General features: G+C 35.2%; 1 protein-coding gene across 1 annotated transcript; it reads left to right on the top strand.

Annotated features, from left to right (window-relative positions):
• Positions 1 to 13,334: 13,334 nt before the first annotated feature.
• LOC114365557 (uncharacterized) lies at positions 13,335 to 66,681 on the top strand. Its single transcript, XM_028322160.1, has 7 exons — positions 13,335 to 13,550; positions 25,471 to 25,686; positions 39,747 to 39,955; positions 46,499 to 46,634; positions 60,806 to 60,939; positions 64,881 to 65,298; positions 65,635 to 66,681. The coding sequence occupies exons 2-7, from the start codon at positions 25,617 to 25,619 to the stop codon at positions 65,700 to 65,702; spliced, it is 1,035 nt and encodes a 344-aa protein (XP_028177961.1). The 5' UTR covers positions 13,335 to 13,550; positions 25,471 to 25,616; the 3' UTR covers positions 65,703 to 66,681.
• The last annotated feature ends 5,408 nt before the right edge of the window (positions 66,682 to 72,089 follow it).

Genomic DNA, 72,089 nt, shown 5'->3' with positions numbered 1-72,089 from the left:
CCCATACATGCCCATCATACTGATCAACTGCCCGACTAAACTATCGGCCGACAAAAAATCAACGGTGTGCCTACTCTAACCGGTGCTTTTTGTATGGAGTTTGACAGATTTTTGACGTTTGTCAAAGTTAAAAGTAAGATGGTGCAACTCAGCCTAAGAAAGAAATAAGAAAACAAAATATAAATGACGTTCTATTTTCGGAGGTTTCGCATTTTTCCAGGAATCAAGACTTATTTAGAATTCGGGATAGTTATTTTTAATATAGATTTCTGTGTGCCAACACACCTGTACAATATTGTGTCAGGAAGCCCTTGGGGATTCTGGTCAACGTCGCTGCCAAATGAGAACGCACCGCAACCAATCCCGCCGTAACTTGATTCTAGCTATGAAATAGCCTTTCGAGGTTGTTCCGTTTGCAGCTATAATCTGCGTTGGTAATCTCTCGCTAGGCTCTCCTCCAGATAATATTTCACTTACTTTATTAACTGAGTAAGTATGTACTTAGAAAGTGTTAATTGCATTGGAATGTTCTAGATAGCAAACTAATGTTAATATTGTTTTCCAAGTGGCGTTGTTACTATAAGTCACAGTCAAGACCTAAATAACAGTTCTATGTAAGTTATTACGTGAAAAAACGAAAAACAATTATGTGCTCGAGAATAGATTCTAGTCCGTAATTGATTGAATTACTAAAATTAATACATTTAATTAGTCAATGATTTTGACTTTGGATTATTATATTGGGATATTAATAGTAATTAATGTGAGTCTAATACTATTAATGTTACAGAGTGGTGCCCTTACAGAGTTCAAGTGTTGTCATATTAATTTACAATTTTCATGAAACCACATTAAGCATATTAATGCTTAATTTAATTTAATTATAAATGAATTATGAATCTAAATATAAATACTCGTACATTACAACTGATCACAGACTTCGCTTGATTCTGAATCGAGTTTTCAGTATAATTTATTTCATACCGGCGTAATAAAAGTGATAATTTCGCAATATCGTTCCAAGACAAATAGCAACATGAGTTTTTCCCAGTGTTGTCATTAGTTTACAAAGTCGCGTCTAACTGTACGGTTGCGTGGGGAGACAACAAAAGATCCCCATTTGTCTACAACGCTAATGTCGTCGACTTCCTGAGTCCCACTTCACAAAACGTTTTCTTTATATTCGACAACATCCGTCTCTATCACTCACTCTAGGAGTAAGACGGATAGATGTGATATTTCCAAATTATCACACGGGGTAGACCCTCGTTTGAACGATACGTGACGGCTACAGACGTCGCCGCCTTGTGTTCAATCGTTTGATGCCATTGATTTTGTTTTCACCTTTCGTCACGATAAAGTGCGTTGAAGGAAATGAAAATAGAAAGGACGGATGGGTATCCAATAAATATATTCCGTGAAGTGCCGTGTCGTTTATTTTCAAGATTCTCTTTAGCAGTGATGGATGCTTATGGCTTTTTATTTGTTTGATCGGTTTCATAGTCACTAAATTGAAACTTTTCAACCGAAGTAATATACTCAACATGCAATGCGGCCTTCTGTAATACATCTGAATAAATAAAACACATTATCTACATCAATTCAATTGATAATAGGTAATTTTCTTTGCTTCTAACCGAAGCTTTTCAAAGTCCTTTTATACAGAACCAATTCCTTCTCGAGGTCATTGTTCACATTTTTGTATTAAGGTTACGGATATAAAAGTGCCCTGAAAGGAACCTGATCAAACAGCGTGCAACTGATATCCAAATAATCCGCCCGTGAGCTTCCATTGTTTATGCTTCTTTAAAGCGGGCTTCGGGGAAAACAAAATATAAACCTGTTAAGCCGTATCAACCCTGATATCCTTAGATTACTACGAAAACTGAACATGATTTACTTTCTAAACGTGCTCAGCCAGGCTTCACTAACTGATAATTTCGCAGTCCATTAACATTTAGGTATTTGATATATTTTTGTGTTTACCTACTTGTACTCGTAGTAAAGAAAAAATAGGTAAAATATAGCTAACATTGGTGAAGTTAGGCCTAAAGCTTAATATTGCAAAAGCGTTAAAAATCGAAAAGTTTGCAAGATCAAAGTGGTGATAATGTTAACCTTTAACCCTCGGATGCCCAATGTGTCTAACATGTAAGTAATAGTCCCAGAAAAAATGTAAAAGAAGTTAGCGTGTTTCTTGCTGAGATCGGAAGACGGGGCAATAAAGTGGGCGAGGCATGTGCGGTCGGCTTCCTAAATAAAAGGCCGAGTGAATAAAAAATCTAACGAGGATGTCGGAGGCCTGCGCGTCAGCTCTCACCCATTAATCTCGGCTTTTATTTGTAAACAGTAGGGCCGACTAAATCATAAACACTCTTAATGTGTACTCCGTTCGCTCGAACGCTTTAAATAAAATATGTTCATTCAACTCCGTAATAGGGTGGGTGTTTTGTGTCGGAACAACGTTTCCCTCACAAAAATTGTGGAATAAACTTCGTAAAATTAACAGGGTTGCCTTCGGGTTTCGCGAATACTTTATTCATTGATGAAATTATTTACTTCCTTTTTTCTTTGATGTATCTTGAAGTTCAGTGATAAAATTGTTTCTTTACTTTATTTCAAAGGCTTTCTGATGAAAACATTGGATCAGTGAATTGTAACGTTTTGTAGAATCTTTTTCAATTTTGCAGTAACTTAATTGCACGCTTGGATTTAATCAGCTTAACCGTTTGTGATAAAGAAGTGCTTTTATGGAACTTCAAAGACAACTATGCAAGTACGAAATTGCCTAATTATCTTAAACAGCTAAGTAGGTATCTGTAACTTCGGTAGAAGTTGACAGTTTAGGTAAGTGGAATTCCAATAATAAAATGAACGAACAACCTAATTACTCTAAGATAAAACTAATTTACTTGAGTGGAAACTTTTAATTAAATATAAAGTAAGTAACAACTTGAAAACGAAACAATTAAGTAAGTAGGTACTTGTATGACAAATACAATTTCAAGTTCGGTAACTTACTTTATGCAAATAACAGAAAAATTGGCCCCATTCCGAGATTAAAATACTACTAATAAAACAAATAGTCTAGTGAATAAAAACTGTTTTGCTAACTAACTAGTAACAAAAACATTGGATATAATGAATATACAAGAAAATAATTCTGAGGTATAGTAGGTAGCTAGTACTTTTCTTTAATTGCCTTTAAAGTAAGTACCTACCTAAGTACAATTAACACACAGCCACACGTGTAAAAGAGCTTTTTAAAAGCGTGCTTCCTGATGGTATTACATGCTAATAAGGTACGAAAGAGTGAATTATTCTATTTGAAGAGTAAGTAAACATCTCGGCAACTTTTACAAAATTATTTCATTAATCATAACCTTTACTCTACCATTACTTACAAAAATCCACCTGAAATTCGTGTCGTTACGGAAATATACAATTAGGATTAAGCTCCGGGTTATGTACCTACAGTAGATATCGCGACAGACCATAAGATGTTACGGCATTGTGTTCCTTATGGGGCGGGTAAAGAGGCTATAATGGAGTGAGTGTTTGCTGTGGCAGCTGATTGTCCTTACATAAGCTTTGGTCAGGGAAAATCGTGTCAGGATTGGGACAGCAATAAAATATGCGCATCGGAAAAAATAACTCATTTGCACACGGGGCGGGCTCTACCTGCGGTGTTTTATTAAATTTAATTTCATCTCCGTGTAGACTGTTAATTAGGTGCGTCCATACTCGTACTCACACGAAATGTACGCTGAAAATTTGAAAATGTTCGTCTAGTGCTATGAAGAGCCTGTTTTAAAACTATGTCTGATGTTTACTTACTTGAAGGTGGGCTTGAGTACTCTCACCACTTTAGAGCTGAAATAAAATATTTACAAAATATAAACTCTAAAAGCGTTGAAAGTTTCATGGGCTTACAGTTTTAATAGAATGTATCTACTGTTTAATGGATATCGATTTAAGCATTATGTACGAGTAAAACAGGTTCCAAAATTAAGCTTATGTTATCTGATAATACCTTGTTTTTCTACGGCTTACGTAGACGTAGAAAACGTAAAATGTTTTTAATATTGTGCGACTTGAATGAGAGGTTCAGATCTTTTTTTCATCTCTGTAGCTACGACGATCCATTCAGTAGCAAAGAACAAAGTAATGCCTAGTTCTAAAAGAATCTTTCGAACTTCAGGCACTAATTGTAATTCGTGTTATCTAATACGGTGGTCATTAGAATTCAGCCAACTAGTTGGTGGCAAGGAGCGAACTAGTCACAAACAAAACCTGACAGGAGCAAACGCGGGAATATATTACGGAGTTGGGAACAGGAAACAGTCGGATAGCTGGAAGATGATATTCAAACTTTCCACCTTGACCATTTGTGCAGTAGCTTTATTAATGGGAATATTGATTGATCACTGAAGAAAATTTTATTTTCTTAATCGTAATCATAATTCGTCATTAAGTATTCATTTCAAGATTTTAAAGTTTAACACCAAGAGACTGATAACTAGAAAAAGTTCAGACTTTCAGCAAAAAGTACATTTTATGCTTAAAATAACTTAAATTGAAACTGATTTAAACTTGTTTGCAACACCTAAACGCGATTAAGTAATTTTATAATATTCCTAGAGTATTTTGTGTAATCCGATTATTCGCAACTTTCACGGCCAGAGTTACGGGGGACGGTAATCGTATACACCTAAATCCAATATTGGTCGTGACTGCTGACATCGAAATAAAATTATCTATGCTTACGGCCCAAACACCTGCGAGCTCTAGCCCTGACCCGACGCTGGTAGTAAACGAAAAATACACGCACTGTAGGCACCACCTACACGTATTAAAATTAATTGAGAAATTCCAATTTACGCCTGTGTTTTCGTAAACAACAACCTTTATAAGTCACCAGGCTTTGAGGGTCAAAACCACATTAGAAAACAAATTTGAACAGGTCTCAACTCAGAGTAGCGCGCGGTTTAAATATGTTAGTAGTGTTAATTGTGAAAAATATAAAACGTTAAAATAGCGGTATCGTTATAGCCAATGAGATGCTGTCATAGTGACATTGACAATACGTCAATGTCACACGAGAATCAAACGTCAGAATAGAGGGACGCGCGGAGACGACTCCGCGCGCTTTTGTGCTAAGTGATGAAATGTATCTAAAATAAGGCAATATAATGTGAAAGATGAGTATCCAGTGTTTTATTTATGAGAATAGATCGACCGGCCTCTAATAGTAGTTAGTTAATTAATCTAATTGTACAGTCGCACATCAGATTATACATTTTGCAAATAAGTGCTTATTACAACTAGCAAAAGGCTACAATTTGAAGGGATGTAAATAAATGTAAAGCAGAGGTCAGAACAATGCATAATGTCAATAATAGTTTCGATTCAACTAAATTAATGTTATAATGAGTGTAAGCAGCCTAAATTTTCAGTACACCCCAATTGAAATGTTTAACAAATATTGCCCTTTCTACATTTCAAATTTCTTTCTGTAAATATGTGTCTTTGTATCCTTCCTGGTAAAGATGGGTTCCTTTGTTTCTTTTATGTGTAAACGCCCTTGAGCTCGGACCCCAGTGAATACTTACTCTGTTTAACATTCCGCTCGACGCGCCCATATGAGTTCTGTCTGGAAGAATCCGATAAATGAGGTGCTAGAAACATGCACCCAATACTTCACTTATACTTTCATTAGGTACAATAAAGTTTAAGTATACCACTTGCACGTATAGACTTTAGCGATTTTGTAAATAAGGTATGATAAAAATGTATTGAAAGAGAGACTGAATTGTCTCAAAGTTACTACTCTTTACAGGCAAAAAAAGGTTTACAGTATTTTTATTTAGACAATTCTGTATCAATGTTGGCCTATCAAAAATCAAAATCAAAAATAAGTATTTATTCAGTTTAGACCACAAGTGGCACTTATGAACGTCAATAAAAAATAATAAAAAAAGAAAAGGTAGCCCTTATGGGGCACTTTACATGTCTCCTTATCTTTTGGGCCCTACCAGCGCTTCGAGACAAACATATGGCAAGTGCTGAGAAGAAACGCCGGAACAAACTCAGTCACCACTTATTGCCAGGAATTATTTAAAGGTAAGAATAGTCAAATTTAAGTAGGTACCTACATCAAATATTTGCAGACTGAACTGACCACGCATCCTTGTCATCAATATAGTCTCGAACCTTGTAGAGTACCCTTAGTACTACCTTATGTCCAATAAGGGTATTTTTTATATGTATCTTAAATTTGTTTATTGGCAATTCGACAAGGTTGTGTGGTATTTTGTTAAATATGGTAATACATTTCCCCAAGAATGAATTACCTATTTTATGCAACCTAAATGATGGAACAGCAAGTTTATTCTTATGTCTCGTGTTAAATGAGTGGACGTCACTTTTCTTAGTAAATAAATGTATATGTTTACGGACATACATAATGTTATCAAATATGTATTGCGAAGCCACAGTCAATTTATTGATTTCTTTAAAAACTTCTCTAAGCGAGTCACATCTTTTTTGCAAGGTTGCTAAAGTATATTGGCGCCGGCTTATAGATTTAGCTAAAATTCGTTGTAATCCAAATTAAATGCTTAATTTTGCTGCTGTCTTAAAATTTCATTAAAAGCCTGAAGATCACTCGCATAATCAAGAGTATTAACGAATTCAATAAATTGAAGTCTGCGATCATAGAAAATAAAATAAAGTCAACGAACGATTAAAAAGACTTTAATGGATGTAGTGATTGCGATAAATACTCGTATTTTCAATCGATACTTATTAAGCCTTAACGATTTATCGCAAGCAACAATTCAGGTTTTCCATGACAAAACGAAAACATTCGAGCGCGAAATCGAAAATAAACATTTACACAGTTGAAATAAAGTATGATGTCAAAGATATACAAAGTGTAGTGGCTGCACGCTGTCTGATTGCCGAGGAACGGCGGTTTCAGTAAAAAAGTTGCACCCCTGTAGTGATGTTCAATATTTTAAAAGTATCGATAAATCATATTTCTTATATTATTGCTTCGAAACACACTGCGTCAACACAATTATTTTCTCCTTAGATGCTAGGAGAAAAAAATTGTGTTCAAAGATGAATTAATAATATCATTTTATACAAATGCCAATCATCACTTTCCATCAGATGCAGGGTAAGAGCATATCCGTTGTGGGTAACAATAACAATGAATATTGCTCCTGTTAAAAATATGTATCATCAATTTCATTGCTAATAACAGAATTATTGATTTTGAGACACCTTCTAACATAAGTTATCTCTTAGTTCTTAGTTATAGTAGGTAATTCATGTCCATATGTACTTATATGTATGCGTGTTTGTCTTGTTGGTTACCCTAATAAATAAAATAAAATAAGATATCACATGTTTAGGTTTATCGCTCAAAATGTCGATATAATATTTTGAACAAACCTAACCCGTAGGTATGTGAAGTTTGTAACGGGTTCCGAAGAGGGTCCTTGATTCAATGCGTAGGTGCTCGCTGTGCTCGTTACTTATAAACTTCCTTTGTCTATTGCAGTACACTGATACTGCCGCGAGCGCAGTGCGAATAATATGAAGCACTATGCATTTTATTTATTTTTCAAAGCAATTTTCAGGCCACAAATATACTATACAGGTTGGGTATTTTCATTGTCGATCAAACAAAAACTATTTTTCCTACAGGTATAATATGAAATTTAAATAAAAACAAGCTTTTATTCTGAATTTCGGAAGCTTGTATCGCGCATGGAATTTATTCCTCTTTTTCTCTGTTTGCGCTACAAGCTTTCGAAATTCAGAATAAAAGCTTGTTTTTAAAAAAGGTTATCTTTATTATTATTTTATTTTACACTTTTTAGTTATATCTTATTCTCAGGACCCTGGACATTATCTAACACTAAAGTGCTCGAAAAGACAAATCTAACGAACCCAAACTCGATGAGTTTCCGCCATTTTGTTTAGTAGTTCCTATGGCCACCTCCCGACTCCATCAACAGACCAGCTCAATGGTACCATAATATTGCATTGTCATCGTACTTACATAAGTATACCAAATTTCAGCTCAATCGGTTGAGGAGAACTGGTCTTAAATTCAGTTGCAAGATTTGTCCCACACATACTAACAAGTGAAGTCAAAAATATAAAACTTGTAAAAAGCTTGTAATAAAAAGCTTGTAAAAAGAAAACAAACTGACATCCCTGTACTAAATGATTTGGTACGAATGTGTGTTTATTTTAATATTTAAACTTAGCTAGGCTTGGGAAAAGTTGTTTCATTTGAGCAGTAGATCAATTCTAGGTACTTCTTATAACTATGTATAAAGTAACAGCCACTTTATAGGGTAACAAAAGAGAATTAGCGCAAACTGTTATCTTTGGGTTTGTGTTAATATCATTCGAAGTAACATTGGCTTTCAATTATCCGTTACAATTATTATTTATGAGGTCTGCTTAAGGCGAGACAACAAATCAACAAAGCGGTCTTTCATTTCGTAAATAAACTTGTTTCCTGTTTACCTCGTGCTTTTCGTTTTCCGCGTTGAGACAACTCACCCGCTTCACTGAGACATAATAAGTGGGTGATAGAGTGGGTACAAATACTTCAGTGCTCTAGGTACTTATCCGTTCGGTTTTATTTTCATAAATGTAATGTGTGATATAAAATAATGTAATATTTCTTACAAGAAAGTAAGATTTCAAGTTATTACTTCTTATTAATGCACAATTAATAATAATAATATGCCATGGCAATATTCAACGTTTATTTATTTAAACGAATATAAAAAGGCTTGAAGTCACAGAAAAGTAAAATACGAGTATAATGCTAAAAATTTACATGTTTGAAAGTACATTAATTACAAATATTGAAATACAATAACATCATTTACATAATAGTTTACTTATACCAATAAATACACATATTTATTTATTTGTGCTTTGGGCTACCTATTAAATACGAGTAATTACTAAGTAAATAATTACAAAATAACAAAAGTATAACATACCATTCGCAAAATATTTGTGCAAAGCGTTAACTAGGTTCTAAATATAACTTCGTTTTGATGCTATTTAAATTTGCTTTCCCCGTGATTGAGCCAAATTAAATTCCATCTTGTAGCGAGCACGGTAAACACAGCATTCCTCTTTTGGTGGGAGCACAAAGGAATGTTGCCATAATGAAATGTAATTGTTGCCATTTTTGCAATTAACGTCGTGAAAGACATCATAACAAAAAGTTAAGAAATCAAAGAAATAGCCGTCATAAATATCAGCACAAAAGTGTCGTAAGTTATATCTGGCACGAATAGGGCCTCTGTCACATCCACTGCCAAAACTTATTATTGCGGCCGGCCGCAAGGAAACGCTATTTTATTTACTTGTTATTAATCTAGGAGTAAACCTTTCTTCTTGCTTTTCTTTCTTTATCCCTATATTTCTTTGATAATTGATGTGCTTACATTATTATATTATCTTTCTGATTGTGATAAGCCTAAGGGAGTTATTTTCCGGGAATTACGTATTGAGTGTATCATTTTTCTTTTGTCTCTTCTGAAATAACTGTGCTGAAAGCTGAAAAAGTTTATTTTCTCGGAATGTTTTAAGAAGCTGCAGCGTTGTAATTTTCTCTCGTAATATTCTTTTATGCTTGATTTTTTGGGTACTATCTGTCGCAAGTTTGTTTATATGAAAGTTATATTTACTAGTAACTTTGTTAACATAATATCTCAGTGAAACGTAAAATGATAATGTGTTGTTTGCAAAAGAAAACTTACTATTGAGTTTTAAGGACTTCATATAATATTTTGTATTTTAATAAGTAATACATAAATACTTATTGTACTCATTTTTATTTATTTATTTATTCCAAACTTAACTATCATTACAGGGTACACCGTTATTTATACGAGTAAATTGCCATGATACCTAAACACTGAATCGAAAGACATATAAGTATTTCCAGTCAGGAATACATAATTTTAACCCCATCTCCATTCAATTAATGTGTCACTTCCTTGAAATAATTTATTCCCAGTAATTTATACTAGACACATCCGTCAGAAATAAAAAGTAAAAACATAAGACGAATACGATATCCGAGAAGATAAAGTAGCTTAAATATTTAAAGAAACATCCTTCTCAGCCAAAGAGGATATCTTATTAGCAAAGTGTCTACCGTCTATCCGTCCATCACGAGGATTTATCCAAACGAATGAACTGATTTTTAGATACACAAATAAACTATTATACGAATAAAGGCAAAAAGGGAAAACCGGTAAATTCTGAGTATTACTTCTGGGCGGATTTCCTTTTGCCGCTAAAGATTGTGCACTTAGCGCGTTTCCCTCGACGTGGAACGTTCAATATTAGTTTGCAACCGTAACGTTTTGCATTTGGTCGCTGTTGGGATTGTATCACATTTTTTTTGCCACAATTTTTAAACGTTCTGAAATCGAAGTGATATAACTAGAAGCGAATTTCAAAGCTTAAAATCACTCATATGGCTTATACTCTTACCTCGACATGGATGACAAATTGCTGATTAAATTATCACAAATAATAATATGTATAACGAGTAGGTTTATACAACCATAGTCCAAAAGCACAAACTCTTAAAATGTAAACACATTTATCACTGAATTTTATTTAATCTTTAAACTTTTACTATTTTTAACAATTCCCAATTGGTTTCAATTTGTTTAGTAAGAATTTAAAAGACGTTCTCGGCTCGAATGAAAAACAATTTGAACACCATCAGGTACTATCAACCCTATGCAGTTGTATTAAGTATAATTTTGCGACGAAAATGTATACTTAATCTGACGCCCTGGGTTCTATATGGATAGAGTATACGTTTAGGATAAATATTGGTGCATTGAACTTTCCAGCTGCATGAATGTGTGCGAATCATAAACGGTGACAGCCGACTGCATGCATAATGACGTGTGTGCAAATGTGCCGGTATTTGTTGAGCGTGGTTCACGCCGCGTGGCGCAGTGACTAAAATAAAAATGATTTCGATTGAAATGTTAACTTCGAATTGATTTTCCTTTATCTGAAGCTACATGACAATAAATATGAGCTAGAGACCATGAAATTATTTACTTTAATAAAGTAAGCCGAGAGAAAATAATAGTTGTATAATTTAGTACGTAGGTAAAGTAGTCTATAAGGTGGTGGTGTGGTGGTGGGGGTGTTCACGTATTTCCAGTAATTGATTTTCAAGTCAGCCGTGTGGCTCAATATCTCTGTGTGTGTTTATTAATAGCTACTTATTTATAACAACTACCAATTAAAATCTTGATTGCCTAACACATAAGCAAGCGTGCTCCCTTTACATACATCGTATGTATCTCAGTATGTACCTACTTAACTTCCAGCACTGGGACAAATATTTTCACTAATTGGTATCGCGACGTATCGTAGACAAGCGCGCTAATTAGTACGTACGATACGTAAATTACATTTGTAAACAGAACATCATTACATTATTGTAATCTCTTTGTGTTAATTACGTATTCTCTCCAAGTTTCAATGATGAGTATGAGAGAACGTAACCTCAAGTACCTATTTATGTAACATCAAAAAAGGAAGGGGTTTTAAATTCTACAGTGTATTTTTCGGAACCTCAATGGCACAAATTAAAATCCTTTAAACTGAGCCCATTCAGTGTTAGTAAAATACAATCTAAAAGCTAGTTAAAGATACAGTAATAATTGATTAATTTTATAGCTTAGTGGGATGGTGATTCGACTAATTGATCTACGGACCCTTAGGATTTTGTTAATTCTACCTAGCAGAATAGGTAGGTATGCTAGTATTTATTATGTGCCTGAAGCTGAAAATGCGTCAGCGCAACGGCAGACCTTTTTCCAATGACCATATAAATAGTCAGCATTAAATAGGAGCATCAGCATTTGTTGGTAAAGGTCTTACTAATTTTATGTACGTAGGGGTAGAGAGAGCCTTCGCCGTATTTATGTGCTTTATTTTGAGCGGAAAACTGCTAGCACAAAAGCGTAACCGGTAACCCTGAGAAACAATGTCATCTAAGGTTACGTAGATGTTATTATACACGATGCGGTTACGATAAGAAGGCTGTTGACTGAGTGGCACCTCGCGATGATGAGACAGGCGCTGACATTGTGTACAGCAAACAACACACGAAGCTGTTTTATTTTGCGTGGTTACTCTTTCTAAAATAATTGTGATCCTGGTATAATGCGTCATCTTTTTTCAGCCACGTCATTAACTTTTTCCATTTAGTACCTAATTATAAAGTTGGAAAAGGTTGGAATTATTAAATGTTTTATTGATGGCTAGATTAATGTCTAAGGCCTTGACTTTGTTATAAAAACATATTATCTCTTTGTTTATTTCAATTGTTAACTTAGGTATTCAACACATTTTTAAATCAATGACTGATAATTTCACGTATTCAGCAAAAATGAAGATCTCAAGAGAGAGAGAGTTTTCATAAAATGTAGGAACTGCTTAGCAAATTGGTTTTAAATGTAGATACCTTAGGTACGCACATAAATTATAGATCTATCATACACAAGTTCAGAGATGTGAGGGTAACGGCAACATTTAATTTGCAAAGCAAACTCTAATTCTCCATGAAGCTCTGTGAGATGCGAGTCAGTGATAAGGATGACGTGACGGAGGCCTGCCGCTGACGTGCGTGACTGATGCGATGACGCCGTTGACATCGTAGTCACGAATCTATTGATTTGTTTCAATGGAATATACATACTCCAACCCTTTTGTATTGCTTGTATATCGCAAAATTGGGCCTCTATACATATTTACATGATGCGGAAGGAAAAAATATTAATATTTTGTTACCATTTTATTAGATATTCTATGCTAGTTCATTTACCTGTACGGGTACCAAGTTACTGCTGTGCGGGTAAACAGTTAAAGTCTTAGAAAGTTTTCTAACGCTGGTTTTGAACGACGTAAAATACAAACCAAAATTGCCAGCTGCATATTTAATAACTAATTATATTGTCGAGGCACTGAGAAGTCATTTTTGTGAAACTTAGATGATGTTATTACAAAACTTCTCACGCCCCGCACGAAGCATCGCAAACAGCGACATAAATCTGAGTTAAAAGTTAATTTTGTCAATCCGGATAATTCCTCAAGGTTTAATCAGACTAAGTTGGGTGTAATTAATGTTCACTAAGGCCACACAATCTAGGAAAGCTTCGGCTTAGCCCGCTACGGAAATCGGGAGTTTGGTGCGACGCGACGGGCGCGGGATCTTGCCCACTAGCGCCGCGGCAGTTCTTCGGAGACTCGCGGAGCTGACGAGCGTGTCGCCAAAGCTCCCCGAAAACCCGCACCGAATTCACGTTCGCCGGTCTGTCGAACTCGAACAAATAACTCCGGGCCTAATTAGCGCGAGTCAAACAAAGTTTTAATCAAATCAATTTGGACACCGTGCAAGTGATTTTCTTGGACCTCGCCTTTCTTGTGAGTTTTGGAACTGAAAACTTTTGGGGAGGACCTTGGTAATTAATTTTTGTTATTATTATTAGTGTGAATACATTTAGGTACTTACTTAGGTAAAAATTATCCTTAATTAGATACTAATGCTATATCAATAACAATGCAGATAAATAAGTAGGTATCTATTAAATTTTTAAGTAATTTAGTAAGTAGGTACTAGTACTACGCTTGTTTTTAGACATTTAGGTCATGTTTAATGTCAACAGTAATAATACCTACTTACACATAAGATAAATAATGTTTTGACTACTTTGAAGTGGTTCATAAGATCAGCGGATGACCACTAAATGACATTATTACATAAATAGTCAACTTTAAATAATAAAATTTTATTTTTTAAATAATTTTAATCCTTACCTGTAACGGTCGTAAAATGCGTTAAAATAATTAAGTTACTGTCAAGATTGTTCCTTAAAAACCGCAGGGATTAACCCTCCTTCAACCTGGTCATTTTAATATTTATTTTAGCGAATAATTTCTCTTATTTTATTTTCCATTAATTTATAATTGTTTATTCCCCTTTCTTATAATCCATCAGCTTTGAACTTGTTTTGTGTCTCTAGTGACATTAATAAATCATCACACCTCTCATAATCATTTAATTTCGAATCAATACTTCAGCAAACGGACGGATGGAAAAATACGGTTCTTCAGTTCGTAAGACTTCAAAACTCAATAAACTTCACAAGTTTTTCCCATAAAAACTAAACTTGTCTTTTTTATACTCCGAAGGTGCCACGTGCCTTACTACCCAGCTCCGTAACTAAAGGATACCAAAATGAAGGATTTTCTCATTAAGCATGACGGTATAACGCCCAAAAAACAAATGAATTGAAAAAGTACAGGAAAATCGTAAATTTTCCGATAAAAAAGTATCTTAATCACTACTGAGAAGCATAGCTACATTTCACCGATCTAGTTTTGACAACGTTTGTCATCCTTTCTTAATTATTTATTTATTTTATTTAAAATCTTTATTGCACACATAAAAATACAGTGGTACAACAGGCGAGCTTAATGCCATATGGCATTCTCTTCCAGCTAACCAGAAAATTAAACAATACAGAGAATTTAAGTAGGCGGTGCAAAATAGTACAAATACAAAAAAATTAAATCTAATATAATAGATAAAATATTATAATATAAATTAATACAAAATATACAGGGTGTTAGGTAAATGGGTACCTACTTACCTAACTTAATACCTATACCTACACTTAATTTTTTTTAATTTTCATACAAAATAAATTTTATAAAATCCGATTTGTATGAAAATTAAAATAATTAAAATGAAGATATAAATTTTCTGACTTCACCATACCATTTATATGACCATGTTAACATGGGCTAGTGTCGGCTCATATACCCATTTACCTAACACCCTGTATACAACGTGTCCCAAAACTCAAGGACAAGCCGACGCCACAGGACGGACATAGCCATGACTACTTTAGGAAAAATAAGGAAAAAAAAAATCAAATATTTCTTCTTTAATAATTGGTTTATTTTTGTAACTCTACATCTTTACCTTGTCACAAAAATAATAAATCTATAATTTAACCATGGTTGAGTTGCACCACCTTATTTTAACCATATCATTAACAATAACTGGTGCTTTTTATATGGAGTTTGACAGATTTTAGACGTTTGTCAAAGTTAAAGTAAGATGGTGCAACTCAGTCTTACGCCCGTATTCACAAACGTTACTATGAGGCCTCACAGTACGCGTGGACGTAGGTACAGGAACCAATCACAGAGCTTTATTCGATGCTGTGCGTTCGATTTGCTGCTTCATATAGCAAGCATCGTTTGTGAATCCAGGCGTAAGTAAGTTATTAAAAATATCAAAGAGCATTTCTGTTTTAATTTATTTTGAACATTTTGTGACGTGAAGGCTCTACGTAAATGGTTATGATTATTTTGATTATATCCATAATTCATTAAATAATAATAGACCTAATTAAGCCGTGTAATTTGCCTAAGCGCGCCACATCAAATATTATTAACGATGTAATCTGTATGCCATCCGGTATCCCCCTTCTCTGTAAAGCTTCTCAGATCTATTTAATATAGTCTTGTTGTAAGAACAGCTTCGTTAAATACAGCACTATCATATTATAATTTACCTTAATTATCCCTTCAAACGTGTGTAACCTTAAACCGAATAATTTTTATATTATGACAATTAAAGACTTCTTTCTTAATCATTTAGCAGGACTTATAAATCTTCAAAAACTATCCCAAAACTTAAATAAATCCTAAGGGCATTTGTGGATGAAGATACCTCTGTCTAAAGATTTTCGCCTATCATGATGGATGAAGAGGTAATCGAGTAGACAATCCGTCGGTAGTAGTGAAAGATGCTGGCAGCCGAGCTGGTCTTTATTACTTATGGATCTCGCGATCCCCATACTATTTCAATTTAGAGTAAGTATTCAAAGTACCATTGATAATACTCGTAATATTACTAAGCATAGTTAAAACAATGTCGCTTCGCAGTCTGTCTATCCCTATGTATGCTTGGATCTTTAAAACTATGCAACGGATTTTGATGCGTTTTAATTAATACTTAGAGTGATTCAAGAGGAAGGTTTATAATAATAATATGTATACTTAGCACCCGTGCAAAGGGCGGGTCGCTAGTACCAACTAAATAGGTACTACTTTTCCTTACATGCGGAGTCATCAATCCATCTACTAGGTATAAGATTGTTAACAGCAAGGTTCTTCAACCTTTCATGAGAATACAAAAGCGGTAAATCTTTTTGTAGCGACACATGAGTCCTTACTTCAGGAGGCATGACACGCTCGGTCTGAGTGACGTCAGAACGCTGTTAGCCTTTAGGAAAGATGAAACGCCTTTTTGTTCATTGACTAGATATAATGGTTTATGGGTAGTTGACTTTTCCACAACACTATCGGAATAATCGCTTACGGTAGCCAAGTTACACTCATATTTGTCACATCTACGAGTAGATACTTATATTATAAAGCTGAAGATTTTTTGGTTTGCTTGATCTAAGGAACGCGCTAATCTCAGGAACTACTGGTCCAATTTGAAAAAAGATTTTTGTGCTGGATTGCCCATTTATCGAGGAAGACCTTTAGGCTATAATAACCCTACAGCCAATAGGGGCTGAGCAGTAAAGAAAAATGTTGCAAAAACGGGAAATAAAAAACGATTTTTACGTGTTTTGTACGCGTGAAAATAGTTTTTTATTTCCCGTCGCGGGCATAGCTAATGTTAACATAGGTATAACTTGGCATTTTGTCTGTTTGTCAGAATTGTGGGATTACTTAATTAGTGGTCCATATACATATTATAGACACGTAATAAAAGGGATAATTTCCCACCGCTCACCACTAAGTATATTCCCACTACTATATGTATGTACTTGGTTTCGTAATCAGGGCCCCCGGGTACACTTATCGTCCTTCCCGGTAAGCTATCTGACGCTAAGCGGAACAAAAATTTTGAAAACACTTTGTAATGGAAACTATTTGGAATTTTCGGCTTAACAAGAGCACAAAGACTTTAATAAAACGAATATCCCAACATTATTTACCTACATAGTTGCTTTTGTGTTATATTATGACGATATAATGTGATTTTAACGGAATACTTGTAAATGTTTATTCCTCTTTTTATATTGTAGGCTCTAGAGATGCGTGATAGTTTTCTGACCAAAAAGGACTAAAATACAGTATTTCAATATTGTATTACTACTTAATAAAATAACCCTGTTGCTATTCCAAGAATGTAACGTGTAATGTTTTTAAAGTATTATTTACAGGATGTGAACAAATTATATCTCATTATTAACTTCTATACGTATTTTTACCTATAAGTGCTTTATACAATACGAGCGAAGCCGTTGGAAATATTCCGAATAAAGCACATTTAAAATGCAAACTGAATATTAAATGACTAGCGGCGTATTGAAAATGGCACGTTCAAATAATATGAAAGAGCAGAACAAAAGTTTTTAGTGCTTAGAGATAACTTAAAAATAACCTATTAAATAATATCGGCCAGCCGTGTTTCAGCTTATTCGTGCTTATTCGTGTGTAAAACTTGATCTAATTTAACTGTGAAATAAATTAGAAATACTTTATTCAATTGCTAGCTTTTGCTCGCGTCTTCACTCGCGTGAAATCCAATGTGTCACAGAAAGACCGACTTTCTTGACTTATAATTTTAATTTGGCCAATTAACTCTAAAATACCGTTATAAATTATAGTCTACGTGTCATTCTCATGTAAAACAATTATACCAAAATCCATTCTGTAGTTTTTACGAGAAAAAGTAACAAATATTTAATACATAATAGGATAGAAAGTTGGATGAATTCAGATCCCATAATGAAACAAAATTAAACTTAAACTAAAGCAAACTCAGAAGTCAATGTTCCTTCAGAAATCTTCAGCAGCATTCAGAAAAGGTATTTAGTATTTTCAAGGCCTTAAATAACTGAATCTTCAACTAGTCATTGACACCCGCCACCGCGCGGCGCTTCGGGGCTTTCCCGGCATAATACCTACCTACAAAAATATTACAGTCCGTGCTAGGATTGTAATACGGATTAAAACGCAGAACAGAGGTTTCCCATTACTGGCCCACATTTATTTCGTAGTTAAAACTTTTATTTTTATCAGAAGACAAAAAATTTAGCCCTGAAAGTTGTTCTCCCATTTTGTACTGAAACTTTAGTTTCCGGTCGCGCAACTGGACATCGGGCGGAGCCGCTTGCACAGATTCGGTTTCAACTTTTAACACAATTCTTTTTTAAATCTGGTTTCCACTGTTCCCGTCTTTTGATATTTTTTGACTCGCTACATCACAATTACTCAATTTTATGAATCGAAGTTGCTTTGCAAATATAGTTAAAAATATGTAATACATATTTTTTTACACTAAGCAGATTTATAGAGGTGTCGCCCTTTACCAATCTGCACTAGACCCGCGAGATCTAGAGAATAATTTAGAGTGAGGTCCTAGTACACTCGTTCCCTTTGTATTATTAAATCATTTATTTAACTTGAGCTAACGCGTAGAGAATAAACATTGCCAGCAGAATCTTTTAAGTGGGTTTAGAACGAAACGAAAGACGTTAAGCTGGTTTCAAATTAAAGCGGGCTAAATGTCAAATTGCTGTTAAGTATTTCAGCGTACCAATTTTTATCATGAACCGCTGTTAACTCAAAATCAAATACCTAACTTCACGTGAAAAGGTGAGCCGTTTATGTCAAATCCTAATATCAAATCTCCTGCACAACAAAAAGTGATTTGTAGTACTGTCGTCTGTGTAAATTGACGTCATTTGTGTCTAGTTAACTCAATGTCTGACTCAAACGCGCATAAATAGCAAACAATCAAGTGATGTGGGTATGCTAATAGACTCCATGGTACCCAAATTTAATGCTTATTTTCCGATATTACAGGCTATTAACGTTGCAATTTACAAAACGACCCTTCAAATGCCAGTCAGAACAATGATTTGTATTGTTACAAACTGCGTTCAGCGATTTGCGAACAAAGTATTATTTATTCGCTCCCCTTTTCGTTACGATTACAACAAGTGAAGCGGATTTCTCCAAAGGATACTTGGTCTCCGAAGCACAATATTTCAACGCAAAAATTGTCATTGTGATGGTTCAATCGTACAAAAACACTCAAAGAGTCCGTGAGTGGCGTTGCGGTAGCGTTGCGGTGTTTCCCAAGAATCCCATCGGGATCAATTCGGAATTTTTCTCGTTCAAAATGGCTGACGGAGAACTGGCAAATGACCGATTCATCCAGAACTTATAGTTCGCAGATGACATCGGATTTATGGCACTTATAAATGACTAGCGTCTGTTGTAACTAAACGCGGGCGCGGTTAACTGGATGCCGTAATAACCGAAGGACTGTCGCCGCGGTTGTTTTAGTCTGTTTGTTTTTACGCGATAAACCGCTTTCGAGCTCGCTTCTGAGCCACTGTGACGGCAGCTGCTCAAACTACTTTGCGTATAGTCATCTCCCTTCAGCTTACTCGATGGAAAATTACAAAATTCAGCATCGCTTGTACGAGATTATTAATTGTGGGTAAACAAGCTTTACGTTTTCACTTAATTGTTCTTTGTGATTATATCCAGAATCTTATCCATTTTCCTCATAACGTGATACGTATAAATCCTTATTAAAGCTCTCTTGTATTATAGCCTAGAGGCAAGCCTTTATAAGACTGAGTGCTCGGATACATGATTAATAATTTATTATTATAAGACGACTCCCTCGTTACTACATATTTTGAGAGCTAAATATTTGTCGCAACAATTTCATTAATATAAACTTTATAATATCTCCTTTAATTTCGGAAACGATAAAATCACACGGGTTGTTGCCATAAATAATGAACTGCACCATTTCGCGCAAGATTAATTTGTGCAGTTGATAAAGAGGACAATGGCAGGTAGGGAGCGGGAACAAAGCGCAATGTTCCTTCTTTCTCTTCCGTGATTAAACCACTTTGTTATGGTAGTTTTATTCTGTTTCAAAACTGTAGATAGAGGTAAATTACTCATATTTAACCTTAAAAGATAGATAAAGTTTCATTTATGTATTACTTTGTACATTGTAAAGTATATTAAAAATTCCTACCTATCAATGTAGTAGTTAAAAGCAATCATTACCTGATCTATCGACAAACTTTTCAAAGTAAGCGAAAATCAAAAGTGAGCGAAGCCGCAGGAATAAGAGCTAGTCATTAAAAGATTTTCTATTCAAACTTACACATAAAATACTTATCATAGTATGTTATAAAATTACTGTTATTTTATTACGTCTAATTCATTTTTTATAAATAAGTTTCTGAATGACCGCCACTCAGTCCCTCTCGAAAATTCCCTTTGACGTCCATTTCTTGGTCTGAAGTAGATTGTTCAAGAGGCCGTATCCTCGAAAATAGCAAGTATCGCTCCGCTTATCTTGATAGTAATCCAAATTAGGAAAATGTAATGAATAAATTCCACGATAAAGTGAACAAGAGTGCTGAGGGTCAGCGTAATCGTTATATCTCTTATCATAAAGAAAATTTGAAGACGTTACTTAGGCTATTATCATGTTCTCGCTCACACTTTGAAACAAAATATGTTTTTCATGAGGTACAGTCATCAGCGTCAAATAGTTCGTGACACCCAAAGTGGTCATTTTGATGACATTATTTATTAACTATTTGATGCTGTATGTGTCAGGTTTCACTTGCTACAATACAAACATCTCTCTCAGATACCTTCAAAGCCAGAAAAAGGTACTTAATACTCTAATATCTTTTAGTTTCTCTATTGTCAGACACCCACCACTTTATATGAATATCTACATAAATAAGCGTTAATTTTCCGGCAGAGTGCCACTAGATAATAAAATTTTCATTATGTCAATTCTAAGCTTCGTAAAAAGCGTAATTAACTTATTCTTACCTACGGTAATTTGGTTATACCTACTCGAGACAGTCAATAATGATAAGTCTATCAATAAATCATACGTTATGTAAAATTGGACTATTAATTAGTTGATCTATCTAATTATTTCCTAATTATATGGGTACCTTGTCTTACAGGAGTAGGTATCTAGTCTTTTTGACCTAATTATACAATGTGACAAACTCGTAGCTGGCATATTAATTAACTTAAGTATAATCTACGTTGATTTTAACACCAGTTTTTACTTAAATGTAACTCGCGTTTCAAGCGAAACTTACGAGCAATCAAATTATTCGCTTCAGTAGAAGTGAGTTGAACTGAAAAATGCTAGCCCAATGAGCTGTTAATAGCATCATTCACAACGGATGCATATACACGAGTATGTACAATTGAAACAAAACATGTCGAGTAAACGCTGGCATCATCTCGTTACAAATATGGGGCAGGGCGCGAGGCGCTCAGCGAAATGTGTCCCATTGCTCTTTGTGTAGCTTTCTTTTGTTCAATGATCTACCCGCACGCGGGAAGGTGTAGTTTTGCGATTGTTGCAGAATGTTTGAGCTTATTTCGACGAGCATATTCGATCATCGATACTGTTGTCACGTGTATCTTTTCCTTGGAATAGTCGATAACAGATCCAATCGGATCGCAACGTTATTGTCATTGTATAAAATATTTTTCACTTGCTTTCATACCTACAGATAATGATGTTTTGTAATTGATGCGTGTTGCGTTGTTAAAATCATGCCACCTTATTAACTATTTTAATATGATTTAAACGTATCACATTCTCCTTAACAGATTTTTTTCAGTTCAGACAGAACTTTTATTATGCCACAATTTCATGGCTTCATCTTCATCAAACAAATTACAAAAAACAGCTAATGAAGTATTAAAAGTTACAGTGAAAGATAAAGTTTTCTCTTTTATATTACTTTGAGAAGCTCATAAAGAAGATTTACTATTTCTTCATCAAAACAATGAGTTTATTCATTTCCAAGCGCTATGCAAGTCAAATGAAGACACCGCCAGCGCAGCACATAAAGCTTTATCAAACTTAAAAGTGCCGTAAAAGTCTGAGAGTGTTTTTAAATTCAAGTTTTAGTGTTTTTCTTTAATTATTTTCTATTTATAGAAACGAGTCATAACTTAAATGTTGTTTTAAATAATTTAAATTTAAAATAGCTCTTAGCTTAATCTGGAATCGCTTATTAATCATTTGAGAAAATATTTTTTTATTGATGTAGTACCTACCATAATTATTAAATTTTATTGCTGAGATAATACTTAGTACCTACATATTTCAGAACGTTGAAACGTTATTTTCTACGGATTATAGCTTACAAACTCACATTATTTATGCGTAAACATACAGCAAACAAACATACATTAATATTAAGAACATAAACGAAAACTGTGTAGGCTGAGTGATAATGTATTTTCGTCAAAGTTTTCATAACGAGAGACGATAATAACTTAATCTCTTTTAATCTATTTTTGGTCCTTCTAAAAACATTTAAGTTCATTGAAACTTCACAATACAAGATATTAGTAGTTAGTCATTTAAAAACGATCAGTTAATACTTTTTAAATAACTGTGGGTCAGTTTTTGTATGGTGTACAAAATCTTACAATCGATCACACAATTTAATTACAAATCAAAACAATGATTTGAACTTAGATTAATATATTTATTACATCATTTTCATCCTTTATACAAGCTGCTTGTAAGCTTAATATACCTACATGATATTATATTTGTAAAGCAGCTTTTAATCACCCTAAATTACTCGTAAATCAATAAAAGTGTATTCATTATTTCATTAATGATTGGAATTGTAACAAATAACTTTTCTAGCACTAGTCCAATTATTTGGAGCAATTAGTGGGTAACGTTAATGGCCGTAATCCATCGAAATGGCCCACTATATGCTTGTAGTAGAACCTATGTCTGTAGTCATTTGAGAATAAAAACTGTGACATTTTAATAAGAAACCTTAACGCCCGTATTCACAAACGATGCTTGCTTAAGTGAAGCAGCAAACCGAACGCACAGCGTTGAATAGAGCTCTGTGATTGGTTCCTGTGTCACCCTGTTCGTCCACGCGCACTATGAGACCTCATAGTAATGTTTGTAAATACGGGCGTAAATCTACGGGTAAATTTAAATAAATGACGATCTTTTCTAACTTAAAACGTTATCATTATGCTCCACTTTTCTTATACTTTTTATTATACACCATCTGAAACTTCACCTAGACTGTAATCACCACCTTAGAAATCGGTAAGTAAAAGGTATCGCTTTCATCTTTACTGTTTGAAGAAAACATGCCAATCTACTTAGCTTTGTAAATTTAATTTTATTAGTAGGTAAGTAATTATAATTAACATTGTTTTCTGCGGAACGCGTCTTAATAAATATGGCTTCTACGTGAATTCGAGGAATTCTTTTTTTATTTCATTTATTAACTTTTTATTATTGTACGAAATCTCTGTTAGGTACTGTACTACAATTAGGAGCTAAGTAAGTATTCTCATTATCTTAAGATAATTGTCTTTAAATTTGAAACTCCTAGGTTATTTTGGTAAGAGCTAACTTACGTATATTGCCTTAATTACTTCATAAATATCAAATTAGACTACGAGTAATATCTTTAATAACTCAACCTAATTGAATCAGTAATTATTAGCATCAAAGATTAGATTACACTATATGTAATTGAAAATTATTATTCACTTACGTAACTAATGCGTAAAGTCTAGGCTATATTTTACTATTTTATAAGGATCACCCTTTATCAAAAAGCCCGGCTCTAAAAGACATAAAACTGTCACGACAATAGAACAATGAAACGAGGTTTCATTTCAATCCACGCGTGAGCGTCCGATAAAAAATCCCAAGAAAGTATTATTCTTTGATATCGCAAGTAGACCGGTTACTTGAATTTCGCTGTTTTACCCGCTTGAGATTGAAAAGGATGGTCTAAATTGAGGGATTAGACGTTCTGTCTGTGTCAATATGATAAGCGCTGAGAAAGGCCCGGAGAAATGTTAAATGCAAACAGAGGACAAAGAGCTTCTCCGAGATTGGTCAGAGTCCGGCGCTGACATCTGGGCGCGATTGTCCCGTGATCTTGTATCTACAGCGGCTGCAATCGGCCGGGGACTGTTTATTCAGACGTGTAATTGTAAATTCAATCTGGAAATTGATATCATCGTCCATCCTGTAATGGCTATATACCGGGAAAAAAGTCAAAGATTAAAACTTTTAATTCCGAATTTTTTTTTATACTTTATTCGACTCTTACAACCGTATTCACAAACATTACTATGAAGTCTCACAGTGCGCGTGGACGCACAGGGTGACACACAAACCAATCACAGAGTTGTACTCAACGCTGTGCGTTCGATTTGCTGCTTCATTTAAGCAAGCATTTTTTGTGAATAAGTAAGGGCGTTGATTATAAATTTTATTTCTGAACACACCAATGAACGAAGTAACACCACAGACACAATAATATAAACTTAATTTGGGGTAAACGTAATCTTCTTCGTGATAGCTGATTACACACATTTGCATAGATATAGAAGTGTTTTACATAACCAATACTGGCGTAAGTATAGATATGAATCTAATTTGCAACATCTGTCAAAGCTGGTTAGCAGTGATCTTATCACCCAAACGAACATTTGGTTATTTATGAGGCAAAATAATCAAAAGACCAACTTGTTACAACTTTTGTCAGAAAAACTTGATTTGCGGAGCCGAATTTTCCTGGTGGAATTTTCTCATACTTGGTCTATATGTGCTTTTGTCGTGTCTGTTCTTTAACAGAGTGTTTTCTGAAGTTTCCGATTCAATAACTTTCATTTATGTACAAAATAGCACGTTGACATTATAAAAATGTTTAAGATGTTCGAGATTATCTTTTATTAATTTGAAATAAGTATTTAAATTACAATATTTCTGTTTTAGTTCGTTTGATCAAAAGCGTATTTTAGTGCTTGGAAATTAAAAAAAAAGAAAGTAAAAAGTAAAAAAGTATAAAGATGTCACATTGTACAAATTATTCTGGCGGTCTCTGCACTAAGCAGGAAAGCTTGTATCGCAGCGGCCAATACGAACAATTACCTTAAAAATAATGACATCGGTCTTAATAGGACGGACATGTTTAAACTATAAATGTTAAGCCTAACTGTTAACTAGTTAGGCTTAACATTTATAATGTGTTAAAATATAGTTTATATATAAAACTTGTTTTCTTTTTATTTGATCTATAGACATTTTGAAGCTAACAGAAAACTCTACAGACTCTTTGTATACCCAAAACACGTTTTTCTTTTGTCTAGTTTCAGCGTGGCTATTCAATGTTAATTGTACCTTGTGCGGTCCACTTTGGTAGTATCTAACATTCAGCTTTGTGGCTGTATTTACCTAAAGGTGAATTTCTATTTTTTCAGGTACAGCGGCGAGGGAACAAAGTAAAATGTGCGAGTGTGTGTGGCGAACTAATAAATTAGATTCGTATGTGTGTGTACGCGATTGAAAAGCGTGAAACAAACTCGCATGTGTGTACACGCGGAGTGAACTGAACAAAATTGGTGGCATGGAGGTGATTCCGACTCCCGGCAGCCGCATACTGGTGGCATTCTTTGCCACTGTTTTTTGGGGCATGGGTAAGTCAATTCGACAATCTTACACAATATTTATCTATCTTAATAATAATTTATCATGACGACAAAGTAAGTACATATTTATACAATAGTTAGATGTGTCGTAATAAACAAATTTTTTTTTACTCACAGTGCCGATTTTTCTATCGCTAATCAACACATATCGGAAAATGTTCAGATATTTCTTCTGTTTATTAGATATGTCCATGTAGTTACAACTACGTCACTACGTCAATTTTATTCCTTCGAACTTATAATAAAAAAAAGTTACCCATAATGTAGAGCAATCTCTACATTCAAAGTCACATGAATGAAAATAGACTCAGATCTGTCCCTACCTTTACTACGGGCAATTTGATCTGCCAAGTATATTATTACATTTTCCTCAAAGCCCTAGCCTCGCTATTTACAAGGTTTTTCCAGTTGACTAGCTCTTTTAAACTCTGACTGCTAGTTGGCCCCCAGCCTAATTCGGATACATTCGCCAACTCGCTTTACACAAGCGTAGTGATTTTGGCCGAAATTCCTGATGTAACAGGGAGAAGTCTGTGCCAGGATAACTTTCACATATCCTTACTTTGTAAAGTAAATAATATGTGAAATACTTAGTATAGAGGACGGTACACACTGTAAACACACAAAGACTTTTGTTCTGCGGGCCTAGTGCGTATTGGAGTAAAAGTTGCGAGTTATAGTGCAAAGGGTTTTTTAGTAGTAGATTTTCGTCACATCACACAATTTCTAGAAGTATTATTAGGGCTCTATTACAGTTGATAGTTTCTAAAGAAAATTAGTTCAAAGTTTTTTTCTGAAAATAAATTTATTTTATGACTGTAAAATGGAGGGAGATCCTGCTAGTACTTATATTCCTATTTTATTAAAAATCTATGCTCAGTAGTTCCACGGATAGGAAGTCTGGTCTTTTTAAGTCTTCCTGAATGGCAAGTAAGATTTACTAAAACTGGTAAGTTTATTTTTGAGATATTCAATTTCATCTTCTCTCATGATATAAATTCAAAACACGTTGAGAATCTACTCCTTAAAATTTACGGCCAGAGAATCTGTGACTGTGTAAACTACATGTTTGATATAATGTAGTTGCTCACCCAGAGATTACATACGGTTGATTACATGCTTGGAAGTAGAAGAGATTAGTCTAACCATAGTGGTTAATGATCGTGGGTGTTTAATTCCAAACATGATGTAATGCATGATGCATGTGTTCCAGACAATCTTCCTAACCAACTACATTTTCAGTTAGTTTTAATCGAGAAACTAATTGGATTGGAGTGGTGTAATTTTCTGCGGTATAATAATGGGAAAAGTAAATAATCAAGTTAGGGAGTTGTACCTTCTATCAACATGAGAGGATGACTACCAGATGCAAACACTTGAATAACTTAAAGAAAATATGAAACACATTTACGTGCCAATAACATTTGGGAGTTTACTGGAATCTCAACAGATCCTGACTTGGTGACAATGGAACTTCAGGAATGCATTTATTAGTTCGTTTCAGCCAAATGATGTCCACTGCTGGAAAAAGGCCTCGCCCAAAGTTAAAAAAAAATATTGATGAATCGGTGAACAATAATGGAACATAAAAACTCATCCTTTTTTGAAATTGGTTAAAAACTGAACTTTTTTTGGATTATAAAAATCACTCGAGTGCGAAATTATAAAACTGAGTTTTATAAAGACTTAAAAAATGACTTTAGTGTTGAATGCTGACCTTCCAGCTCGTAAAGTATTTGATTGCTAGTTGGATCATAAAACCGGCAAATGATGAAGTTTGCTCGTAACCTCATAAACGATTATATTGATCTTGTTCTTTGTGGACGTTCCATACTTTATAACCCAGTTAAATTTTCACTTAAGACTTTATAGACGTTTTATCACTACAATTATCGACGGTAAGTCAGATGTAGGTAATTAAAGCCCCAGCAGTATGAGGAATCGGGAGATACCAAATCGGCGTACTTAATGTACACACGTTTCATGATCATACGGACTATAGATCAAGCGCTTAACTCAGCCAGTACCAGTATGAGAGCCACACGGGAGGGTGTTTTGGGAAGTCCAACGTCAGCGAAACTTCAAATGTGCTTCTGTGGGCTGACGCCCGTATTCACAAACGATGAGTAAATCGAACGCATAGCGTTGAATACAGTTCTGTGATTGGTTCGTTTGTCACCCTGTGCATCCACGTGCACTGTGAGACCTCATAGTAATGTTTGTAAATACAGGCGTGAGTGTGAGTTTACATACATCAAACGCGCTCACTAGAACTCGCACTAGGCCCTCTGATTTGTAATTTGTATGCTCTGTCACGTCATATTATTATTCGCTCGTAGACTTGTCAAGTCAATGTCGGCCGTTTGGTGTAGTGGTTCAGAACGGACTACTATGCCGAGAGGTCCCGGGTTCGATTCCCGGCCGGGCAGAAATTAAAATGATGAATTTTGATTTCTGTGACGGGTCTGGGTGTTTTCTATGTGGGTATATTAAGTATGTATTTACAAAAAAAAAAAAGTATTTTAAGTATGTTTATATCCGTTGTCTAGTACCCATAGTACAAGCTTTGCTTAGTTTGGGGCTAGCGGCGCAGTGTTAAATGTCCAAGGATATTTATTTATTTATTTATTTATTTATTTATTTATTTATTTATTTATTTATTTATTTATTTATTTATTAATGTCACCCCTTCCGTGCCGCTCCCATACCTCAGGTACTGACTCAGTTAAGCGCTATATCTTTTACAGCCCGACTAAACTATCGCCGGCATAAAGTCCATAGAGTGCGGGGAAACTAATTCTGTAAGTTATACTGAAACTAGAACAATACAATCTAATTTAAATCTAAACTAGTCTGTGCTTTCGCATCCTGAGTTATGACGTATTTTCATATAGGTGCCCTTTATTCAAAAGTAATTAACTTTGTTAGGACCTAGTAGTATTCTGTGAAAGGGGATTTTCAAGTATTGAATTGATAAAATTACTTAGGTACTAAGCCCGTATTCACAAACATTACTATGAGGTCTCACAGTGCGCGTGGACGCAGAGGGTGACCCAAGAACCAATCACAGAGCTATATTCAACGCTGTGCGTTCGATTTTCTGCTTCGTTTAAGCAAGCATCGTTTGTGAATACGGGCGTAAGTTTGAATAGAAACTAGCCTAAACAATAATACGATTCAGATTTTTCAAGGATTTGAAATGTAAGTAATATCGATGTAGGCAAATAAAATTAAAGACCGCAAGATTTGCCGTTTCTATTTTTATAAGCGAAATCTCATTTTGCAAGTACACGGTTATTATTATTAGGGCAGATCCGTAAGCAATGAACCGTCAACCTGAGGAAGCGGCTGCTTCTTTAAATATCAATTACGATTCGGTCTCCTTTGTGCCCTGGGTCTTTTTATGTTTCAATCAAATAATGAGTCTTCGAGGAATGTTTTTACACAAACGCCGAGTAAGCGGATCGTTTGTTAAAGAAATTCGAATCTAATACCACCATACTGGAATGGACTGAGTTAATCTTAAGATGAAACGAAAAAGTAACAAGACCCTCTTATATTAATAACTTTTGGAATGTATATCGCCTTAAGATAAGTGAAATTACTTCAATACAATTACCTCTTTTGAAACCTAATTTCCTGACTACAACAACTAAGCTTTGTTATACGATATAATGATAAATTGTTTATAATAATGGAATACTATTTACTAGTCTAATTTGTGGATAAAATATAGTTCCGTGGTTTGCATTAATCAAGGTATTAGTGGATTTATAACATTTGAATGGACCTTATTGCTAGAAATATGCTCTTTATTGTACACCATCATAAAATAGGCAATTTTATCGCTAGGAAGCGATCTTATCCAGGCAACTTTGAGAGGACAGAATTAATTAACAAGGTTTAGAATTCTTAGAAACAATTAATCTTAAAGCTGACTTAAATTTGGTATTTGTGTGATGAATTCGGATTGAAGATTTTAGTAACTTCGATTTTAGTTAAGTAATGTTATAAGATGATCTAGGATAATCCTTAGGCATTTAAGTTGAAATATGTTGTTGTCTGTGTATTATATATTGTGTTAGTAACCAGATTAATTAAAAGTTTGGGTTTGCGCTTATGCGTAGGGTCAAGGAGGCAACAGTGACTCGGTCGGCTACAGTGGCTCAGTCATGTTTCGACCTGAAGGCATAGGAATATATATTTGTTTCTTTTACCGATTCAAAGGTCTTGGTACCCGAACACGTTTAAACCAGTTTACTCGCCGGTCAAGTGCCGTGCGGAAGGGTGAGGGAATGTTTATTGTTTTCGCGCCCACTAAATTACATTCTAAAGTGAGTTTCGATTGTTTTCATATCTTTGTTTGTTGCTTTAGGTAATAGCCGTTATATTTATCGGATAGTAGGTCTTGTATCAATTGTCTTTAATCCGAATTTTGACTAATTTGTTTTACATCTTGGTTTTTTTTATCAAATATTTACAAAATGGCGTAGAAGTACACAGTGACTCAATTTTAATACTTTATACGAATTCAATATTTTTATAACTTTAAATCGAATTTTGATTTTATTTACATAATGCCACGGAAAAAAACCGACAGAAAAATAGGGAAGAAATAAATAATGAAGAGATTGAGATGACTTAAGATCTTATAGGTAGCAATAAAAGTACTAAGAGTCGTGTTGAATTGTTGATTATAATAAGAATAGCTTGTGCAGTTTTGTTATTATTTCTAATAAAAAACTACGCGGAATGGGCATTTTCTTTTCATATAAATACTGCCGTACCACGTTAATACTGTGTACCACGGTAGTGAGTCAGTGTGTACACCTAGTAGTCCACAGTGGCTCAATTATCATTTTTTTGTTTTAGGTTCCTACTTTGACATAAGTAGTAAATAATGTAGAATCATGAGTGCTCAGTTACAGTTCAATAGTGTATCTAAAATGTGAGCAAATTTTAGGCCAATATTAAAGCGATATCTATTTTTATTAAGCTTCGAAAAAAAAGTGAGTCACTGTTGCCTCCCTGACCCTATTCAATTAATAAACTCGTACTTAATTTAATCATGCTAAAGCTCCAGCCACCCATACGAACATGAACTATTCCATGAGTTTACCTACCTCACTTGGCAGCGATACACCAATACAAATTAAATGTTACTGAATAAATTGGTCGCCAATTAACTCCATCAATTAATACATCATTTATCATGCCCATTGTCTGTCCGTTACACCTCCTATAATTATGTTAATGAATATCCATCACGTTAAATTATTTTCAGTTTTTATCATTATTCATTACATTTAGTCGTCATTATTCCTGCTCGTTGTTAATTTACAACTGGTTAAATTTGTCATCATTGGGTAATTAGCTATCTGAATCGTGGAGCCCCCACTTTATAGAAACCTACCGACATTCAGGAAGAGAGAGAGAAATTCTAAAGAAAGTATACATAAGTATTACATATAAATAGAGTAGTACAATCAATACAGTCGCATTAAGAATCGAATGTACCTTCAGTTCTTTTTATTTTTTGAAATAGGCATGATTCACAAAAAGTTTTGCTTACCTATTGAAATTATCTAAGTAATTCATTGAAAAAAGAGCTGAGCGAGGAAAAAATATCATTGAAAAACCTGAAATAAAATCTAGCAACCCCAAAATACTCACCACAGCAAGCCAAACGAGTATACCCAAAAGCATTCATTTAACGCGCGGCCATTGTGTTCTGGATACAGGATTGTAGCATCCAATCATTCACTCCACCATAACCCGTTCTCTCAATGTGCGTCCAATTTAAAGCGGATACAAATGACAGTCCATTCGGGAGAGGAAACACTTCGCAGCATTTGTCTTGAGACAAATTAACTGTTGTCGCGAGCGGCCATTACGGTGACATTTGTATCACTTATGGCCAGGAAACTACCAATATCTCTCGGCTGTTGCCAATTGCTGCAAACTCCTCTATTCTGCTATTTATATGGCATTTCAAACTTTGTAATGTGAATGGTATTTTGGAACTTAAGTAGCAGGAAGCAACGTTGTTGTAGATTCCAAATGTTTTGTTTAATAATGCGGCAAGCATAAAGATATCTTCATATTGCTACTCAGCTCCTGTACCTACTTACCTCTAGTACGAAAACTTTCGTCTTCGAATCGTTGCGTTTGAATATGCAAACGATTTTCAGTAAAGACGTCGTTTTACGTCATGTTCACATGAGCGCTGTTTATGTTTTCATAATAAATATTTTAATGACGATTCGTTTACGCAAACGATTCGAAGTCGAAAGTTTTTCGTGCTAGAGGTACTGCAGGTACCTACGTCCCGCACGTGTCACGTTAAAAACGGCTGCCTTCATTTATATGTGACCACGGGGCGGCGCTAACGCGGGCTTTCCGTTGAGAGAACAAACAGAATCTGTCCACACGACGTACTTACTGTCAACGCCCCATCACAATATACCTTAACTCGTATTTAAGTACGAGAGACCGATAGCTGGATCCCCGAGTAAAGGGGATCTTTATTCGTCGTCAATCTAAGAACTCGAAATGTAGGATCCATGATAAGAATTACTCCCCAAGTAGCACTGCACCACCTTAGTAGGTACTGGTGAGATTTACGCCCGTATTCACAAACATTACTATGAGGTCTCACAGTGCGCGTGGACGCATACGAACATGACATACGAACCAATCACAGAGCTCTATTCAACGCTGTGCGTCCAATTTCCTGCTTCACTTAATCAAGCATCGTTTGTGAACACGGGCGTTAAAACAAATAGACAATTAATGGGTAGTAAAAAATACAATGATTACTAAAGTTAATTAAAAAAGTTGTATCTTTGCCTGTCAACTCTTTGAAGGTGATAAATAAAGCAAAAAGTAGAGCAAATACGATTCCGAATGAACACTAAATATAAACAGCAGGGAATCAATACTAATCTATGGCCCAGCGGACTCTAGCCCGCGTTTATTGTTGTCACTCGAGCGCCCTCGTGATTCATTGAGCTCTGTTCGATAGGAAATTGAAAAAGCGGCCTAATTTGTTTTTTTAACGTTGTATGGCTCAATAAACACAAAGCAGTTTATTTTTAAAGTTTGGGTGTATTTAATTTTAAAGATATCGCTAAGTATTTAACTAAGTAATTTATTTCTCGCGTGTGCGTAATATGAGCGTTTGATTTATTGACGAAAATTAATAAAAAATCCTTCACCACTTTGTTTGAATCGGACTAATAAAACGAAAATGATGATTAAGAAGAATTCACGCCATAATCAATCCTCTAAAATTAATTTAGCTTGGTTCGCAAAATGTAGCTTAATAGAGTTCACGGATATTTCAATTAGTTCGCGATAGGCAAATTTTAATCAAGCTTCAATTTTTTTAATCCACACCAATACGGAAAACATACCTGTTATACCTTGTTGGGTAGGTGTTATACCTGTTGGTATAACACCTACCCAATCTAACAAAACTACTGCCGAATCTGTACCTAAAATATCTCCATTACCATCGCACCAAAAGCTCCTTTGGTCATTAACGAAGTAAATATGAATTTCTGCATGTTACTAAAACTCTACTCGGCACGAGAGTACCTACATGTTATTGATAACTCAATGTAGAGACTACATAGCCTGTCAAATACATAATTTTAACTTTAAAATAGACACTCTCTATATTCTAATGAAAATGTTGCTTGAGTGTATAATTTCGTACACAGCAAAATTACACGTGTCAGGTGAAGATTATGTAATCGATCTCTACCACATTTTTGGGCCGCTATCGTTACTCAAAACTCGCTTTGACTCTCACAGCTTTAACGATCCATAGAGATTGCTGACTGCGACACACGTATAATGAACAGCCCAGAACGGCGGCCTAACTTATTGAACGGATTAAGCACGAATGTTCATTTAACATTGGGGCGGTACATGTCCTGCTGATACGGGCAGCGGCGTATATTTGATTTATTTGGTCACTAAAATGGCTTGTATATCATTCATTTAATGACTGCTGATATAGGTACTAATAACTAGATAGCATCATTGTTAATTTTTGTATAACATTATGGAAAACATATTTTATAATCTAAACTTTGAACATGAATAACGATGCAATGCGATGGTCGTGATGAATACGTCCGGTCGCCGTGGAATCGCTATCGAACCTCATATTCCAAAAGAAACTGCTGAGCCATGGGACGCAGAATAACCACCCCGGTCTAATGTAATGCATTGAACGGTGTAGCTAACTGTAAACACAAACATTGGGGCGATGTTAGCTGCCGGGCGGGTGGCGCGTTGGCGGCCCACACTCGTCGTGACTCATTGATATCTCGCTAAAGTGTCCACATGATTGATCGATGCCGCCACTCCATTCAAGGCGCCCCAGCCCCGCAACGCTCGCCAATATTTTATCACTTATTTAGCTGTAAATGATTTGTGTCGTATATTCTGAATTATTTTTTTGAGAAAATTTCCCCCCGTAAATCATGTCAAAAAATCGGGCGAACAATTTTTCAAGTTGAAAAATTGCTTTTTAAATTATGCGACTGTGTAACCCGTACGACGACGATGTGATTGGAATTTAAATTTACTCGTATTTGTCAATTTTTAATACGAATGCTGTCAGTATTGCTGACGCAACCACTTCAGTTCTTGGAAAGGATTTCTTTTAGGCTATTAAGTTCATTGAGCTTTATTAATTTTAAAGGAAAAGAGTATCACCCAACCAAATATCCAGCCCTAAATATAGCTACTTATAACAACATAAAAATCTTCTTTCTAATAGAAAAACTCTGTATAAATGAGCAACGAAGTGGAAACTACGACGAACATTCGATACCTAGTTGAGTAATGGACGAAATTCCGATGGTAACTTATTTATTTTGCCAAGCTACCATCTTGTAAACTTTATTTGCGAAAATACTCGTACATACATGTCTTCAATGGCTTCACTGATGTTATTAAAGTACAAAGTAATACAGTAACAAGCAAGTTTTCCTTCTACCTCGTATTTTTTCATAAATTACTTTTGATACCAGAGCAGAATAGCGAGATATAAAATATTTCATAAGATTTAATACCTAGCTTAAATAAATACACTATTTACATTGAATATAAAAACTATTTTGTAATATTGTGAGAGGTTCATCATATAAAACTTATAAATACGATGTAGTTAATTTATTTATTTTAACATTCGTAACATTTTATACCTACGAGTACGTATTTATTTACTAACTTATAAAACTCATATAAAAATGTCGCGTTGAGACCTGTGTTTCTCTATTTTAGTTAGATTAATGTTGACTCATTTACATACAAAAATATCCAAAATAAAATTTAAGGAAGTCATTATAAAATGCAAATTTGTACTGCAACTAGAACTTACTAACAGTCTTGTATACCACAAATCTTGCAATGTGTCCTCTAATTTAAAGCAGCACGAGATGGTATCAAATGAGAGGGCTCTGATAGTTTGCGAGGCAATTCAGTTCCACAATTACAATTAGCTGGAAAGGCTGATTGTGCCGCCTGTGACTGATATAATCACTTTGTAGAGCCGTTTGTCGTACGTGTGCGGCATTCATACGCGACATTGAATGCTCATGGCGTCCATTGGCGATCGACAACAAGCGTCATTGAGGCATAACTGTGACGCTCCTTTACACTTCTNGTAATTCATTCTTGGGGAAATGTATTACCATATTTAACAAAATACCACACAACCTTGTCGAATTGCCACTGTGATGCTCCTTTACACTTCTATTGATAATTGCTTTTAATATCAAGGTTCTACAAGGTTCGAGACTATATTGATGACAAGGATGCGTGGTCAGTTCAGTCTGCACATATTGATGTACTTAAATTTGACTATTCTTACCGTTAGATAATTCCTGGCAATAAGTGGTGACTGAGTTTGTTCCGGCGTTTCTTCTCAGCACTTGCCATATGTTTGTCTCGAAGCGCTGGTAGGGCCCAAAAGATAAAGAGACATGTAAAGTGCCCCATAAGGGCTACCTTTTTCTTTTTTTATTATTTTCTATTGACGTTCATAAGTGCCACTTGTGGTCTAAACTGAATAAATATTTTTGATTTGATTTGATTTGATTTATCACTGCTACTATGTGGTAGCAGGATAGTGGAATATTNCACTTGTGGTCTAAACTGAATAAATATTTTTGATTTGATTTGATTTGATTTATCACTGCTACTATGTGGTAGCAGGATAGTGGAATATTCATTTATAGGTTAGTCTATTAAGGTAAGTTCGCTCACTAATGGCTTCAGTGTCCCGCTGTGCCTAGCAGGAAAAAAGTACTGTTTTGTGGCTATAGAAAAGAAATAGCAAGTCACTATAAAGGTAGATTAATAATTGTTTGTCATATTTAACTTAGATTTTCAAGAATTCAGTTATTTACCTGATCTCTACGTTTATCTTAAAAATAAAGCACCTACATACCTACCTAAATGATATTTATTACTCCTGTTATAAGGCTTTGTGCTTATGATTGTCACAGTTGCGAAACAATTCAGTTTACCGAATTTCAACAATTACAATTAGTCCGAAAAACAGAATGTGCAAACCGCCTGCAGACAGATTTAATCACTTTATTGTGAACGTTTGAACGTGGTCGGCGTTCAGATGCGCCAAATTGCATGATTGGGACGTTACTAGCGATTAAGTTACCGACGTCACCAGCTTTTAGGCGTGTAAGTATAAACGAAACTTAAGACTCGGTTCAAATTCACGAGCCTAAAAGCTTTTACACTAAACCGTCACGCATAGGTACTCTTAGAACTTTATGATTAGTATTATGAAATTAAATATCTACATTCTTCAGTATAGGTTTATACTTGATTAACGTTTAATACTTATTACGGGGCTAGGATCCCAAGCAAAAACTTTATATCAGTCACTATTACCTAAATTTTATTGAGGACGTTTAACGTTATCAATGATTGCTTACTGTTTCTATGTAAATAATTGAAAGCTTTTTCCTTTAGAAAACGAATAAATATGTCTAAATCTGTATTTCAAACGTGTCATCGCCGATTCTTTTAGCCTCGATCTCGTCCCATCTACTTGGAGTCAGACCCTTGTCTTAATTTCATACTACGCATGATTTTATGTCCACCTACCTATATGTCGAGAGGTTCTTTAAAGTCTTTTTGAACCTTCGTCAGATAGGTGACAGTTGGTCTCCAACTACTTACTGACACGTGAAATAAAATCAGATTTTGATTTCAAAGGGTAATTAAAAAATCCGAACCAGTTATGTTTTTTGCCGTATGATACGAGTAGGTTATACCTAAGCCATTTAATCGGTAGTGTAATCACATATCGGCTTGACCTGTGGTTGAGTGTTATAGAATTCCACCCGGAATTAAGTCCGCCACTGTACAGTGATGTGCAAGATGTTTAAATAAATAAATAAATATCATCGAAGATTTTCACATCCCTGAGAAAATATGTTTTCATGCCAAAATATTAAATGATAAATCCAGTTGTAGCGTATTGAAGAACAAACTTTTTACATTCAATCTATCTTTCTTTTTACATTTTATTCTGAGTTGCAAAATTGACTTTTGAACTGTCCCTAGCTACGAAATTACATTTTGGCAAAAAGGAATCTTTCTTCGGTTTTCGATGTAATTTTATCAATTATTTCTATAGAATAGTCACCTTTTATTATTACATGTTGATCAAATTCACAGATTTATTAAAGAAAATTAAATACGAGTAATGTCATCTCAGAGAATTTGCTAAATTACTTATAGGCTACCTTTAAATGGAGAAATACGAGTATCAAAGAAGTTACTGTTCATTTCACATTATATGTACTGTCAAACCACACATGCAACGCAAATAAATTATTTGATTTGATTAAACTTAACATTAATTACAAGTAAAATTCTGCATGAGCTGCCGAGCTGTTGAGGTCAAGGCTTAGTTTCAAATTGTGGTTTTTGATCCCACCCAAGCTGTGACATCACGGGATCGAGTATCTCGCCCGAATTTAATTTGAAGGCTTACGACCCGCACACCGAGTGACCCTTCCAGTACGTACTTAATACCTACTTTTTACCTTTATTACACTAATTGGCTGCCCAATTTTAATTAGTTTCGTTGCATTCACTAATTGGATGCGTCATTTATGTACGGACATAGCATGTTGAAATATCTGTACGCTAAAACCATTGGCAAGTCGCTCGCGGCAACGTGCGCATTTTGTTGTGTACAATTAATTACTTTTTTCAATTCTTGTTATGTTTATCATTTCTGAAATTAAATACTATCGTTATAATGATATTATTATACTTTGCAATATTTTTTGAAATTGTTTCTCAAACAAAAACTACTTTAATTTGGCTTACCAAACTGATTATAATAAAGGCGCTTAGCCAAGTGCCATTGCATTTTCTATCTTGATATAGCGTGATTTGATTAAATTTCGTAATACCTAGTGACTAAGCTTATTTTATCTTATTTGTTTGAGAAGGCAGATTGTTGAAGACTTAAGATTATTAGGTCACCCACAGGTCATCGGGGATTATTCAATCTTTTAAGATAGGTACTACCTTCGTCAAGCTAGATTAAATTTATTAGATCGCAATTTTTGCAGCCTAAAAATGTTTCCAAGACGATACCACAATATGGTTTGTTTCGGTCTCGGAGCCAAACTGTATCGTTTAATATACGACATATTATGTCTGTCTCTATCAAAATATGTGGCATATTATGACCGTTGACTGAAACAAATTGAAGTGCCTAATCGGGATACCTACTAAATATTATTTTATCTTTTCGGTATATTTCAAAGAAAGGCTGTTGAACATAAGTATCTATAACTGCTAAGTTTAGCAAAATTGCGCACCCACGGTAAGGTCGCCCGTTCAACCACGTCTTTTGTTATGCCTATTATGTATTCTGCGGTTGTTCAGTGTCTTCGGGTGGCCAAATAATAATCTATTATTAGAATTCTAACGCCCAAATAATAAACGACACTCAAGGCTTAGCAAGGTTCCAATTTAATCATAGTAGGTAACAAATTGTAAATTGTTTTACAACGCTGATAAAGTGATTTATTATCACGGGGACAAGTTTTAGTATCATGATTTTGCCGCCATTTTTATTGATAGTAATAAAAGAGGCTCAAATTAATTTACTACCTTTTTATTTAGCGCATTGTTTAAATAAATATATAATCAGCAAATAAGGAAATCTTTACTCGCGTTATTAACGCCTAAGTTTGTAAGAATAGATAAAGAGATTTTTTACTCCAATAATGTTAAGTATAACGAATTTTGATGGAACTTTACTATAATATGGCTTATACAATAGAAAAACATTATGTATACCTACTATAATTATTTAGCCTATTTTTATATCAAAATCTCATCGAACTAAGTTCCGGGTAAAAGCTAGTTTAAAATATTAATTAATCTAATCATCATTATTATTCATAATAATCTACTTAAATAAAAATTAATCACTTTATATGTTGCTAAGCGCAAATCCGATAATGAGTGGACGACGGATTGTTTTTCAAATATTATTTAAAAACGAGGAAGACTTTAATGGAGAGAAAAATTAGGAAAATTTCTCAGAAATTGTAATAACCGAAATTCACGTGGACAAAACCGTAGAAAAATTAGAAATAAAGAATACTAGTTTATGAATTAGTTGTTTAAAACAAATTGGCACACATGTTTTTTTAAATGTTTCTACAAAATTGATGAACATTTTACTAGGCTGCAATAATCTAATATTGTAATTTCTTCTTTTTATTGATAAATGTAATGTATCTTACGTAAGAATTATATTAGTAAGTAAAATGTAGGTACCTATAAGTAAGTTTATTATACAACTTGCTATGTCCTGTGACATGACATCATCACATGTGATGTACCGTTTACCCTTCCATTTACAAACTGTCAAACCACTCATGTAATGCAAATAAATGATTTGATTTGCTCAGGATTTGCCGATTTGCCGAGCAACCATAATGCTAGCTCTAACAAGTCCTTTTCTTTGCCAGGTGTCCGCGGCCTCCACAACCTAGAAATCAACGTGCCAGGAGCAGTGCTGGTGGGGGAGACAGTGACCCTGGAATGCAGCTGGCAGCTGGAGGATGAAGAGGCGTTGTACAGCGTCAAGTGGTACCGGGGCCGAGAGGAGTTCTACCGGTACATCCCTAAAGAACTGCCCCATACCAGGGTGTTCCCGCTGCCAGGAATCGAGGTTGATGTAAGTAGCTTTCAGAATCATACCAACTAGCTATATGAAGATGACAGGTATTTGAATGGCCCATTCATTATTCGGTATACCGAATAAACTTTGAAAAACACACAATTTAAAAACTTACGAGTATACTTAATCCCACCAAAAACATTCTGTAAAAACTAGCCAAGTCTCGATGGAGCTGCTTGTTTATCTCTAAAAAGTAATGAAATCTAGACAAAGTCGTGCCAAGTCTATGGTTCCTTACTGCGATTTCTTTATTATTATAGTTAATGTTGTGTGACTTGGCCGTTGAAGGGTGACCAAACCAGGTGCTCCATGACACCATTGTACCAATCTGTCGTCAGAACCGCTACCCATTGACGATGGAAAATTGCCACTTGGAAAACGTTGATTCAACAATAACCAGTCAATTGTGGGTTCAGTAAAGCTGCGTATTTATAATGTATGATTATCTTAATAAAGATTGTTCAACGGCCAACTAAATAAGTATGCGATCAGCGTATATCGCGGGAAAGGTTATCACAACACTGGTAATACTGCGGTATGCACTGTTGTTACTATTTGCATTTATATAAAACATCATGTTGCATGTCATGGTACAGGTGCTGTCAACCTTAGAGTTATACATTTTAATCTAAAATAGTAGCTTGATGTGCTGTTATCTGTACAATTTACTGGATTTGAACCAACAATCGTAAACTTTACTATTCGCAGCACTCAAGATAAACATATTGCCTCTTTAGCCAACATTCACAGCACTTTAATCAAAAGAGATCATCAAGTACCATTTAAAGAGTCTTTCAATAGTGCCAACTGTCTTGCAACCGTCTTGAAGAGCTATATTGCATTAGGCCAACTTCGTACCCTGACAAGTTTCCAACGCCCCGAGCGATAGAGGCTTCTCTAGAGTTCCGAACAGTTGAACTGGAGATGTACATGAACATTAATTTATGACGTAGTTGTACTGAAGTTAACATACCTACTTGATAACATTACCGCAATTCATTATGTTATGACTATAGATCGTTTCATTCATGAAGACGCGCCCCACAATTTTTCCGCTAATGTTTGAGTGTTATCGGTACTCGCTAAATTATCTATGAGTGCACACGCAAACAACACAAAAATGACGCTCGGATTGCTCAGATCGAACTCCTCGCACACCGCGCTTCCTTCGACCAAAAATTGGTGGGGCGCGTCTTCTTGGATGAAACGATCTATACCTATTTACTTATTCTTAAAATAACGTTGACGCAAAATGATATGAAACAAAACACGAGTAGGTTATTCTGCTCATTGAAGCTTAGTATTTACTTACGAAAAATATTCTCAGTTGACAAAGTGTGTAACAAACTGGAAAGAAAAGCAATTTATAAACAAGTATCACAAATGTTCTCGTCGGCAGGCAAACACAGAGTATTATTTAGTTACTTTTGTGCTCGAAGTTTAACAAAGACTAATTCGCAAGGTTTACTCCTATTTTGAATATTTGTTTGAAGTTGATTCCTTTGTTTATTTTTAGTCACAGAATCCAATATTTTTCAGACATTGTTACAAATTAGATTAACCCTGTGACGTTGATATAAATCAGGTAGCAAAAAATTCTTTTTTTATGTTTTCCGTGTCTGTTTTAATTTAATAATTTGATGAAATGTACCCATAGCTACATTTTATAGTGCTTTCACAATTGTCATCAACCCTACGTCCGAATGTCTTCACAGGACGAGAAAGTGGCCTTCTATGAAACGCTAGTATTCTTCTATAGAATATTTTTTATTGTATTTAATTTCATGTGTTTTACTTGGTTTCTTAGTCGGATCTTACGACATCCTGTAAAGGACATTGATCTTACTATTCCCACACATTATAGCCACTCGTCACATTCGATTTTTTCGTCTCAAAGGGTGTCTTTTGACAGATCAATGTACATTATACCTCAATAATCTCGTTTCCGTGAACGAATCACCGTGAAACTCATTTGTCGTGTTTACACAATACATCAGCGTTTTGGAATCGATACGCACTCTGTCCTTTGTTATTGCCGGCGAGCACGTGAACTACATGTAACTTAGCCTAGGGCTGACTGGGATTGCTTAATTTGGTCTACAATCAATGGACCAGCCTTTTTTCGGATTCTAAAGTCATAAATCTAATAAAATTCATATTAATTTATTTTTTGTTAAAAAAAGTTGGCTTTTCAAAAGTGCTTTTGCATTGCCTCGTTAAATCCCACCACTACTTTACTACAAGAAAGTTACTAAGATTCAATAAAATAACACTCCTAATGTGGTGAAAATTACAAATAGATCATCCCACTTAAATTGATTTATGAAATAATTTGTAAGATTTTTGTTTATGAATTCGTTAATTGTTAACGTTAAAACAAAAAAAAACCTTTTAAATGTATAAAGCTTACAATAAAATAAAACATTACATTAGTAACATGTATGTTGTTAAGTCGACTTTCAGGTTTCAGTTGTTTATGAATTTCATTTACGTTTCTCTCCATTTTCTCTCTTTTGTAAGTAAGTTGTAATTTATATTCTGTAATGCCTTACTTATATGCACTTAAGTTTTCATCAACGTATCCATTAGTTCACGACTTTTGTATGCTTCATTGCATGAGTCCGCTAAAAAATCCCTTCTCTAATGGTAGCACCTGACTTCTTCTTCGTCGCTACACTTTTGCCAGAGTAGTCGTGGTCGTCACACCAGGTCCGGTGGCAAGCACCTGACATTACACCATAAATAACTACTTAACAAACGCAGTACATTTTCCTCACCATGACGTCACAATTGCATCAACCAAAGAAGCAAAGATGTCAGCTCAAGCGCATAAAAACCGCCACAGGAAGGATGCCACCCCTACTCGCTGCACGTCAGCCCCAGCCATGAAAACATTCCATTCGCGTGCTTGTGACATGTCAACGTCACGGAATAAATAGGCCAATGTGCTAACCAATATGTTACCACCCACCGTGCATGTGAAGCGTGTAATAGCTCATTGTCTATGAAATTACACAGTGGATTCTACGTTAAAACATCGCTGATCGGAAAATGTATCAAACTTGTCCCATACCTATAGGTCAGCCCTCTTGAATGTAAGTTTTCATGAATTTATGTGCCTGTTTCCTTCATTTTAAAAATCTAAATTGCATTTATATTCTCTGTCGTTGTGGATATTTCTAATCGTGTCTGAGCTCGATTTCGTTCCGACGATGGCGTTTCACGCTGCAATGACGTACTTCTACTTACATCATATCGGTCGTAGAAGGGTTAATTATTTTGGATTGGAAATTTCAAAAAGCGCATCGCAGGCCCCCCAAAACCATTCTACCATCGCAACTGAATAAACTGTAACCCTTTACTGCTTTAATTAGGTAATTTAAAGCAATAAAATCAAACGTATCAAAGGCAGCCGCTAATACTTTTAGCATCCAATTAACCTCGTAATTTGATCGCCACCAGAATTTATCCCGTAAATATTTTTAAATGGCCACGGGAATATTACGGCGAGCCCTTTACCGTGGTTCGCAAACAAGTTAGTATAACGAAAACAATGAACGGTTTGTACATTATAAAAGGGTATTAAAATTATTTGTGTACCTTTTCCAGTTTAGTCTACGTAAATGGGAGCTACGGCAAAGAAAAACAGATGTAATTTTATCAGACATCGTGGCTTCCCTCCTCTTCAGTCCTTAAATTCACGAAAAAAATGGTTAGACCATCGAAATATTTACCTGAATCTTTAAAAATTACTGAATTAATTCTACTTTAATGGACTAGTTAGGTGTCTTTTTAGTTTTCACCTCACAAATATGGCACTATATGTTTTGAAATCAATAGTCCAATAATTCGGTTCAGATGAATTTCCATCTTCATCTGAACCGAATAAAAAAAAAGATATATTTACATAGGTACCCCTATTACATTCAGTTCAGTCAGTTGAGTTTCTAAAATAATTATGTTAATGCAAAATCTGTGCCCACTGCCCACGCTTACAAAACTTAATAATTTAAGAAAACTTTGCTATTATGTTGGTTATGTACACGAAAATATTGTTAACTAGGTAATTTAACTTCAGTCGCAAAACCCTAACGGCGAAGGTATTTTAGTGTTAAAGTTTTAACAGCAAAAAATAACAAATCATGCTACTCCACCTCTACTAGGCCAATTTGCTACAGCTGAAACTTAAAAAGAAATTCCAATTGTAAGCGACGACTAGAAAACTTTGTTTTGGTCTGAAAAAAAATGGAGGGCCTACTTAAATTTTACTTTTATGTATGTCTCCAAACTGCCCACGGCGTTTGCGTTGCCCTTTATTTTTTTATTATAATTACGTATTCGTCAGGATAATGTTTGAAACAGGCCTCGGTTTTTTAGATCTCAGGAAAAATATTTTCGCTAATTAGGCTTGCGTTGGCGCCACTGACAGTTTGGGTGCGACTAAAATGATGTAGGTGGGCACTTCTTCGAAATTTTGAGCCAATGTTAAAAAAACACGAGGTAATCATTTCCCTAAACAATTGATCGATCACCTTAGTAGAATCTCATCGGAAAGAATTTTCAATTCCATGAAGTTAAAAAAGTTCTGGGAACCGAAAGAAAATTTGGAATAACTTACAGTACCTACTTTCGATATAACAATTGATCGAGAACCTTATACCCGTATTCACGAACGATATTGCTTAAGTGAAGCAGCAAATCGAACGCACAGCGTTGAATAGAGCTCTGTGATTGGTTAGTGTGTGACCCTGTGCTTTCACGCGCACTGTGAGACCTCATAGTAATGTTTGTGAATATGGGCGTTAGAATCTCATCGTGAATGAATTTTAAATTCCTTGAAGTAAAAATTCTTGAAGCCGAAAGACTTCATCTTATCGTGGGGACTCCATTCTGAAAAGACTGAAAAATAGCTTGAATGAACTGTTGAAATTGTGTAAATGCGAATTTATATGACTTTAGTGGCAGTTATGATTTGCGATCCAGATCTAGGATAACAAAGTATCATCAGAAAGAATAGAGAAAGATTTATCTATCGTACCTACATTTGACTAAGGAGATGATTCGAAGAATTGCATTGATTTTATTCATCCAGATTATGTCAATTTTTATGTAGTTTCTGATTATTTTTGACCTCTTAACTTCGTTTTTGCTCTTATTTTGAATCTACATAATTTAAAGACAAAAAAACTGCATTACTTTGCAACAGTCTCCTCAGTTGGCAGATGCTCACAAGCATGAAAGAGCTAGCATTTTGTCTGACAGAAAACAAAACACCAGTTAAAACCCGACATGTTAACTAATCGTAGACGCGAGCAGGGTGCGGGCTTAAAAGCACAAAGTCATTATCCGTAGTCTTCCATTCCACATATTGTTTCGGAACTGTACGAGTGCAGTAATGACGTCATTTAGACTGCAACTTTATCTAGATTAACTTTATTTGTGTGTACTTACTTCTACCATTGGTTGTTTTGTTCTATGACTTTTTTTGTAGAATTTATTCTCATTGTTCCTAAGCCTCTAGACCAGTGAGCTTACCTTGACTGTTTATGTTACGTGTGCTCGCTGGCGACTGCGTAAAAAATTACATTATATGTATGACAGATTGTACAGCGCCCCTAGCGGCTACTTTCAAGAACTAAAATCTAGACGTAGGCGAGCACACCTAACGTAAACTCATGGTAAGCACACAGAACACCTACCTAAAAATAATAATAGTCATAGTAAGACTTTCAACCGTGAACCGAAGCGTTCTAACTAAATATTCCTATTATTTTAGTCTTTTCTTTCACTCATCTCGGAATAATTTCAAGAGCGGTGGCATCAAATAGATCTGAAAAATTGAAAATCGTGACTGCTCGATTCTAAACGAACCCGAACTAACATAGGCGACAGACATACCCTGATTGCAAGCCGTCACTCCAGAAGCACGGAATCATCTCTCTCCGACTTTGAAGCCCGCAATATCCTAACCAAACAAGAACCACCTAACCATTTCGACTTGGTAAATATTTTCTTTAAAACTAGTGGTATCAATTCCTTATTGGGTCATCGTCACTCAGCGACTGAATATTTAGGTCAAATCAAATTCTTAATCTAAATGGGGTATAAATAAACAATGCTATTATGGTTAGTAAACCTATCGACCTCGACACTAATATAATACAGCATTTTGCGGCAAAGTTAGTGCTGTCCCACCCAGTATTTAGTATTGGTATTTTTACAGTAATTTTGTGGCCAGAGGGCAGTTTCCGCTAGAGGCGTTGTACAATCCGTGTCTTTTTTTACGCGCTCACTTGTGACGACGTTTGATGTAAACTCACATTCAACCCTCAGTACTAGTAGGCTAGCCTATTCAATATTGGACTGCGTGCGTACCTATATAATATTGGAAGTTCGATCCCAGTTGACCGCTGGACTATTTTGTGGTGAACCCACTTCTAACACATGCTTCATATTTGTTTAGGTCGTTGGAATATCAGTTATTTGTTCCACAAATGAATGATCCATTCTTGAAAATAATATCTTCTGTTTGTTGATCAGATATCACGATCCGGAGCCCGTCGAGTGGTGCTGCAGCAGGCCACGCCAGCAATGGCAGGAAGGTTCCGCTGCGAGGTGTCCGCGGATGCTCCCACGTTCCACACAGAGATACGATCAGCACCACTAGAAGTCGTCGGTGAGCATTGATTAGATTTAATTAATATTTAACTTTTTACACTCCCCTGCAGAGTCCCCGGACCGATACGACCAGGCTTTTAAAGGCCTTTTAAAGGCCGGCACTGTACCTGTAACGCCCCTGGAACTGCGGGTGTCTATGGGCGACGGTAATCACTTACCATCAGGTGATCCGTCTGCTCGTTTGCCTCCTGTCACATAAAAAAAGTCACATCAAACGCTGCTGATTTTGAGGGTTTGACTCTATGGTCCGGTTTCTGAATTAAGTTCTCAGTTCAGAAACCGGGCTTATGGCTAACTGACGCTAAAGAGTAGGTAATGTAGTTTTGTATAGAGCAGCTCATACTTCGCCGAAACGCAAGCAACATACAAATGCCAAGTGCATTTGGATTAATGAAATAACTCAAGTAACGAATCAACTCTTGTTAGAAGCCTAACCTAGGTATCGGTGTAAAGACAGTGGTGGACACTTAATTTTAATTTCCGTACATTTTTAGTTAATATAGGTAAATACGAGATCATCGAGTTCAGTCAATGACGCAAATCAATATGATTATTAAATTCGATTTGATTTGCGTCTTTGACGTTACTGATAAACGTCTTTCGACTCTTTGTTTTTTCTGTTGGGTTTAAATATTCGCTAATTTATTTTGGCAATATCAGTAGTTTACAATCTAAATGTAGGGACGTACCAAAATCGTACGACAACTCGACATGAAAAGGTCATTTAGGACAAGAAATCAGTTACCCTTATTTAAGGTAATAACACTCGTAATTGGAGGCCCTTTATAGTTTTCCAGATTAACTTTATTGTCGCTAATGAGGGTGATTAGAACTTTTCCTGTACCTTTTACGACTAAGAACCTTAATTTATCTGGTATTTGTGCTCTGAATCCTAATTTATTTTCTTTTTATTTCTAATTTATAAAAATAGCCTGCATTCCTAAATGTTTGTGGATCAATTCATTAACACCTACACGAAATTGTTTTCATTAAACAATAAGTGAAGGCACAATTTCTTTAATAATAGCCAATTTCAGGCCTAAAAGCCTAAGCCTTTTCGCTTTCAACAATGTATTACCACAGGTATTACTACAATTAAACCGTAAAAGGTTTATTTTTAGATGCTTTCAAAGTTATTGCTATAAATAGTTAATTGAACAGGCGAACAATGGGCGTTACAAATAAAATTTATTGGGTACTTAATGGCTTAAAACACTCAAATATTTTTAAAGCAGGTGCGTCCTTAATTTTGCATCGTAATGATCATAGCCATAATTTTTAATTACTTCAGTAATATCAAAGCTACGATTTTTCTTAGTAAACCAATTACGTGGCTGTACTTCGAAATTAATTGTATTTTCAACTTGCTAATTGAAGGATTTCTAATAAAAAGCGAGATCAAAATACGTTTCAGTTTATTCCTCGTAATGGTAAGTGACACACAGAGAATGTCAGTTAGGAAAACACAAAGGACATTGTCAGAAACCGCCTTAGATTCCTGGGCACAGCAGTAAAGTATCAAAATTAATCTCTTACTTTCTGAATACTTAAATATTAATTAGATTGTAACGGACACTTGAGGATTAGAAAATGAAATAATAAAAGTCTTTTATATGTATTCCATAATACTATGACGACATCCGGACATTTTAGAGCGTGGCCTGCTCCATATCCTATGAAGTTCCATAATTTGTGTCGATAAAATCTGTGTAAAATCGGCACAAGGCAATGCCGTACTTCATTGTTAGGAATCCATGTAATAGTGATGTTGACTGCGGTCATCATAGACAATAAGATACCGATATTGCAAATAAAATAAATCGTCCAAATTGCTACAGTATGACTAGATTTTAATTAAAAGTTAAAAATATATTGCACGATACTACAAGAAGTTATCTAATGTGTCCAACTGGTCGAAGGTCATGAATAAAATAAAAAGTATTGTGATCATAACACTGATATAGACAATGACAACAATATGGGATCATCTTTAATATATCTGTAACAGTTTCAAAATCCAATGAAAAATCCAATGCCGCNACTTCACTAATTGTATATTGTGTGTAATTGGCAGCATTCAATTATGTATGACACAAAATTACCGAAAATTACGGCTATAGTGAGCACTTTTAATGTAGAATCGGATTGAAATTAACATGCGAGGACTTTCAGTTTATCTGCAAAATGTTGTTCCCTGAATGGTTCACGGCGAAATTATTTAAAACGTAACAATATTTTGAATTCAGCCTTATAAATAATGTATGAGGTAGGTATTTACGTAAGCGGCGTAACTTTTACACATATAAAATTGAATGAATAAGTAGCAAAAAGAATCGTGCTCTGATATTGACCAGAAAACTTGTGAGCGAAAAGTTTTCTTTGCGAGTTTCTCTTTGTCCGTCTTATAACGGGCGAGTATTGGGCGTGTGGATGTTCCTGGGTTGCGGGAAGTTACGGCTCCAGAAATGATATGTTTGGGTTTATTAGGTGTTTTGTAAAAGTCGGTATTAGTTTGTGGGTTTCTATTTCTACACAAAATAAGTTATAGACTCTTGCACGAGCTAGCGTAAACAATAAACATATTCGTAATTCTGAAGATAAAAATTAATGCTACGCAGATGCTTGTGCATTTGACCCCAATTAATGATTATGAGACACGTCTTGTTTAAAATTACATCATCAAACTAGTTTAAGTACTTACCTATTCCTTTTCACGACATGTAGACATCAACAATCTCTTAGCGTAGCGTCAAAATCTAGAAATCTTTAAAGTTGGATTTATGAATACCCCTTGCCCTCGTAAAAATACATCTTCTTGCTTTATCAACGTACACATTACACGTCTAAATTAAACGCACTTGAAATTTAATTTCTTCAACCAAAATTCCATAGAGATTAGTTATCAAGTACAGAATAGACAATTGACTCAGATTGGAACTCTGTGGGAGGTCGTAATTGCAGATTCTTTCTTAATTAATCTTGTTAAGGCCCAGGTGCTCGGCTGATGTCTAGTGCTTTCATTTCCATTAATCTAGATAGAGCTGTTCATCTAACAGTGAGTTATTGCTTTATTCTACACCTAAAATGTGTCTTTACCCCACTTCACTTTAGGTTTAATAGTTTTTTGTATTACTCAACTGTTTGCAGTCGAATGGCCTTTAATTGTTATTAAATCAGATTGATAAATTTTAGATAATGAAATCGCATTGTTTATTGTAATAAATTATCATTCCCATTGCCACGAGCCATTATTACATCAGCCAGAAGTAAAAAATAACAAACTGTGAATAGAGTTATTTTTCATTTGTTTGCCGTTTTATCAAAATGCACCATAGGCAGCCAAAATTATTTGAATTTGGAATGTCAAAATTCGAATATTAAAAAATAGTGAAAATTGTGTTCAACCTCTTTAGAGATAAACTTCTCCGATGATTTTTTATTTAGCTTAAATTAAGGCAATGGCGTAAAAAATACAGCCAGTGATTTAGTGGCCGCAACGATACAATACGATATTCATAAGATTTGATATTGGAACGTAAGACAAGACCAATGAAGGTCGGAAAGCTTGATAAAATTTTGTCTTTCTACGAGAAGACTGATATTTTAATTTTATTAGAATATTTTACTACGATCTATATTTTATTTTTAATATTTAAAACTAACTTGACTTGACCAAACACGTGACACGTACGTGTGATTCTTGCACGTAACATGTCCCAAATAAAACCAATTGCGGCAGCGTTCAACAAAAGAATTGTAGTTCTGCTAAAAATCAAATAAACAGACGTCCAAGCTGCAGTCACGTACGCGACATAGGTCCGGGAGCGCCAAAACAGCTGTAGCTTGGATGCTGTCCAGGCTCGGCCTCGTCGGCACGCGCACCGACGATCGCCAAACGGCTAGAGTACCTTCTGTACTCGCCACTCTGCCCGGTGAAGCTGGAAAAGCTCCTCAAGCTACCAGCGCGCGTCCCTTCAAAAAAAAAATGCTGTCCAGGCAGAAGACTTCTTTCCGCTACCTAGCGTTTATTAATTTAAAATATCTACTGAATCTATTGAGAAATGTAACTTACTCGCTTTTATCTTGGCAATAGAACTATCTAACACGTGCCCTACATTTTTAGTAGCTGCAACATATAATTTCTACGTTAGCTTTTGTGAAGTGAAGCACTGTAGCACATGAAAAATAATGATTTAGTTTCCAACAGTCTGGATTAATTTCCAAGACGTAAAAATTTTCTTCCGTTTAGTCATTCTAACAGTATATAAAAATATTGTTGCAAAGCTGTATTTTACACTTTAATGTGAAGCCATTAATTTGAAAAATCTTTAATTTTCTTCAATAAATAAGTCAGTTTTCAGGAACTGAAAGACGCAAACGATGCTATATGGAATGAATCCAAGACGGCCGTCCATCCAGAACAAAAAGTTTTGTTAAGTATAAAAGTATGTTGGGATCTTATTTCGTACAAAATGTATGGACAAAGTTTTGCCGATATCTGTTATTTTTAGTATCTTTCCCTCTGTGTGACCTTTTGATGCTTATACTTTACCTGAATACATATTCTTTCTTGTATAAAATATGTTGTATGTATGTATGTGTTATAACGTTTATACAGGGTTTCAGTCAAATAGCCCATTAAAAGCTTTTTTATTTATTAAATTATTTTATTGAAATTAGGTAGGTACTATGTCTTGATTGTCACAATTTATAATCCACATTAATTTTTTCAACAGTTTTTGTCTAAAACTTATACAAATCAGGTTTTTGATGGATGTTGGTTGGCTTTAATGAGTAATATCGCATTTTCGTCATCAAAATTTAAAACTATATTTAGCACAAACCTAAAAATTTAGCTCAAAACCTGCCTCAAAGTTAGTGACGCGCAGTTTGTTGGATGGTAAATTAATAGCTGTCGGGGAAAGGATGACTTGACTTATTTAAAGCTGATATGAAAGCTAATGGACAGATTGCTCACGCTTGCTTTAGTAAGGAAAGTGATTTAATATTACTAGACAATGCCCAATATTCTCAGCAAAATTACAACTAAAAATTGTCTAAAACCCTTCATTCAGTCGAGGCATTAGATTGCAGGCTGAAAGCTGACACTAGTTAATATTTTGGATTTTAGTTTAAACTACGCTATCATAACATAAATAACATAATTTTAGTTGATAATGATCTCTAGTATAACCCCATTCAAGGAACAAGGTTGAGTTTCCCTATTACCCTGTATGCACAGAGCAGTTTTTAAAAGCAACTGAAACCTTGTATGAATGTATCCATTACACACACATTCCATTTGGTTGTGTATGTAATGTTAGCTGTCCATAAATAAATCAGTGATTCTGGTTACAATTAAGTAGCTCTACAATTAATTATGGATTAAGAGTCCGTATTTGAATAGGGGTTTATTTAGCCCTACCGCCCTTTAATGGCTACTGAAGCCCAACCTTGATAATGAATGTGAGCATACACTGATGACATGTAAGGGCACCATCAAAGTAATGAATACTCATTTATGTATGTAGAGGTATTTTACGGTTGTGGTAAAGACACTTACATTAAAAAGTTACCAATTAATACTTACATTCAAAAAGTTCTTTCTTATCACATATATTTCTTTATAAGTACTTGTTGTTAGACGTTTTGACATAGCCATCATTACTCATCTGATCGATCACTTGTAACTTGCGTGCCTAGGCAATTTTTTACCTAAGAATCGAACCCAAAAAACAGTTTTTTAAACCATTTATTGTCAGTCAATCTTTAGTTTCAAATTCTTATAATCTTGAAACAAGAACGTGTAGTATTATTATTAAGTTTTTGAAACAATTGGACTTATTCAATTTATTTAAAGTTTTATTGCACACAAATAAGAGTACAAAAGACTTTAGTCAATAGAAAGTAGGTATTTATAATTATGTATATTCTGATGACTTTGATTAGGTATCTAAAATATCAATTGACGTCACAATGTCGCAGTATTGTCTCTAGGAGATATAATGGCACTTTCCATGTCCTTGATAAGTCATTAGCAGGTACTAATTTGATTGTTGATGTGCGCACTAATTATTAATAATGCAGAATGTATGGGTAATCTATCTTATACATACGACATTATCGGCCTTTTATTTTTAATAACTACGTCAAGACACAGCTGTAAACACGATATGACGTTGTTCATTAACTTAGATTGTCTTTGTGATATACCTAATCGATTAGGTACAGTCAACAGCACATCAGACTATGCGTTTTTGTGGCAAAATATCCTCTACCACAGTGTACCGCGGCACACTGGTGTACCGTGGTCATTAGATGGTGTGCCTCGGAAAAATAAGATTATCCTTAGACTTATTTTTAGTAAGTAACTAAATACATAAGTAAGGGGTAAGGGTAAGACTAATAATAAATAAATAAATGATATCCTTGGACATTTTTACACTGCGCCGATAGCTAATAAAAGTAATTACTTAAAAATTGATTTTTCATGTGTGGTGTACCTCCAAAAAAATTCAATTTCCTAAATGTACCTTGAACATAAAAGTTTTGCGGGACGCTGCTCTACCACGAGACTTATATCGTTTTTATGTCACATTGTTTCTTTATGTGCTGCTGACAGTACCTAAATATTTGAATTCTTTATAGAGAAATTAAATCACGATTAATGTATATCCTGTAAAAAAATATCGTCCTACTACATTTTTTTCGTTGCACAACGTGTGTCTAGGCATTTACTCAAAATTACAGAATTTATAACACAATCCTACACTTTGCAGATTGGATTTTCGTTTTAAGACACCAACTCTGCCGTCTGCCCGGAAAATCAGAGTGTAGTTTGTAGTTTTTACTAGAAAGTTTGTTAATGGACTTAATCTCTCGGAACTTTGTAGATTCCGTAAGAAGTTTAGTACAATCCTCTCGAGCAGGGGCATTGTTTCCCTTTGTCTATCTACCTACTCCGTTTAATACGAGTTGATACTTTGTTTATAACTCCCCGGATAATGTAAAAGCCGAAACAAATGAAAATCATTCCTCATTCTAAAGGATATTTTGTTTTGTTCTTTTAGGCTGGGTTGCACCATCATATTCTTACCTTACTGTTAAACTCATTACAAAAAGCACCGGTTATCGTTATAGTAACGGTCAAATATAGGTGNTTTTCTTAAAGGTTTTAAACCTTTGTTTGTCACCTGTCATCCGCTTTGCAATGGAGGGAAGTCGAACCTTAATTTCGAACTCCTCCTATGTTCTTCTGATTAATTTCGTTGCGGGTCCAATGACAGTTTAACTTTCCCCCGGGACAAACTTGACCTTCATTGGTTGGGTTTTTGTGGCGGTCAAGCTGTAGATCCTGGCTACACAGGAGTTGCAGTGGTGGGAACGAGAGGTGGGAATAGTCCCGTGCAGACAGAATGATCAATTATAGATAATTTAATCACATTATCAATATTTTAATTCATCGTTAGAAATTGAATTGTAATATAATTTTTATTTATAACTTTATCGAATATTATTAAGTTCTTAATGGGAAACTTCAGGAATTAGGGTATGTATGTATAGATACCCAACTAAGTACGGCATAACTCTGAGCTAAGCAATCGATTGCCAAACTATTCTACCTAAGTCCTCCCAAACAATTAATTTCCAGTCAAACTTGGGTCTGTAACAACAGTTGTTATTGCTTATTGTGGTTCTGTTCTGAAATGCATTGGAGCGTGATATAAAGGAGTTTCTAGGACTTGGATTACTGTAATTAATTTATATTACTTTACGCTCACGGCTTGTAAAGTCAAAGACCTTTTAACAAAACACACCTACCTGAATAAACCAGTGAACACAATCAAAGGCATTAAAATTATAAACTGCTTAATAATAAACTATATTACAAGTTATTTAAGTTGCTATTTAGAACAAACAAAATATCATCTATACGAGGCTTATAAAACCAAATTTTTGGCACCGATATTATTCAACGACTGTGCTTTTTAATCAGTAATGTTCCCCTTGATGTGTTTCACATTGCTATATCATTTAACTCATCAAATTAACCAGTCAAGCACACCTATAGTATTCAGTGGTATTCTCTACGTATAATACCACAGCAAGTGATAAACGAGTTTGAGCCACTTAGCAGCAATTGGATACGTGAGCCCCGCGAAAATTGCAAGACGGCCCATGCCCCTCCATGCGTCACCGCCGTGACAGAAATGCTTACATGGATTCACGCTCTGTAAACGGGTTCCCGAACTGAATTTGGTCTGTGGTTGGCTTTTTAGATGGTGGCACATAAAAACACACTACCGAGAGTGTGTTTTTATGTGCCACGTCACAAACGTTCGATGCTCTTAATTTTGGAATCTGTAGTTAAAATGATTAGGCCCATGCCCCGCCATGCGTCACAGCCGTGACAGAAATGCTTACACGGATTCATTATCTGTAAACGGGTTTCTGAAACTACTGAATTTAGTGGTCTCTGTATGGCTTTTTACATGGCTGCACAAGGAAGAACGCTCGGTAGTGTGTTATTATGTGCCACGTCACAAACGTACGATGCTCTTAATTTTGGAATCTGTAGTTAAAATGATTAGGCCCTTGCCCTGCCATGCGTCACAGCCGTGACAGAAATGCTTCCACGGATTCATTATCTGTAAACGGGTTTCAGAGACCAGAGTTTTTTAGTTTCTTCTGAAACTACTGAATTTAGTGGTGTCTAGTTGGCTTTTTACATGGCTGCACAAGAAATGAACGCTCGGTAGTGTTTTTTTAGGGTCATGCGCCACCATGCAATGCGTCACAGCCGCCTAGCCGTGATAGAATGCTTACGCGGATTCATGCTCTATAAACGGGTTTCTGAAACTACTGAATTTGGTGGTCTATGGTTAGCTTTTTACTTAGCTGCACAAGAAATGAGCGCTGATAGTGTTTTATTTTTATCTTCTACGTCATCAAATATTGCATCGAACATCCTTATCTTTGAAATGTGTGCCGTGTGCTTGTGGTTTTTATTGGGACTACAAAACTATGCCAGTTCACACATAATAAAATAGGCTTCGGTAAAATGACATTTAATTTATTTTAGAAAATATAGCAAAATAATGTAAAAAATTATTTACTTTCATTTCTTCTTAAAGTATCACAACTTTGTATTTTTCTTTATTGTATTTTGAAGCTTGTCTTCTGATTAAATCTCATAATCCTAAAGGGGCATTATTACTTGGGGTGAAATTCATTTGAGTGTATTGAAATACGAAATATAAATTTCCGTGATATCCGTTTTCCTTATTTTATTCTATACTAGCGGCCGCCCGCGACTTCGTACGCGTGGATCCCGTTTTGCCCCCTTCATCTACGAGTATCTTAAGCGGTTTAGATTTTTTCATACAAATGTTTTTTCCCGCTAACTCCCGTTCCCGTTGGAATTTCGCAATATCCTGTTGTAACTAAGCTTTAAGTTTACTAAGGGACCTGCATGCCAAATTTCAAGCGTCTAACTTAAGCGGTTTAGATTTTTCATACAAAAGGATTTTCCCGGTAATTCCTGTTCCTGTGGGAATTTCGGGAATTCCTTTCTTAGTGCACCTCTACGGTACCCAAGCTACGTCTCTTATAAATTTCAAGTGCCTACGTTTAGCCGTTTAGGCTGTGCGTGGGTATGTCAGTGAGTCAGTCATACAAAAGGAATTTCCCGCTAATTCCAGTTCCCGTAGGAATTTTGCAATATCCTGTTGTAACTAAGCTTTAAGTTTACTAAGGTACCTGCATGCCAAATTTTAAGCGTCTAACTAACGCGGTTTAGATTTTTTCATACAAATGTTTTTTCCCGCTAACTCCCGTTCCCGTGAGAATTTTGCAATATCCTGTTGTAACTAAGCTTTAAATTTACTCAGGTACCTGCATGCCAAATTTCAAGCGTCTACCTTACGTGGCTTAGATTTTTTTCATTCAAAAGTTTTTTCTCGCTAATTCCCGTTCCCGTTGGAATTTTGCAATATCCTGTTATAACTAAGCTTTAAGTTTACTAAGGTACCTGCTTGCCAAATTTCAAGCGTCTAACTTAAGCGGTTTAGATTTTTCATACAAAAGGATTTTCCCTCTAATGCCCGTTCCCGTGGGAATTCCTAAGTATCCTATAACCTGCCCAGGAGTATGAAGAATAATTGTACCAAGCTTTGTTAAAATCCGTTGAGTAGTTTTTGTTTCTATAAGGAACATACAGACAGACAGACAGACAAACATTTTACTGATTGCATTTTTGGCATCAGAATCGATCACTAATCACCCCCTGATAGTTATTTTGAAAATATATTTCATGTACAGAATTGACCTCTCTACAGATTTATTATAAGTATACATAGATTAAATTTGCCACTTATCGATTTAAACATAATTTAGCGTTACAGGCAACAAATTGTGTAGGTGATACATTTTGCATAGTAGTACGGAACGCCAAAAATGAGAAACCTACGCAAGTAGTACTAATGTGCCTAACATTTATCTTCTTTTTGCTACAATCTACGCTTACGACGACAGTGTAGGTAATTTTTTAATGTGACATTTTCTTTTATTAACAATTGCCTCAGGTGAAAATCTAGTTAATTCACGAGTCACAAGTACAATCGATAAAATTCTACTTAATGTTTGATACATAAACTAAGTATCTCATAAAAGAGCGCCTAATGTTACTCATTATGTTCTATACAAAATTACTTTTCATACGAGCATGTAAAGCCCGAATCGATATTGAGGGTGGCAACCCCAAAGATATTTACCGCACATAATATTTTAGATCCGAACCGAGTGAAACGTGCTCTATATGAGAATGTCAGCATTAACGAGAATCCCAGTTGATCAAACAGTACATCAACCGCTAGTAAGTACTTATACAGACGACGTCACATCAAGGTGCGGCACCTTATAATTGTAATAGACGAAATTTTGCAAATAAAGCGCTGTTCTGGCAACAGTTCATCGAATTAGACGTGAACGAAAGTGAACAAAAAAAACGTCGTGCGGTCGACTAAAGATCATAGCACTATGGTCATAGCACACTTATCATCCCGGAAAGGGATCAAAACCGTATCGCTTTTGGCCGCGCGGTCACGGCGAGGCGAGGCGTTAACGTTACGGTGCGGATAAGTGTGCGTTGAAGTACGTAGTTTCATACAAAGTATACTGAGTTGATACGGTTACGTTACGATCCGTTTCCGGGTTAATAAGTGTGCTTCGTCCTTAATCGACCGCCAATGCCTCTTGCGTTTAACATTTTATCTCTAAGTACAGTCAACAACATCACATCAGAATTAAAACTTTAGTTGTAAAATAGCACGTCATCCAACTACCTACATAAGACTCCATAGTGTTTAAGTTGTGCTCTCGCCTGTACTAAGAAGTTTTGCCACTACGGAACACTAAACATTTGTCCAAGAGTCTGGTGTCGACAAACGGATTAGTTGGCAGGGTTCGGAGCTTCCACTCTCGTATAATATTCGGCCAAGTGTCCTGAGTGCCAGTCAAGAGTGCAAATCAAGAAAGTGACATTTAAAACCTGGATGGAATTTGTAACAGCTTCTGAAGATATTTCGGAATTCTTTTTGATCTTCATTTTCTAGTTAAAAAGGCAACCAGGATAAGTGATTTCATCAAGCACTTTATACTATCGCGTGGTAGGTACTTTCACTAAGCAATTTGGTTCTAAAAGTTGGATCTAAATGGAGGTTAGAATTTAATGATGTTTCTATTAACACCCAAACTAAAACCCGAAGATGTTTTCCTGGGTTTTTTTTCTCAAACAACTTTCTAAAATATTATTATAATAAAGTGAATGTAAATTCAAAAAGAAAGTAAAATGTTTGAGTTTTTGATAATACCAGAAACTATTTATAACTACAAAGCTAGAAATGAATCTAGCTGAAGAATAAACCTGCCTTGCTTTCATCCCTCCAACAGCCTTTTGCGGTATTACGCGGATAAAAATGGCTCGTAGAAAAGCCACGTAGTGAAATAGGTTTTGTAGTTTATTACTAGTGTGAAGTTTCATTCACATTTCACGTTATCAATTCTTTTGTTAAGCTTTTAAATTGGTTACAATAACTGCTATTGTTAAATGGGACAGATTGCTTCGATATCTATGAATAAGTACGAGTGTGTAAAATGAATGATCAAATTGTTCCTCGATGGCTTTGAATATAGGCACGTTATAAAAGCCACACGGTTTTCCTCCACGTTACAATTAGTATGAAAACAATGTAAAATATTAGACTTTATAATACGTTACTGTTATGAATGAGTTAGTTGAGATAATACATACTCGTACTTATTGAATTCCATTACTGTCCATCTTGCTTAAGAACTATTATCGTTTTATTTTGATCATGTCTAACTTCATAAAAGAATCAGCTTCCCACGGAAATAAGCGCTCACAGATGTTCAGTCTTGCCCCACAACTGGAAAACAATTGAAAAGTATATAAATAATTCATTAGGTACTTACTCGTAAGGTAATATTTTGAAATGAGATTGGAAAAATAAGGAAACAAGAAAAAGATTTAACGTATATGCCGTATTTAATAAAGTGCGGGAAAATACTGAGCATTTCATCTTGCTCTCACTCCGCGTAATGGTAATAATACATAAAACCGAAAATTGTTTTAACGTTACAGAACGGGTTGTCGTTAATATCTGGTTATTGAAAATATGAAAAACCCTTTGATGTAATTTAAATTTGCTCTCCTGTAGCCTGGGGGATAGTCAGAATATTAGAGCGGAATTAAATTAAATTCTAAAAGTCCTTTCGATTCTTATGTTATTCTTAAGTTATTGCAGAAAGAAATAAAGAAAAATTTATTTATTAACAGTGGCACATGGTAATAAAAAAAACTAAAACAAAATAAAGAGACAGACGCATTAAGTGTAATAAATAAATACCTACACGTGGGTAATTTACAACATTCTAACAACAAATACTGCAATTACTTAGCTTTATAAAGTCAATTAGATTCCATTGAAACCAATAAATTAAGGTAGGCTGCTATTGAAATAAAAATTCATAGAAACAATCGTGTCTTGAAACCTATTGGATTGGTGCCATTGCAGTAGCGGCGTAAGGGGGGGGCGGTGGGGGCGGTCCGCCCCGGGTGCCAAGCATCAGGGGGTGACACAAGTCGCGCAGATTAGTACTCACTGGCACATTTGCATGGCAAATCTGCGGTACGNTTAGATCGTTTTGTAACTTTAAATTGTTGTCACACAATCCAAGAAAACTCGCGGAAAGTAATCAGTCAATGACCAAGTTTGCAGGATAAAGTATAAAGTCTACTCAGTATATTAATTAAGTCTCGTCCATCTAAGAGCCCTTCTATAACAAGGGTAACTCAATAAGTTGGTTATAGCTCGTTTGTAAGCCAATAATTAGCAAGATGTTGGCCCAAATTATAAACGATTTATAATTTGGGCCTATTTTGGCTTATAAATAAGATCAATTATTGATCTTATCACTTTTTTTAAGGAATGCAAATGGTTCAAATAATAAACTAGTAAATGCCAGTAAGTATTCATTGCATGCACGTGCAGGAAAACGTCATGTAATTTTAAGAGATTAGCGCAGATATCGATCGTCGATCAAATTGTTTTAATTCGTTATCAAGAATTAAGAATACGTTTTTCTGAAAATATTTCAATAATCTGATTCATGTTAGTGAGATAATTACTAGGCGTATATCTTTTTTAAATCAATATTGTATGTAAATCATAAAAAATATTGATAAGGAAGATATGACACAATAGTCAGTGGATACTTTTAAAAAATAAGGTGTCAATACAATGACGTCCATTGGCGCTAATTTAAGTATTGCAGTATCGATAGAGTAGAAGTATTTTTGTTCTCATTATTCTCATTAATTGGACAGAGATTGCGAAAAAAGGGAAAAGGCCGTAAGATGAAACATTGCCGTCAGCTCATTGAAATAGAGCTCATTATAGTTTTGCCAAAAAATAGAGTTATTGCTGATATCGCTAGCACGGCAGTATTGTGGTGAATCCACTCATATCCAAGCGTATTTAGCTTAGTACGGGACCAATAATTAGTGCATTATAAATTACTAATAGATATTCTTAAAAAAAAATAACTTTCTTTCATTCCATCATAATAACAAATCGGCATTTGTTGTAGAACCACCGGAGTGGGGCCCGAAGCTGGTGTCGGACCGGTCGTGGTACGGCGTGGGCTCGACGCTGCGGGCCACGTGTGCGTCGCCTCCTGCCTACCCTCCTGTCAACCTCACCTTCGCACTCAATGGAAGAGAGGTAAACTTGAAACTTACCCTAGACCTAGATTATATGAAGGCCCTGTCTGTATGTATATTGACGACGATTTCTGATTTGTCGCTAGTTCACAACGTTTACTGTCCAAGGACAAGAAAAAAATTACAGATACCTTAAAACAGCAACACGAGGCTTTTTATTTCGCTCTCTTCAATAAAATATCGAGGAAAAACATTTACATTTATTTTTAAAATAACACCATAATGTATCTTTTACCTGGAATTGTGACATGTGTATGAACGCACTCATATTTAGAAGTATATCGGACATCGAGGAAAAAACTATCGAAAATAAAATGGTATAAAAAACTTTGAAACGGACATAACAGTGTGAACTGCAGTTATGTCTCGTGTTCTGGCAAGTTATTTTATACGAGTGACTTGTTGTGAGTGAACATCCTATTAAGGAATTATAATAGGTACAGGTATAATAATATGCAACCTATTTAATTATCTTTGTATGGAAAAAATCATAATAGTCACCCTGTATATAACTCTTCCGAAGTAGGTATAGTATTGTGGCAAAACCTGTGGGCTTAAAGCGGTCAAATAACAATTTAATAGACTAGAATAGGAGGAGCTTCACCCACGCAGTCTATCGATTTATCTTCATAAATGGCACAAAAGATCAAAGCGAAATGAAAAAAGCTCAAGTTCCATGTGTATCGGTTTATGAATGTTAACTCAGTATGACGGGTCAAATTACGGATTGCCCTTGTTGATACGCTCCATGAGATTGTTGTGATAAAAGTAAATCAACGCAGGCAATCTAATGAAAGGCAGACGAATCGTCTCTAAATAATCCGTATCTAAGCGTCCGTAGTCAATATATGAGAGCATTAGTGGAGGCTAATCTCCAGCCGCTTACGTATTATGCGCGCACATTATCGACAGCTCTGGGTCGGGTAAAAAATATTGACATTATTATTGCGTCTTTTCCTGAAGCCTTCTCCCGTAATTGTTTACTGCCAGTGGCAAAAAATATTCCGAGAATATATCCGACGCTAAGGTAAAATTGCTGGCAAAGCTCAGATATTATCACAGGAATGTATTCTAGCTGGAATAAATAGAGAAGAAAACTAAAAGTCGCAATGTATGAGCATTTGCAATTCCAGGAGTGCGAATGGCAGGTCGGCCAGACTCGCGATTTCGTATAAAGGTCACATAATTTGCATCGCAAGTTTTAAAGGAAAATATTTTATTCATGAATTTTTAAAAATAAATCCTAGGTAGGTACTTTATTCACAAGTTACACATTGATGTTTTTAAATCTTTCTAGATGATATTTTTTACAAAAAAACGCCGGATCTCCATTGTCAAAAGCTTTTTTAGAATTTTGATCTCTACTCGTATTTTTGTGCTTAAAAAATCTGAATGAAAACCATTTATGATATTGAGCAATAAATACATACCAGTATAATTATGTTTATTTTATTGAAAACAAGATCATTGAACCGTAACAGATAGAGTACTACATAATCCCATAATAAAACCTCTTATAATAACAGAATGTTTAACAGTAGCTTAACAATTCGCGAAGGCAGGTTTTAAAATAAAGTACTAGCAGCATGGAAGAGCTATTCCGTAATATGTTGTCAAAATTAAGGTCAGTAGGTTGAGTGGACATTAGCAGCAGTGCCGTGAAAGCATGGCATGTAGCAAGCATCTTACTGCTACCATCTAATATGCTTTGAGCGAGCCTGCAAGCGCGCTTGAATGAACATACTCGGCGGTAAAAGTATGTCAACAAAATGGCAAGTGGATAAGATAATTAATGACAGCTTCTAACTTTACCTACTAATTAAATAATTAGCGAAAAAGTTTATTGGATCGACTTAGTAAACGCTACATAAATAATTCAAATAAACTTTAATTGAAAATATTTCGATTTATTAATCTTACTCGTTGAAAATTTTATTTCACTCGTAATCAACTTTGTTTCTATTTATTCTACTATTATTTCTCACAAACGGAAACATAATTTTCTTATTTTATAGCACAATGACTTTATTCCGCACTTTTTAAGCTCGGGCTAGCCGGAACGTTACTTGATTTTTCTGCGGAAGACAGTAACTATCTCTCTTGTACGAAGCTACATTCTTTTCTCGTTTACCAGTAAATATTCTACTGGTTTAAAACTTTAAAATTCAATATATTTACCGAGAGAAAAGCGGTCACAAGAAAATGTCCCCAGTTTGTACTTTGCGCTTACAACTAAACAGTGGGATAAATAAGCTTGTTCAGGGAAATAAAACATGAAAATAACTTACCTGAAAGGAATTCTGACCTATTATGCTCGTAGCTAACAAGAACAATGAAGCGCTGTTTTTAAACAAACACGCCTAAAACTGGAAAGGCGCCGTTCTCAAACCTAGATTTAATTTTAATTACGTACCCAATATTTTATTCAATTTCTTAGGATTGTGGATTTTATTTACAAAACTAGCTGACCCGGCGAACTTTGTTCCGCCTTAATGGCAATAAATAAGCAGACTTTTTTAATTTCGAACGGGATAAAAAGTATCCTATGTCCTTCTCCTGGCTCTAAACTACCTCCCTGACAATTTTCAGCTAAATCGGTTCAGCCGTTCTTGAGTTATAAGCGAAGTAACTAACACGACTTTCTTTTATATATATAGATGATGTGAAAAGTAGCATCAATTCCTATTTGTATTTTTACATTATATTTATTCATTAGTTTATTGCTGTTGGTAGATCAGTTCCGTCCTTTTGAATGCTCAAAATCCGAAAGCGTACACGCGCAAAAAGTTATTTTGAGTGTACGCGATGGACAGACAAAGCAGATTCACCAGATGTCCACGGGAGAACAATGGCGTACCTACTTACTTCACTTTGACGCTAGTGTTGTTTTTGCTCGCTGCCCGCTGCGTAGGCGTGTTCATTAATCACAAAGCAACTCTGAGCTAGATAAGCTTTTAGCGAACCCCTTTATCTGGCTGGGATCACATCTGCGATGGTTCTCGTACCCGCTCTGCTGAAAGTGTGCCAAAATGTCTATTATTTGAGTACTATTCAAGTTTACTACCAGCATAGGGCTGTGTTCAGCATGAGAGACATTTGCTCTTATATTTCCAATCCCTTTGCATACACTGCTATTATGCACATAATACGAAGGTAACCTCAAAATGTTTGTGTCTTCCGTAAACCTTACTTTCGTAGTAACGCCACAACCCGTAGCTACGATGCTACGGTACGCTGCTACGACAGCATTACCTACGATTCGAACGATACAGTACCTATACGATTCTTGCGAGTGTAAGTGAATACAAAAAATCCGCAGTTGAATATAGGTACTATAATATTCTGAATCACGCGGCAAGTTTAATCAGAAGCCGCTCTAGGCGGAACACTTTCAGCAATTTTCTCTCTTGGCTCATCTGACATCTATTGCGGAATTGGCCTCATTCCGTAAAGTGTGTCAATAGGTACATTATACTCGGCTTAGTTTGGACTAGGAATTCGTTTTGTAAAAATACCTTTTAACCAACTCCCATGACTCTACAACGAAAATAACTATGGATATATTTATGTACAACGTCATTGATTCCAGATTATAGTATAAGCAGGTACTTAAGACGAAAGTATAGATTCTATTCTCTAAAGTCAGTTGAGGGAAAATGTGCCGTAACTTATTGATGTAAAGTCCAAAACCAATTTCACAATATAGGGAAATGTTGAGAAGTTTAGTTGGTAGCTTTCCGAACCCGATTCCCAGCGGCAACGATAAACCTTTATACCTTTCAAATATTTTACTAGCCATAAGCCAAGCCCAGCTTCACAGCCTGAAACTACAATCAAACCGATTTCAATAGAAAAAGTTTTAGCGATACATAAGTTATTTCGATTTCATTTCCAAATACAGTGAACTTTATTCTAGTATTTACAATATATTTTTGCTTACAGATCGACATGGAATCGTATGTGCACGAACTACCGCAATGGTTCAAGTGGGACCCGCCTCCAAAAGCCGAGACCACTACTACCGATCTCCCAGACGACGACTTGGGCTTCAATATATTCCACGACGATAGCAACATCCAGTATTTGGACGAGACCTACATAAATCTGCATAAAGAGGAGATAAGGCGGCCTCCGAAGGAGAGCCTGAAGCCCGTGTTTGAAAGGACAGGGCCTGATAACCGGCTGCCGTCGGTGGGCGAGGTGACTTTTATCGTTCGCAACGAGGCCTTCGAGAGAGGCAGCCTGCGGCTGACCTGTATAGCTAGCATATACAACTTGTACGCGGCACGTTCCGAACTAATATTCGATATGGAGCAGCCAGAAGTTGCTTCGGTGTTAGGAGTCCGTAATAGTGCAATAGGTAAGTGAAATGGATATTGGACTGCTGGCCCAGTAAAGCGTGTTTAATTCGGTAACATTTTGTTTCCCATATTACGGTTAAATGGAATCATCTGGTAATGTCCGGATTTAGATAGAGATATGGGTTTGGATTATGAATGATCCGTGTGATTGGATTAGTTATTTCGCTTACAAACAGATTCGTTTTGGGGATAATAAACGTATTTTTTTTTCGTTTTTCACAACTGTTACTATGTAAGCAAACAGTACGACAAGTGCGTAATTCATATCTGAATTTTCTTATCAAATCCTATTCTAATTTTTCACTCGAAATTTAATTTTACTCTTTTTGTTTCAGATACAATTTCGTGCAGTACTCTGCGGATAGTAGCCTCTCTAGTGCCATTTTTGTACAATATCCGGTAGTTCGTTAACTAATATTTATTAATTAAGTACAAACGTAAATTACCAGAACTTGTAAAAACATTTCATTTTGTACAAACTCATCGAACATATCCAACTGTAAGAATTTATCTTCCGATAGGTCATGTATAAACTAAAGCAGAATTGTTAATACTAAATAGATTTTAATGCCATTTTAATGAGTCTTAAAGCTGGTTAACCACTTATCTATATTCAAGATGTGAACTATAAGTTACCAATTTTCACTGGGTTATTTCATTTTGCCAGTACCTAAGGCACAAACTTCATTTATGTAAAAATACACGATTTTTTAACGCATGAGTTTCTAAATCCAGATTTCAGACTATCAAAAATGCATTAGAGGTAGGTCAAAATGGCCAAAATTTATATTATATTCTAAGACAGGTGTAGGTTATATAAGCTATGTAATAATTAAGAAATATAAATGTGATAAGGTTTGTTTGTAAAACAAATAGATAACTAACTCCGTTTCTTGCAAATTAAAGTAATGTATCTGTTAATAACTAGCAAAATTTATTGAATTTTAGTACAACTTGGAGGAGGAATTTAGAAAAAAAATGAAGCTATGGTTAGTGCAGAAGAATCTCACCCTTTCGAAAGACTGATGACTTATTTCTAAACTTTAATTTCAATTGATTTGGTAATATTATCTTGAGGAATGCATTCTCTCTCGCTCTCTCTCTGAAGAAACATTATTAACAATCTACATTAGGTAATGTCTTTAGACAAATTAATCAGAAAAAATAATTAAATTATGAGAATTACTTCTCACTTTAAACGAATTTTAAGAATAGGTTACTTTTTGTTTAAGATCTGCTATTTTTATCTATAGTTTAAAATAGAGTTATTTACTTATGGTTCCACTGATGTTGATTGTTAAGCCATGTAAATAATAGATAAATGTATTGCTGTAAATTATTTCAAAGGAATAGAGATAAATAAAAGGATGTTGGATCTTCGTTTTGCGAGTTTAATTTCTGTTATCTCAGTGAAATAAATTATGAAAATGTTGATGAAACAATTTGTATATTATTAGATTACAATAAATGGTACACTGGCAAACATGAAACAAAAGATATCAGCAAACTTATTTCGGATTCACTACGCTAGCTTAGAATTTCGTACGATAACGAAATATCTATGCACCATACCACAGGCCATTAATATGATACAAACCCCACTTAACCCATAAAATGCTCACAATAATAAGACAATATTCCCCACTACACATAAAAATAAATCGGTAATTCCCCATTGGAAGAGTTCCACATAATCCCCAATCAATCATCTCCGGGGATGGGGTCCACAATAAACACAGAAAGTCTCGCCATTATGGAGAAAATCATTTATTGAGCAGTTGCGCTCCCTGGAAACGGATTACTCGAATCAGCTATGACGTATTAGCTCACTCACTGGCCTATTTATCCATGGCCGGCCAAATGGATTTGTATCATTAGCCATTATTAGTACGATAACAGATGTTTTCCAAATGGTGAACTTGGAATTATTGTGCCCAATAAAGCTGTCGTGACACGGTAAGTAATTAGTTTACATTGGGTTAATTAGCTTCGTTCGAGCTCCCCTTACTTTAACGCATCATTAGTTCTATTCATATTAGACGACCCATCGCGGCGTCACCTCAGTAAGTAGTCGCATGGTGAATCGACTTGACCAAAAAGGTAAAATAAAAAAAATAAAAAATAAATATCCTTAGACTGCGCTTCTAGTCCCAAACTGAGCAAAGCTTGTACTATGGGTACTAGACAACGGATATAAACATACTTAAATACTTTTTTTTTTGTAAATACATACTTATTATACATAGAAAACACCCAGTCCAATACAAACAAATATGTTCATGCACACAAATGTTTGTACTGTGCGGGAATCGAACCCGCTACCTCCGGAATAGTAGTCCGTTTCGAACCACTACACCAAACGGCCGACAAGTGGGTAGGTCAAATTACTTTGTAAAACTTTTTCTAAATTGACTCGGGTATGATGAAGAATTCTCTCGACAGAAACCTTATTTATTGTTTCTTAACACAAAATAGAATATACAGTTTGATAGAGATCGGCTATTGTCTGGAATGGGTTATTAAATTCATCAAATACAGCCTGTATTTATTCGCCTACTCGTCCTAGGTATTTCATCAAAAATGTATTAAACCTATTTATGGAAAAGGAACCAAAATATTTGAATATTAAATGTTGTCAAGAAAACCGAGGCATCTTATTTAATCTTAGGTTGCCTGAGCTATTTTCGTGGCATTCATTCGGGCGGAATGTTGCAATATAAAATATATCGTGGGCCGGTCGAATGGACTCCCAACAAAGACAACAATTTACTTTTCAACGCTTGCCATTGTCGGGGACCGCTGTGGCATCGCGAAACCAATAACAATCTGTTACTTTGTAGAGCTTTAAGGCTTTCGGTCGACACTATTGTCTCGCCCGTTCGTTAGGGCCCGACTCTTTTCATTTAGGCCCGGCGTTGATTGGGCAAAATCCATCACCGACAGTGTCTCTGCGGCGGGCCCATTCATTCCGCACCCAACTTTGTTTAGTAAAATCCAAGTTTCCAAACCCTAAAGTTACTTTTGAATTCACGGTCGGCCAAAAATGTGGTTCAATCGCCGATATTATTCGATTGTGCGCTAATTACACTTTTAAAAGCTACACTGGAGTAATGAATATTTAAGCAAATCTAAGCGGGTCGAGAACAAAGTTTGTTTTTGTGGTAGCCCCGGGCGAGGTCCCGCTTCTTGCTGAAAAATAGCTTTGTGGTATGTTAGACAAATCTTAAATTAACCAAATACGGCTAAAGAAAACAATGTTAATATCAAAACTTAGGACCTAGCCGAAGCCATTTTTATAGTACCTATTATTTACTTAATATTAAATATCATTCAGGCTCAGACAAATTCAAATCAGTTACCGCAGGGTAGATGAAATATAGTTTTTGTTACAAAAGATATCTTTCAGATAGGCATAATAATATTTCAATTTAGCAATATCTTATACTATTTCCAAAATTGTCTTTGTAAGCGACGTTATCACAATAATTTCATTTGCTAATTGATCGTGGATCTAGTTGGATTCTAGCAGGCCCATGATTGGAGGGGCCTCGTAATGTCTAGTATTAACATTGCCTTAGATCGTCTGCCAAGCGCAACAGAGTCGAACTAAGGGTCAATAACGTCAAGTGGGTGAAGCCAGGCTTTAGTTACTGCTAAACGCTCAGTCCACCTCATCTCCATTCGAAGTCAGCCAGCGTGACGTAATCTCCGCTTAGAGATGCTACTTTATGATTCGTCTTGAAAGGCCGTTGTCAGCCCGAACGGAATTGTATTAACGCAGTTCGCAATTCAGGCAGAATGGGGTTACAGGGTGACTGTCGTAGATGCAATTTGGCCTTGATGTGAAATAAAAACCGCATGTAGGTACCTATAGCTAAAATTTAGAAAAATACATCCAGCAAAGTGCTTATAGCTCAGTGATAGCAGTGCATCGGTAACGTTCGGATTCGGCAAACTATTTATATATTTTATTCGAAGTAACTCAATGCTCACGTCAAAAATCAGCCTCGGCTAATATAACATGGTTGATAACTTATGGTAAGTCGTATGCTTTTAAACCACAACTAAAAATGGCCTAAACCACCTAAGATGACCTAATTCGTTTCGCAAACTAATCTGAAAAAGGTCTCAGCTTCTGTCAAGTAGGAACGCGAAAATTTAATGAAAACTCGCCCCAGCACTTTGTATCATCCTTGTTTGCTCATGGATTGACTATGGCTAAGACAATGTTTACTAGTGACGTGTCAAAGACCAAAGCAATATCGTCAAGAAGTGTATGTATCCAACAGACCTTAGTTGCCACTAAAAGCTTGGACCATCTCATTTCCATTCGAATTCAGGCACCGTGACAACATAGGAATAGCACTTAAGCATTTTACGCCGGTCATTATTCTATTTACTTTACGACTGTCGTCAGCCCAAACGGAGTTATTTAAATGCATCATAATTTAGTTGATTTTCTTAAGGTAATTTCATTCATACAATAACGATTATTTTTCTCCAATCAATAAAGCATCAGTGCATAGCCAATGGTGTGACATTAAATGCAAAGCATTCAAGGAGATCTGCATTCGTCGTGCAAAAAACATGAAAAATCCATTAAAACTTACTAGTAGATAAGTTCCACTTTTAGTGGTGGGATACTTATCTTCTGGACTTTTTGGTGGGTGGAGTTCTTGATGGATTTACCGTCATTCTTGAAGATAATGCAATACTTTATTATCTAATCTTGCTGTTTTACCAGATAAACAACGCCAAACAGTCACTATTTGCACGTATTTGCTTTAGGTACCTATTTAAAATTAAAGCTACTCACTCAGCACTGATTTTAAGAAAATCTTTAGAAAAATGTTACTACAAAAAATAAAGGGAATATTTCAAGTCCAATCCGAATTATAAATTATAAAAGGGAGTCGAAAAATTGAGCTCCAAATATACGAGGTGACAAAATAAAAATTTCGAAAAGAGTTAAGTACCACTTCGACTGGTGTCTATAAAAATACCAGTTTTGAAACACCTAGAAAAGTTTTCAGGTAAAGCTACCAAATGTCCAGGCTATATCTAAAATATTAAAATTTCATGACCGACTTTTTTTAGTATCCGTGCTTAAATATTTCCGTTCATAAAATAATTTAATCATCTCATGAATTTTCATTAGGACATCATAAAAGCTACCTACAGCAGTAATTCTGTATCACTAATTCGGGTATTACACATTTAAACTGAGGCTTTCATATTTATTTTCCAGAAAGTGTTAACAGCTAATGTACATTCTCTAGTTAAAAATTCAAATAGAACCTTGACTCGGATTTTAAAGGGAGATATTAAAATCGATTTGTTATTAATAATAGGTATTTGGATAATTGCCAGTTTAACCACCGCGGACGTCAAGGTTTTTCCTTAACATTTATTATACTTTTAACTAAACAAAAAATATAAAATTATGTATGTAAGTACGTACTCAAAAACAGCGCTAGCAAGGTATAGTTAAAATAATTAAGAGACTTTAATCAAATTAGTTTATTTCATTTGGCATTATAACTAAAATTCATATCAATTAACATAAACTTAATCCATAATATCATACCGTAATAATTGAACTACATCTGTTCATAGACAAATTATAAGAAATAGGTAGATGAAGTAAATCTTAAACACAATCACCACTGTTTGCATCCTTCTCAGTAACAAAATAAGAAAGATAATATTGGCTCCGTAACATATCTACTTACCTGTTTATTTAATAATAAACTGAGCCGAAACCGAACTCGCAATTTCAGGCATTGTACCGACTGACATGGGTTGACATTCGGGACATTTCTCAAAAACTCCATACGAGGCGTTCCTTATTCCATTTGACTCATTCCTGTGTTTATCCCTTTGAAATGATGATCAAAGCATTAGGGGCTTAAGAGCTTATTCTTGTGCCTATCTTGTTAAAATTAAATGGTTTAAGTATTATGTTTTATTAGCCTGTAGGTATGTCGATTCTTACCAACTTATCTTAGTACTCGTACTAATCGATAAATTGATAGTCTCGATATCAATGTATTGGCTACTGGTAACAGATTATTTTCATACCTAGTTCTTGTTTTAAATTAAAGGTGTAGGCTGTGGTAGGACATACCATTTTACCACTTCTATGGTTTTGGCCAAAGACTTCATCAATAAAACATTTTGAGACATAAAAAATAGTAAGTTTATTGGCACACTGTTTTCAATGATCAGATCAAAGATTTATTATTTATTAATAGCACAATCTGCCAGATACCTTTTCATGAAAATATTCTCATGTAATGTCGGTATTTTAAAGTAACATAATGTTTGTGTCGGCTTCTAAATACATTTAAGGTATCTAGGGTAACTTTGTTGTTGAAAGCTACGAAGCTCAAAAGTTAATAAAGTTTCAACTTCATCGAGTTATCCTCTTCCGACGTACCTATTTACCTGTATCAAAAAAGATGCTTTCACGGTGCTTGCTGGTTTAACGTAGAGTTGTTTTTAAGCACGAGTTGATGGGTTTACTACACGAGCTCAGTAGGTAACAATATAAAGATTATACGCGTTACTCCCATATACAAAATTTCTGGAAGGTTGTATTTTCAATTAATGTAAGGATGACAAGATATGAAATTAAACAGAGAGGCATTTTTGTCTTTGTAATACAGGTTATTTCGCAGCAATCATATTGTGTAGTCTAATCTGCTATCGATTGTTCGTACTAAGATATGAATTCAATTTTAAGAATATGTCCTTAAGGCCAACCTTTTTTCAGCCCTTTGTTAAAGGG

The sequence above is a fragment of the Ostrinia furnacalis genome, unplaced genomic scaffold (genome assembly GCF_004193835.3).
Source record: "Ostrinia furnacalis isolate ACB-3 unplaced genomic scaffold, ASM419383v2 OfSCF7603, whole genome shotgun sequence".
Taxonomy (NCBI): domain Eukaryota; kingdom Metazoa; phylum Arthropoda; class Insecta; order Lepidoptera; family Crambidae; genus Ostrinia; species Ostrinia furnacalis.
The sequence above is the reverse complement of the archived record's forward strand: the minus strand, read 5'-3'. Positions and strand labels throughout refer to the sequence as shown.

Excerpts from the sequence above, each read along its gene's own strand:
- LOC114365557 (XM_028322160.1), top strand. The coding sequence starts at position 25,617 with ATGGAGGTGATTCCGACTCCCGGCAGCCGCATACTGGTGGCATTCTTT. Across the intron at positions 25,687-39,746 it reads CACTGTTTTTTGGGGCATGG|GTGTCCGCGGCCTCCACAAC; the intron begins GTAAGTCAATTC and ends TTTCTTTGCCAG. Across the intron at positions 39,956-46,498 it reads TGCCAGGAATCGAGGTTGAT|ATATCACGATCCGGAGCCCG; the intron begins GTAAGTAGCTTT and ends TTTGTTGATCAG.